Source organism: Lynx rufus, unplaced genomic scaffold (assembly GCF_022079265.1).
Source record: "Lynx rufus isolate CCGP_SWC_20201006 ecotype Redwood Valley unplaced genomic scaffold, mLynRuf1.p SCAF_17, whole genome shotgun sequence".
Taxonomy (NCBI): domain Eukaryota; kingdom Metazoa; phylum Chordata; class Mammalia; order Carnivora; family Felidae; genus Lynx; species Lynx rufus.
Genome location: NW_025814831.1, coordinates 13,107,022 through 13,169,193, shown reverse-complemented (window position 1 = coordinate 13,169,193; position 62,172 = coordinate 13,107,022). Strand labels below are relative to the sequence as shown.

The following is a 62,172-nucleotide window of genomic DNA, read 5'->3' as shown; positions in this document are numbered from 1 at the left end:
TTGCCATTGAAACAGTGTATGATCTGCATATTAAATGTGTTGCATTTCCTATTCTTATAATTCCACTTGTTATTCAGCACATCCTAAACTTTTAACTTTGTAAGATAACTCATATCATCCTTCAAAACTCAATGATTATACCCTATAGAAAATGTTCCCTGCTTTCCACTGAATTTAGAAGTCCCTCTCCCCCTTCTGAGCTCCTGTATGTGCCTCTATCATACATAGTCACTTTTACACAGTATCATAACAGTTGGTTTAACCATACATCTTCCCCAACATCCTATAAATGTCATGATGGCAGGGCCCATGTCTTATGACCATTTGGTAGTTGATGTCTTTCAAATGAATTAATGAAGCCAAGTGTCTGGGAATGATTCGTGATTCCCTAACTCTTCCCCCTCACTCCTTGCATTGGTCAGTCCTCAAATGTTGTGTATTCACCGTCTCCCCTCTTTCTTCATTGCTCCTGGTAGTTCAAGCCCTCTTGGTCTGTTGTGTAGCCAGCCTGGTTTGAGGATTTCTGAATTGGTCTTCTAATTCCAGTCTCAATATGTAAGATTCATAGTACTGTCAATGATCTCTCAAACATGCAAATCTCATCAGTTTTTCTTCCTTTTAACAAATGGAATACTACTATATGTCAGGCACTAGGACCGTAACCGTGGAACAAACAGTCCCATCTTCATGGAGCTTATATTGGGAGGGATCTTTAAATACTAATTACACAAATCTTACTCTAAAATCCTTCAGTGGCTTCCCATTGCTGGCTTAAAAAGCACTTAGTGACCTGGACCAACTGCCTGTCCAGCTGTATCTCCCAGAATTCCCCCTGCTCATCACACTAGCTGCTTCCCTTGATTTCCAGAGTCTTCTAACGAAGTCCTTTGTGCCACTATACCTTGCACATGCCTATAGGAATGCACTCATTACGCCATACTGGACCTATTACTTTATATGCTACTGAACTATTAGCTTTTGAGGGGCAGAGGAGTCTTAGTCTTTGTATCAAGGGTTGGTACAGAGCAGTGAATAAATTCGTGAATTCTTTTTGACTGATTGGCACAGGAAAGTATTACGATAATTCAGTGGGAGAGAGAAGTTACTGAGCTAATCAGGAGGGTTGCTGGTGTGACAGCAGACCAGACTCACTACTAGTAGACTTCTTATGCCACCTTGGGCCACTCAGATTTTCTCTAATCTACTTCATTGGAGTTTTATGTCAACAAGTGAGATTGCACAGATATTTCTATCTTCTTGAACACCGTATATTCTAAATTTAATCTGGTGTTCATTTTGTTGTTACTGAAGTCCAAATAGCTTAACGGAATTTTAACCATTTCACATTTTAAAATTGAAGGTGTGTCAGATTCACTGTCCAGAGTCCTGACAAGAATCATTGATAATTAGGGAGTATCATTTCATTGTAATATTACTTCTCCTAAATCCAGTATTATCTAAAACAAAATGTTTTCTGAGAAGAGGTAGTTGAATACAACAGATGACACGTATACATCCATGGAACCATCCGAAGCAAAGTTTCCTCAAAGTTTCCTTGTGCCCCCTTGTAATTCATATTATTATTTTTTAATGTTTATTTTTTGAGAGAGATGGAGAGAGCAGGGCAAGGGCAGAGAGAGAGGAGACAGAGAATCCCAAGCAGGCTTCATATCATCAGCACAGGGCCCGACACACAGGGCTTGAACTCACAAATTGTGAGATCATGACCTGAGCCAAAACCAAGAGTCAGACACTCAATGGACCAAGCCACTCAGGTGCTGCCCCTCCCTGGTCATTCTTACCTCTAACGCTTTTCTGGACTTTGTGCCTCCAGGCAATCAGTGATCTGCTTTGTTACTATAGTTTACAGTTTCTAACATTTCATACAAGTGGAACCGTAAAGCGTATGCTTTTTGTCTGGCTTCTTTCATCCTGGATAATTAATTTGAAATTCATTAATGTTGAAGCATTAGATCATTCCTTTTTAAAAATTATTTATTTATTAATGTTTATTTACCTTAGAGCATGAGTGAGGGAGGGTGGGGGGGGAGGGAGTGGGGCAGAGGCAGAGAGGGAGACACAGAATCCGAGGCAGGCTCCAGGGTCTGAGCTGTCAGTACAGAGCCCAACATGGGGCTTGAACTCATGAGCCGTGAGTTCAGGACCTGAGCCGCAGTGGCCCAACCAACTTAAGCCACCCAGGCACTCTAGATCATTCCTTTTTTTAATGCCAAGTAGTATTCCATTGTATGGGTTTAACACAGCGTATTGACTTGACATTTGGGTTATCTTTAATGTTGGACTATGCATATTCATGGAAGTCTTTGTGTGAAAGTAGGCTCTCCTTTATGGAGGAGTATCTCAGAGCAGAATGGCTGGGGCATATGGTAGGTGTTTTTCTCATTTGAAACCACACAACTGGATTTCCAAAGTGCTACAACTGGCAACTCCAGGTTACGCTCCTGCCAGCAGTGTGTGAGGTCCAGTTCCTTGCCAACACTGGTAAATACATCGATCTTTTAACTTGAACCATTCAAATAGGTGTGTCACGGTACCATTGTGGCTTAAATTTGCATTTCCCTAATGACTGCTGATGTTGGGAGTCTTTTCATGTACTTTATTTGCCATCCTCTTATCTTTTTTGGTAAAGTGTCTATTAAAATCTTTTGCTCATTTAAAAAAATTGGGCTGGGAGTGTCTGGCTGGCTCAGTTAGTGGGGCCTGCAACTCTTGATCTGGGGGTCATTGAGTTTGAGCTTCACACTGGGTGTAGAGATTACTTAAAAAAAATAAGTGAATTGTTTTAAAAAACTGGGTTGTCTTATTATTAAGGTAGAAGGGTTCTTTACATAGTCTAGATAATAAGTTGTTGTACATTACGTTTCTCCCAATTTATGGCTGCATTTTCATTTTTGGAACAGTATTTTTTGAAGAGCAAAAGTTTTTAAAACTAGTTCATGCTTTATGTGTTGTATTTAAGAAGTCTTTGCCAAACTCAAGGTCACCAAAATTTTCAGCTAGTGTCATCCTTCTAAAGCACATAATTTGAAAACATTTTTCTGAAAAATACCTGAGGAAAAAACTGCTATGCGTTTTAATAGTGCTATGGTCTAAAATGGGGAAAAGAAAATGAAATGCTGACTGTAAATTTAACATCAATGTGCATAATCAAGCGCTCAATAATTATTTTTAAGCTATGTGTGCCTATTGAAATGTGGAAGATTACTCCAACATAAAAAGAATCACACTTTAAATTAAATAATGAATGTGTTTTTATTTCTCTCCCAATTTTTAAAATGTGAACATTCTGTATTTCAGTCACAGCCTTTACTTCCAGGTGACTTCTTCATTGGGTCTCAATTCCCTGTGTGGAAATTAGAAAGGAAGGAAAGGAAAAGGTATAAATTAAACTTTCATGGGGGAGAAAAAGAAGAGTAGGAGTTCAATATTTTATATTCTATTAAATTGACCCATTAAAGTTTTTATGTAGACTCAACAGAGCCATTCTGTTCTCTCATGATTTTAAACTTTTACCAGCCCTTCAATTTCATTTTTCTAGATTTAGGAACCGTAATTTCTTAGTCTGTATGAAAGCTTTTATCCTCTGTTCACTTGAGGTTTTCTAAACCCTTTCTAATTCATGTATGTGATCGTTCTTGAAATCCCTAACCATAGACCCCCTCTACATAGGGACTGTGAATGCTGCTCAAGCCTCTGGTCCCCGGAGCTTTTTCCCACCTAGGTGACACCCAGTGGCAGGCACCCTGCCTTGCTAACTACCTCTCTGCTGCCAAAAAAGCCATCTCCAGAGACACAACGGGACCAGGCAGCAGTCAGCTGCCTTCTGATCACTTGGCCACCATGTCTAGAGCTCTCCAGCAGTGTTGCTGCAAACACAGCACTGAGCCACTATTGGTATCCTATATTTCAGCTACATTCTGGTTTATGTAAAATGCTGTCTGATAATGTATGTGAAAGCCACATTAAAGTAGGCTTTGGTGAGCTAGTTTAAAACTTCGTTTCTATATTACAAATGTACCCTGAATGCCAAAAAAAAAAAAAAAAAAAAAAATCAAACATCGGAAATACCCTGTTCATAAACTGAAGATCTGTTATTCGAAAGGTAATCACTCAGTTTTATCCAAAGATTAAGCGACAAATAATACTACAAAATGATAGCATTTGAATATAAGTTCTTGAGGGAAAATTTACCCTTTCTGCTTATTTTTGGCACACATGGTATTAAAAAGAGTATTACCAAAAGCTGGCCAATTGTTGGTTTAAAACAAACGTACAAACTAACCTTTTAAACAACAAACTCTTGTTCCGGAAGGCAGTTAGCTTTTCATCGTTCTTTTTGTCTAGATAACATCCAAGGACAAATCCCACAGGCACAAGTATATGTACCCAGTGGTCACGAACAATCTGAATTACGTTCATCATGAATGCTAAAAAAAAACAAACAACAACAAAAAAGAAGAATGAGCAGAAATATAACTGCCTTTGAAATATCTTGAAAAATTGCATTTTGGGGCACATGGGTGGCTCAGCCGGTTAAGCTTCTGACTCCATTTCAGCTCAGGTCATGATCTCACTGTTGGTGTGGTCGAGCCCCACTTTGGGCTCTGTGCGGACAGCTCAGGGCCTGCTTGCATCCTCTCTCTCCCTCTCTCTCTCTGCCCCTCTCCCACTCGTGCACACACCCTCTGTCTCTCTCCCAAAGTAAATACATTAAAAAAAATTTTTTTTAATTGCATCTGAAACAGAGAGCTAATCCTGAATTTAGTAAATGTTAAAAGCATAATAAGCCTCTTCAAATTTGCTCAGCATCAGAATGCAGTATACAACTTAAAATCTACTCGACGATTATATAGGTGACAATGGTTAATACAAAAATTGCATCGCACTATGCGGTGCCTGGGTGGTTCAGTCGGTTAAAGGTCTGACTTCGGCTCAGGTCATAATCTCACAGTTCATGAATTCAAGTCCTGAGTCGGGGTCTGTGGGGACAGCTCAGAGCCTGGAACCTGCTTCGGATTCTCTGTCTCCCTCTCTCTTTCTACCCCTTGCCCGCTCACACTCTGTCTCTCTCTCAAAAATAAATAAACTAAAAAAAAAAAAAAAGTTTAAAAATTGCATTGCACTAAAATCAACTTCTTAACTTTTTTTCTAGTTCCACTAGTGACCTGATATGGTACAGTGCAGAGAAATGGAGAGTATAAAAAATTCCACCTGTAAAAGCTGAGTATTTGGATCCTCCTCCTGTTAACTTAAAACTTTTACACGTGTAAAATCTTTTTAAGACCAAAAAAAATCTTTTAGGACCTCTTACAATACTCAAATATAATTATACTATTATGCCAAAAACCAAGTTCTTTAGATAAAGCTATAAATATTGAAGACTAATTTTTGACTTAGCAGTAATTGTGACTCGGATAAACCCCATTAGCTGCGATACTGCTACAGCACAAAGCTGAAACTAATTTTTGAAAGTAAATGAAGATATGAGAGAAATTAAAAAAAATAACCACATTCAACAATGTCATGCTAGGGGCGCCTGGGTGGCTCAGCTGGTTGTGTGTCCAACTGCGGCTTGGATCATGATCTTGCCGTTCCTAAATTTGAGCCCTGCATCGGGCTCTATGCTGACAGCTCAGAGCCTGGAGCCTGCTTTGGATTCTGTCTCCCTCTGTCTCTGCCGCTCCCCCACTCTCTCTAAAATGAATAAACATTAAAATGTCATGGTAGATCTCAATATCAATCAGTGATCTTATAAAAGATATGGGCAGGAGGGAATTTACTTTCAGAGAACGACTACTAGGTACCGGAGCCATCATATAGTCTTATATGTAACATGAAATAACTATTATTATCCTAGTTTTACAGATTAGAAAACACCTTAACCTAAAATTGAGTACAGAGCTGGAATTCAAACTCAGGTTTGCTCCAAAGCTCTGTATTCTGTTAGATCACAATGCCTCTCTTCCTGAATTGATATTCCTGATCTCTTCCTGAACTGACATTCATGGCACTTAAGGAATTTTAAGTTCTAAGAGTTCCTAAAAGGTAGAAGAGGAAGAATAGAACTAGAAGCTACCAAATGGAAAATAAATTTGCATTAATTCCATAAAAACATAGTTGCATTGTCAGTTTTCTGTAAAAATGTGTACCTAAAGATGAACTCAAAATACATCTGCCTATATATGAATCTAAAATGAATAAATAACATACAATGGCTGAGAAGGCATAGGACAATACCCTAGTAAGAGAACACGTTACTGCCAACAAAAGTGCTTAGCACGAAACTGCTAGGATTAGGTAGATTGGATCCTGCCTCTCCTCCTAGGACACCGTTTCTCATACTTACACATTCTATTACTATATTTCTCAAACTTAATCACTATCTAAAGGCACTGGGCTAGAAAATGGCCATGAAGTAAAAAGCTGCACAATTACTATATACTCTATTTAATAAGGTGTAATATTACATATAGCAGGTTCCAGTCTGAATACCACCAATCTGGAAAATTATGTAAAGTAAATGAGGTATTTAAAATATATATAGTTTAGGCATTAAAGTTTTAGTCTATTGTCTACAGCTGTTATTCTCAAACTTGCCTGCACATCAAAAGCACCTGGGGAGCCCTGGGACTCCTGGGTGGTTCAGTCGGTTAAGTGTCCGACTTTGGTTCCAATCATGATCTCATGGTTTTTGGGTTCGAGCCCTACATCGGGGTCTGTGCTGACAGCTCGGAGCCTGGAGCCTGCTTCGGATTCTGTGTCTCCCTCTCTCTCTCTCTGCCTCTCCCCAGCTCATGCTCTCTCAAAAATAAACAAATATTAAAAAAAAAAATTAAAAAGCACCTGGGAGTCTTTATCAAAAATAGAGACTCCTTGGTCCTCCTTCTGGGTGGGGTTGGAAAAACCTGTAACTCAAAGAATTGATTTAGTTAGCTAATTTGATGCAAATAGTTCTTGGGTAACCTCATCTTATTTTCTAGAAGATGGTGGCTCTCTTAGCATTGTGCCTTAAGTAACATTATTTGCATTTAGATACAAAGCACTTTTTGTGAATCTGACCAAGTGCCCACCAAATTATAGCCCCTTGTTTTATAAACTTGAGCCAATCAAATATGGGAATAATACATGCCTTAATCAAACAATGTAACTTTGAAAGCAGGAAAATGCAGAATACTAGACAAGATAGGCCTCTGTAGAAATCAAGCTCTCATGTATTGTCACCTGTTGCTACAGATTCCTCAAATTTCTTAATAGGGGTCAAGCCTAACAGCACAGCAGAGTCAGATAGTGTTTGCATTTAATTTTTTTTTTAATGTTTATTTTATTTTTGAGACAGAGAGAGACAGAGCATGAGTGGGCGAGGGGCATAGAGAGGGAGACACAGCATCTGAAGCAGGCTCCAGGCTCTGAGCTGTCAGCACAGAGCCCAACTGGGGCTCAAACTCGTCAACCGCGAGATCATGACCTGCGTTGAAGTCAGACACTCAACCCACTGAGCCACCCAGGCACCCCGAGATAGTGTTTGCATTTTAAAAAATGCCTGATGACTCAGTCCGAGACTGTTTTAAATAAGCCCATGGCCACCCGTGGGCTATAAGCCATTATTGTTGGCATTCTTCCAACAGGGCAAGTAGGTATTTTGTCTGGCTCTACTCTGAGAATCTGAGAAGATTCTGAGACAGGCCTCTGAGGCCCTGGCTCCATATAGGCTCTCACATATATTCCACAGGTGAAGACTGGTCGATGGAAGGATTCTGTATGTTCAAAATACAGAACTGGGTCCAGCCACCATGATTCTATTGCTAGGAGGTAAATGACAAATCTTAGTCCCACAAGCATTCCATATTACACTTGTATCATCTATCTAATGGATTTTGGGAGTAGTGGCACTGAACATAATTTGTCCTCTGTATTTCACTGTGAGTGGATGACCAGGGAGGACAAAGATTTATGGACCTAAGAGTGAGCTAGAATGATTCCCGGAAGAATGGCTAGAAGGTGGAGTACAGACAGGCTCTGGTCATGGGCCCAAGACCACAGAGGGCTTTCAGTGATGGACAAACAGCAGTGAGGTCTTGGGACAGACTCCAATGAAATAAGCCTAGGTTTGGATGAAGAGTGACATCCACATGGGTGACCAAGAGAACACTGCACTTAGTACTGTCTTCTTTCCACGGAAGACTCATGAAAAATTCTGCTTTTACTTTAGAACTGGGACTTGCTATGGTATTCCTAAGAAAAACTAATTGTTTTTTCTCTTACAGACTCAAGGAATCATTAACTTATCACCTGTCCTCTGTTACCAATGTTCCAAATTTTTTGCCCTACCTCTAGAAAGAGCAGACTCATATAGCACTGTCAGGTACGGTTCTTACTGCTTTTCACCATCACTAACCTCATGTAATCTTCACAACACTATGCGTGTCTGCACTAATGTCCCCGATGTAGGAGGCACATTTTTTTCATGAGGAAATCCAGGGACAATCAACTTGCATAATGTGACAAATGCAGTTAAGTGGTAGAGCTGGGATTAATACTCAGGCAGGGTGGCTCCTTGGTTCAAGCTACTTGTGCTTTATCGTCCGTTAAGGTAACTCTAGAGGTAAACATTTAGACCGACCTCACTCAGAATTATCTTATTTTTCTTAACATTACTTTTTCTTCAACCCAATTTTTCTCGCGTAACTTCTAAAAAGAAAACTGAATCTGGTATGCATTTTTGCAAGCCAATTTACGTCGTAAAAACATAAATGAATAGATATTTCAAAAATGAAATCCTAATCTCTAATAGGTCCCCACAGCACTTTAGATCGACATTTTTTTGAACCATATATATGATCGATGAAAAGCAGTGCGGGATGCGTGGAGAAACTGAACTGCTTGAGATCTGGAAACGTCTTAATGACATATCCACCCTGGAAACCAAGCACAAATGCAGTATTACATTCTTTAAGTGATATGTGTGTGTGTGTGTGTGTGTGTGTACGCGCGCGCAATGGCCGGCTCAAGAAGGTTTGCGATTTGGAAGAGAACGAGGTTTCCAATCTAGAGCAACGAGGAGACAGAACGCTGAAACCTGGACGAATATGTGATGCTGGCAGAGAAGCAGCGGCTTCCCTCCTTGAGCCTGGAGTGCGACCCCGGCCTGTAACCTCTGCGGCCCGGCCAAGGGCGGTCACCGGGTTATCCCTTAAAGACGTTTTCCAATAATGACAGCCTCCCACTACCGTTTCCAAAAGCCGCCAGGCGCAAAACGGGAGCCCAGCCGTCCCCGGGAAGAAACCCCCATTTCCCTTCCCCGTCTCCACCGCTCGCAAGCCCCGGGCCACCCCCCCCCCCCCCCCCCCCGCCTACACGTACCGCCGCCGAGGGCTTTCCTAGAGGTGGACCTTCCCTGCCTACACAACGGGGCGCCTCGGCGCTCCTGGACCCGGGACCCACCTGCGGCCTTGGTGCCAAAAAGGACCCCACGACCCAGGGCAGAGGCGAGCCCAGCCACCGGCGCCGGCGGAAGCTGCGGCCTTGGGACCTGCCATTCGCCACGCCCGCTCGAAGAGAGGGGTGGCGGTGGGAAACCAAACCGCTTCTTCCTTTTCATGTTTGACTCTTCTTGTATTTATTTTAGCTTTTCACACATTATAAATTTTCTAAAACTACAACTTCGGTGCAAGATGACGGGACTTGTTGGGGTAAAGCGCCATCTCCTTCCCACAGCTTCGTCTCTACCCCTCGAAGATGGTATCGCCCTGGGCCTTCCCCGCCTCAGCGGCTCGCCTCCAGTTTCAAAATGGCGGCCGCCATCGGGGGGCCTTCTGCTGGCTGATCGTCACGGGTGCTGCTGAGCGAGCATCAGCTTTTCTCGCTCTTGAACCTGGATTCGACTAGGGGTTGGGAAGGGCAGTGGACGGCGTTGGGGGAGGACTGACGAGGCAAGTGAGGGCGGAGGAAAGGAGTGAGCCCTTTGGTGGGGGAGGGGGCGCCCTCGGCCCTCAGGGGAGACCCTGGCTCCAACTCCGGCCGGGTCTCTGCTGGGGACGTGCTCCTGGGGTTTCGGTTGCGACTGTCCTGGCCGGACCTGGCAGAAGTGCTCAGCGAGGGAAAGAGAAGTGATTTCTCCGGGGGTCTAGAGCTCCCGGTCTTTGTGGCAGTCCGTACGATTCACTCCTATTGTCCCCCCCCCCTTTTTTTTTTTTTTGCTGTTTTCCTCTGCCCTGTTTCTCGGCGTTGGAGGAGTTAATCTGACGCCAGCTTTGGCCTCGTGGTTACCGTGTTCTTGGACTCCTCGCTGGGGGTCTTCCCGTGGCCTCGGGTTCAAAGGCCACGAGACTGCTAAGCACTGGGCACGAAGTAGGCGTCCTTTTTAGTTAATCGACTCCGGGGACCTTTTAAGATGTTAACCAAGCTTTATTAAAATTGTCTTGGCCTTCCGCGCCTCGCGCCCCCCAGCCTCCCCACCCTCCCAGCCCTCGCTTTGCCCTCGAGCGCTTCCACCGTCACTTTTACTAGCTCTTAAGTAAACTGGAGGTCACACCGGCCTTAACACTGGCAAGTGTGGCCTCCTGCCACCTGCCGAACCTGAGTTATCAATTACCCATCCCCAATTTTTTTATTTTGCAACCCTTGTGATTTTTTTTTTTTTTTTTAAGAAGCCGCTTCTCTTTCTGAACTAACCAGGAAGAGGCTTTTTTGTACCACGTGAGTTCAGAGGCCAACCCAGATTCCTTCGTTTTCCCTTGGATTTTGTGTAGTTCCTTTTGGTTGTCATCAACATGCAAGGTCGTTATTGAGAGAGCAAGTAACTGTAATTGGTAATTGGGATGAATGAGTCCGTCAGACTCAAGGAAGCAATTTATGACCTGGTTAGGGTACTGTGGTTAGGTTAGGATTTGAATGCTGTGCTTGATACTGGCGATACAAAGATGATCAGTTTTGCTCTTCGCCTATACATTCAATGTCCATTCAACAAACATTCTTAGTGCTGTTTGTGCTAAATGAAAATAAACCGCCCGAGGCCACCAAAAAGGCTTCACAAAGGAATAGCTATTTGAGCTGGGTCATGAAGGGTCACAAGGAATTTACTAGGCCCGGGAGGAGATCATTCCTGGATGCAGAGATTTGAGAAGTTTTGGCGCGCTGAGGGAGAGTGGGAAGATAAATGTGCCGGAACATGCAGTGCAAGGGTGGTTGGCGAAGGAAGAGCGAGATTGAGAGCCACTTGTGAAGGATCTTGATTTCCAGCTAAGGAGTTCAGGCTTTATCCAGTAGTTAGAGGGGAGCCAGTGCACATACTTTGCACAAGGAAAGGGCGTGAGTATGTGTGTGTGTGTATACACACACACACACACAGGGTGGTCTCTGACAGCTGTATAGAGAATCAACTTGGAATAGGAAAACTAGATAAGAGGAAATTGCAGTCATTCAGGTAAGGTAATGTGTGCCTCAATTGAAGTAGGATAGTAATGCGTGTGAAAGAAACAATTTTTTTTAAAGTTTATTTATTTTGAGAGAGGGAGAGCTCGTGGGGGGCGGGGGCAGAGGGAGATAGAATCCCAAGTAGGCTCCATGCTATTTACTCAGAGCCCAATATGGGGCTTGATCTCACGAATTGTGAGATGGTGACCTGAGCCGAAATCAAGAGTTGGATGCTTCACCGACTGAGCCACCTAGGTGCCTGGAGAGACCTTTCTGAATAGGATTCAACTGGTGGCAGCAATTTGGTGGAGGGAGGGTGACTCCAGAGGTTTTGGGCCAAGGGACTAAATGGTTGGTGATACCATTAAAGTCAAGCCTAAGATGGGGCACCTGGGTGGCTAGGTCGGTTAAGCCTCCAACTTCAGCTTAGGTTATGATCTCGCAGTTGGTGAGTTTGAGTCCTGCATCAGGCTCTGTGCTGACGGTTCAGAGCCTGGAGTCTGCTTCAGATTCTGTCTCCCTCTTTCTGCCCCTCCCCTGCTTGTGTGCTTTCTGTCTCTCTCTCAAAGATAAATAAACATTAAAAAAAAAAAAAAACAAGCCTAAGACATGTACATCAGAATAGAATGGTGCCAGCCTGCACCTTAAGGAGTGGCAGAGCACAGTGCTCTACAGACGAAAGCATGGGTTTTAGAGTCTAGACCTAGTGCTGTTACTGCAGCCGCGAGCTACATGTGGCTGTTGAGCACTTGAAATTGTGGTTAGATTGATTTGAAATATGCTGTAAATATAAAATACATACTGGATTTCAAAGACTTGGTAAGAAAAACAATGTAGAATATCTCAATAATTTATTAATAATGATTACCTGCTGAAATGATAATATTTTGAATATATTGGGTTAAATAAAATACATTAAAAGTAGTTTCACCCAAAAACTTTTCAACGTGGCTGGGAATAAAATTTTTAATTACATTTATGGCTTGCATGATATTTTTGTTGGGCAGAGCCGATGCAGTCTAGACTAATGATAGAGGAATTTGTAAGGAGGTGGGATTTGAACTGGGTCTTGACACAGTGGTGAGCTGGCGCCCTCCACTGCCGGTTAAGGCATTCAGGTTTTTGTTTTTTCAAGCAGTAAGAAACCTTCCAAGATTTCTGAGCAAAGGATAATTAACCTGGCAGTAATGTTTAGGTTGAGATGAAAGGGAGGAAAGGTTGGAGGCAGAGAAACAGAGAAACCCAAATGTAAGGTAATGAGGCCCTGCTTTAAGGTACTGGTGGTAGGGATGGAAAGGGATTTGAAATACATTTGAAAGCATTTTGAGGCTAAGAAAAATAATCAGGAGTTGGTAACAGACTGTTCAAAAAAAGTAAAGGAAGGAATCAAACATGTAGAATTTCAAGCCTTGGTTACTTAGATAAGAACTAATGAATTCATGTCATATAGTCACAAAGTACATTTGAGACCAAAGGCATTTAGTCTCAAAATAGAACCAGCAAAGTCGAAAGGAGGAAGTAGTTTGCTAAATACTCTTCCTTTTCCTCTCCTTGCTCTCTGTATCTTACCTAATCAATCATCCATACCCACTGATTTTCCTGAAATACAGAATTTCCTGTATTATGTCCTCTTACTTGATAATGGGTCTTAAAATGTTTCTCTGTTGCCTGAAGAGCTAGATCCAGAGTCCAAGGCCTTTATCTGGCCCTTTTCTGTTCATTAGAAATTTTTCTTTCATTTTTTTGCTTATATGAAAGTGTGCCCAGCTGCTTTTTCCACTAACACTCTGTACATTTGTTGTGCCTTTGGTCATGTTATTCCCCTGTTTGAAATACCTTTTCTTTTTGTCTCCCGGGGCCTGCCCATCCTTAACGAGGAATTTAAGATCTCACCTCTTTTATGATTCTCATTAACATAAGCTAATGTCAGTTTTTAAAATCTTATTTCCTAAACTGCATATTTTAGCCCCTGATTGTGACCGATTTGGTACAATATTTTTGACTTTCATTATCTCTGTTTGTTCTATGTAAGCTTCAGCTTCCAAAAATTAGGACAGGTTTTCTTTTTAAAAACAGGATCATTTCTTATGCTGCTTGCTGCTGCTAATGTGTTCACCTTAGGGCATGACATAGAAGGTAAACACCATAATTAAAAACAGAAGTCAATCTGTTATACCACATTTAGCAGACTCTCTTTATTTTTTAGATTTATGAAGAACTCTTCCCGTGAATTCATGGTGTTTCATCCTATATACGACTGAGATATCAGTAAGTGATGAATGTCTCTAGTAAAGATCTAGCTACAGTATAAGCAATTGTATTAAAAATACCTTTTCACCTGTTGAAACCTGGGTCTATCTGCAAAAAGCTTTCACATGAACTCATTCACTTCTGTCTGCAAGCTACTTTATTTCCACTTTGTAATCTAAATAAAGTGGAAGTGAAGGTGGATTTGAGTAGAAAAAGAGTTTCTCTTAGGCCACTAATATACTTGTGGTACAGGAAGCTTTTTGGCAGGGAGAACTTTTTTATTTCCTTCCCAAAATTGTATTTATAAATGTTTTTCATCAAATGGAGAATAAATGTCTTTGTACTTCTCATGCCTTACAAATAGGAATATGCTGAGTCCACATATTTTTAATTTTAACTTATTTGTTTCATCAGTTCTTTATGGAACAGCCACTATGTGTTTAAGACATGTGCTAATAATATATAGTAAGGACACAAAAAAGGATCGAGTCTCAAAGAGCTCTCCCAAGCAAGGGGAAATGCATAAGAATAGATAACTGTTGATGGTGTAGCCAGTTCACTAAGCTCATTTAACACTAGCCATACTTCATTCATTTAAGCTTTTGTTGACCCCCCTCCCCCCCACTATGTGTTAGGCACTGTGGACACATTGGAGGATAACTGTGACCAGAACTGACAAGGTCTGTTTTTTCATGGAATTCATAGTCTAGTGCGGGGATGAGGAGGAAAGACAGGGATGGGCAAAGCAAGTAAATAAGTAACTAGCAGGCATAGAGAGCAGTAAGCATTTTGAGGGAAGTAGAGTGATATCACAGGGTATAACTGAGTTGGGGAAGGACTTTAGGGTTGTTAAAAAACCATCTCAGAATAAATTTGAGACCGGGAAAACGTACAAACTAGTTAGAGGTCTTAGTGACAGTGGAGACAGAAGGGAAGTTTGAGAAATAGAATGGAGGTAAAAATGCAGCACTTAGTGATAGATCGGATGTGGGATACAAAGTAAAGGAAGGACTCAAGGATGAGGCCATCAGAGATCAGGTGATGTTTATGGCTGTGGAACTGGTGAGATTACCTGGAAAAAAAAAAGTCCTGCTGAAGCACACTGCCACATTTGAGGTGGAAGAAAATAAATAGCAAAGGAGATTGGGGAGTGGCCAGTTACATACAAGGAAAACTAGGATGGAGGTGACACAGAAGCAGAGGGAGGAGAGCATTTCAGGGAGGCTGGAGCACTTATTTTCATCGAATGCTGCTACAGTTTCTGTCAGTGGAAGCCCGAGAAATGCCATTGGCTTAAATTGCGTAGAGGTTTGCCAGTGACCTTGATGAACACACTAGTAGTGGGCTGGTAGACAAAGATGCCAGGTTTGGTAGTCTGAATGGGAGGCAAGAAAGTGGAGACACATGTGGACAAATCCTCTGAGAACTTTTGCGATGAAAGGGGAACATAGAAATGATGGACTACTTGCGGGGATAGTAGGATTAAGAGAGGGCTGTTTTAAATCAGGAAATTCTAGAGGATCTGTGTGTGCTAATAGGAGTGGCACATCAGTGATACATGGTTTGATGTGGGGGAAAAGAGGGAATGGCTGAAGAAGTTCGGTCCTAGAAGGTAAACGAGAATGGCAGCCAGACTACTCATAGGGAGCAGGGCTATTGAGTTCATGTAATGGGAGACACAACAGTGTACGTGCAGATACATTAATAGATTTGGTATTGGAAAATGAATTCTTGTCTGATGACTTCTATTTTCTAATTGAAGAATGAAGTGGGATTATGAACTGATAGTAGGGCGGAGGGGGCAGTGCATGATGCTTGAGCAGAGAAGGGGCGATGTCAAATAACAGTCTCAGAGGTGGTCAGCCAGCTAAGAAAACTCAGGTTGGTGGGTAGTGCTTAGTGCCTCCTTGGGACCTTTGACCATGAAATGAAAGAGCAGGTAGCACAGTTGTGGGATTGACCCCCATCCCCTCCCCTCCCCCCCCGGCAACATATAGTTCCTGGAATAGGCAGAGCAAATGATTGGAGTCAGTCGGGGTTTTGCCAGGTTGGTACCAAGAAGGACTAGAGCAGTGAGATACGTGATGGTATTTGCAAGATACTCATGATGGGTCGTGGATTGATGGTAAGGATGTGAATGGAGACTGGAGGGGGTGAAACCATGGTTGGTGGATGATGAGGGATTCGGTGAGGCCGAAGGATTTCTGCAGTGGGATTGCTGAGTGAGCGAAGCAGTAGTGAGAGAGGGAGATGCTGGAAGGTCAGATTTTGGAAATGGTGCAACTCATGGGTGAAGAGGTCTAGGGCATACCTTTAGTGGTGGGTGGCTGACGTGAAACAGGGTTATGGGAGTGGAGAAAGGTAGGCACCAGAGTCAGTAGTGAAGTTACTAAGAAGACCGAGTCAGGAATGAAAGTCGTCCGTGAATGAGGTCAGGTTAACGGATGTCAGCAGCAAGGAGGAGAGAGGGAAGGCTTATAGCCCGCTGGGAGGCGTGAGGCTCCGTGGGACTGGAGTATTTGAAGGAGGAAGGAGGAAACCTGGTTTGAGCTGCAGCGAGGAGCAAGGAACGCATATTTCCTGCTTTCAAGGCACAGGGGGTGCAAGAAGAAGAAGAAAACCCTGTGAGGAGGTGGCAGGAGAACCAGTTTCTGTGAAGATTACCAGGTGAAGAGGACCTTCAGAGAAGAGGTGCGGTTACAGATGAGTGTGAGCGGCATCGTCCCAGAGAACATACTGGAAGGACCTGGGAGGGATAGAAAGTAGGGGATTGGATCTGACAGGCAGATGTGCACGTCAGTGATCATGGATAACCCAGGAGTCTTGGATCTTTGGCTGAGACTGAGGAGAGGAAAGATGACATGAGGTGGGATTAGCCTCCTGACAGCCTGTCATGAAAGGTGACAGTCAGTTTACCTTAGTGTGTTGATAGGACCTTGGGCAGCTGGTAAGAGGCCATCAGGTATGCGTGACCTCTCCTAACTTGCACAGTTGGCCAGGGAAGACTAATGTAGTGTGAGGAGCTAAGATCTGAAATGTTGCTGTGGAGCTGTACTCTGCTAAGCAATCAGTGTTTCTGTCACATGTGTTTAATAGCACGCAGTTCTAGGTCTGAAATCCCAATAGATGTGTTCATGTTACACCTTGAAATTCATACGGTAGGCATCTCGACGTAAATTCCATTGAATATATGTTGAGCACTTACTGTGTGTCAGGTTCTCTCAGGAATTACAAGCTTAAGATTCTACATCTGTCTTTTGTAGTTGCTTACTCTCCAGTGCAAGTGTTCTTAACATTAAACTCCCTAAAAAGTACGTGGATTTCTTTGAGTATGTGTGCCTTGTTTGTTTGTTCCTTGACGACTGAGGGGAGAAGAAAGAGTGCAAAACTTTTATCAGATCCTCAAGCATGTTTATTTAAGGACCACTGGTCTAATAGGAGAGAAAGACATGGAAACTAATTGTAATGCAGTGAAATCATTGCCATCACAGAGCAAAATAAAGGAAGCACAAAGTCACCTTGGAGGATGAGTTCGTTAATTCATTATACATTCATTTATTGGGGAACTTGGTGTTCTCTAGTCTGTGTAATTCACACATTATTTGAAATCTTTCAACATCGTTTTTATGTGAATTATTAATACTCATGTTTATAGACTGGCATACATAAGTGAGGAGAGGTTAATTAATTGCTTAGACCCACATAGTAGTAGCTTCAGATCTGAAACTGGTTCTAAAGTTCACTGCTTTTCATTAAGCCACACTGAGGAGCTGCTGAAGGACTCGTTGTCAACAAGAGTGTGTAACGTCATGTTTGTGCTTTCAAATTTAGCAGTGATGGGAGTAGGTCTTTAATGTGTTTGCTTTCTCTCTTTATGGAATTTTTAATCACTTAGAAACTTGATACAATGTTAATTTGTCTATTACGTGTGTTAGACTATGATGTGTGTTTAATTATGTTTTTATTTCTTTTAAAAGAACTTTTTGGATTGTTGTTTTTGGACCAAAAATGACATCTATTATCAAATTGACTACCCTCTCGGGGGTTCAGGAAGAGTCTGCTCTTTGCTATCTTCTGCAAGTTGACGAGTTTAGGTTTCTCCTGGACTGTGGCTGGGATGAGCACTTTTCTATGGATATTATAGACTCCCTGAGGAAGTAAGTTACTTCTCCTATTTTTAGACTTCAGTTAAATCAACTTCTCTTTTCTACACCATGATACCATTTTGATGTGACCCAGTGTATGTTCTCTTTGCTCTGATTTAGAGTAAAAGACCTGATTTTGCATGCCAAAGAGCCAAAAAGCGACTGTTTTCATTTTTAAAGTTTTGATTGTATTATGAGCTATGTTTATTGAGATTCAGTAAAATGTTAATTGTTACTTGGCTAATGGGTCCCAGTAGAGATCTTTGCACCCTAATTTTAGAGAAGATTAGGTTTAGAAGAATTTGAAGAGGAAAAAACCTTCCCTGTGGAAGGTCTGCCGTCAGATCACATTTGCTTACTTTCTATGTGTTTTGAGGCTCTACACTGAGAATTGGTGCCCAGAGTACTGACCATGTGGTATAAAACAATACTGATCCATCAAACAAAAATTCAGTTATGTTTTCAGTTATATTAATTATGGAAGGAAAGGGGACTGAAATATTTGGAAACTAGAACTTGTAGCAAAACATTTTTTTTTCCTAATTTTCTCTGTCAGTGAGAGTGTGTGCCTTATTGATTAATTGAAGTTTCACTGTAGAGGATGTGCTATCAGGCACCATGCTAAAAAGCAGAGGCAAAAATCCATAATAAACGTGTGGCCATTTCTAAATGAACAATTTCTGAAATTTCAAGTTGAGTTCTTCAACCTAAATTAATGGCATATAAGATAACCAATCAAAATCAGCTTCTGTGTGGTGTGTCTGTTCTCTTTTTCCTTTTTTAATTTTTTAAATGTTTATTTATTATTTTTTGAGAGACACAGAAACAGAGTGTGAACGGGGGAGGGAGAGAGGGAGACACACAATCCCAAGCAGGCTCCAGGCTCTGAGCTGTCAGCACAGAGCCCGATGCAGGGCTCGAACTCAGGAACCGTGAGATCATGACCTGAGCTGAAGTTGGACACTTAACCGACTGAGCCGCCCAGGTGCCCCTCTTTTTCCTTTTTTTGAAAAAGATGTGTATAGACATCACCTGTTTCTGTGCAATATATTCCATACTTGTGATATCTACGCAACATGGGGGTAGTAATAACTGAAATTGATTGGTGTCGTAACTTTAGCTCTTAGTTTTCCTCTTTGACCCCAGCATAGTCTTTACTCTTCAAAACAAGTCTGGAGAAATGGAGAGAGCGTTTTGATCCTGTTCTTGTAGGCATGTTCACCAGATTGATGCAGTGCTGTTGTCCCATCCTGATCCTCTCCATCTTGGTGCCCTCCCGTCTGCTGTCGGGAAGCTGGGGCTGAATTGTGCGATCTATGCGACCATTCCTGTTTATAAAATGGGACAGATGTTCATGTATGATCTTTACCAGGTAAGTGAAGCGGTCAGAAAAAGCTTTTTATACTCCTGCAGTGATCATTTTTAACCTTTTATTTGTGTTTTTCTTTTAGTCTCGACACAACACAGAGGACTTTACGCTCTTTACATTAGACGATGTGGATGCAGCCTTTGATAAAATACAGCAGTTAAAATTCTCTCAGATTGTGAATTTGAAAGGTAAAAGAATGTCTGCAGTAGTAATTGGACTAACAGGGTTGAAGCTGCTGACAAGTCCAGGGAGAATTTGTAGTAAATATCCTAGGGCCTGTGGTCTGAAAAAGCAAAGATTAGCGTCTGATTAGTTCTGATATGGCGCTGAACTTCTCCCAAGTCCTTTGGATTTTAAAATAGTCCAGGCTAAATAGCAACAAAACGTTAATAGCTCAAGCCTTTTCACATGCAGCCGGGGAAAACTTAGTGTTTCCTGTGTATGGTGCACAAAGGTGATGTGGCCGCATCCTCCTCCTAGGACTTCACAGTGGGGTTGAGGGGCTAAAGCCGCTCTGGTGACTGGAGGTGGTGTTCAGGCCTGAAGGAGATGCAGTGCCTTGGCGGCATAGTAGCAGATAACTGAATTCTAGAATCGGATATTAAGAAGTTTATTATGTAATTAGGTCAGGAAGTCCTCTCTTAAGTACACATTTCTCCTCTGTGGAGAGATAGGTATTAAAGATTGTCATAAATATGAAGCCTGGCAATGAAATTGAAAAAATGGCATAACAGTGGACTCTGGTGATTTAGTCAAGAAATAACAATGGTCACAACAGTTTTGCTTGTGCTTAATTTTTCTGTAGGATAGATTTTTTACCATAATGAGATTTGAATGGTTACTCTGTGAGTTTAGAGGTTAGCAGAAGGAGAAACATTTGATGATTGTGTGTACAGTGTAAATATTCAAATGTATTTGGAATGCCTGGATGACTTACTTGGTTAAGTGTCTGAATCTTGATTTCGGCTCGGGTCATGATCTCACAGTTCGTGAGATCGAGCCCCTCATTGGGTTCTGCACTGACAGTGCAGAGCCTGTGTGGGAGTCTGTTTCTCTCTCTGTCTCTCTTTCCACCCTCCCTCTCCCCCCACCTCCTCTGCCTCTTCCTCACTCTTAACTTGCTCTCTCTCTCTCAAAATAAATAAGTAAAAACAAAAAATATTCAAATGTATTCATTCATACTAAGTAATTAATAGTGTATTGGCTTTTAAACTTGACTTCTATATACTACTTTTTATAAGCACCAATAGGTCTGCAAGAATTCATAACAATATGACGAGAGCGTTTGTCTATAGTGAAGGAGTGGAGTAGCTGGGGGACAGGAGAGCGAGACTTGCATTTTCATTGTATGCCTTGTTACTTTGGAATGTTGTATCACTGTATATATTAGCTATTAAAAATAGTTTACAAGTAAATAAGCTTTCTTTAGGATTGTAAAAGAAATCTGAGTATTGTCATTATCTTTTTGACACAGGTAAAGGACATGGCTTGTCTATCACACCTCTGCCAGCTGGTCATATGATAGGTGGAACAATATGGAAAATAGTCAAAGATGGAGAAGAAGAAATTGTCTATGCAGTTGACTTTAACCACAAGAGGGAGATGTAGGTATATCAAGACAAAAGCTAACGGAGATGCAGTTGGTGGTGTTTCATTCTTTGGGGGGAAACTTAAAAAGTTATTATTTTTTTTAACCAGAAATCTAGAACTATTTAAAAGCCTCAAGTAGTGAACGTTTTCAAACTTAATTATTTTCACTGTAAGGGAAAACTTTGATATAAGAGATAAAATATATTTTACAAATTTACACGTAAGTATCCACTCTATAAAACAGGTATCTCCCTGGAGATGTTGGAAAGGAGATTAATTTTTGTACATAAAATTATGTCTTATATGCTACTTCACCTGCTATTTAAAGGAACTTTGTGGATGGGTGTTTTTTTTTTAATAAAGTTAGTAATTCTCATATAACTACATTTGAAGTCAGACTCCCTTAAAAAAAAAAAAATGAAGTCAGACTCCCTTTAAAAGGGAACATAGTAGTTGTAAGTTTAAATATTTCATTTTGTATTCACAACATTACAATAAAATTGTTTTGTAGAGGCTTCTTTTGTAATTTCTGTACATTAAGTTTGTAGTTATTTTGTATTAGATTACAAAAGCCTCAAGATCTTCTGGATCTTCTATTTAGACATATATAAGTAATGAATTTTAGGCTTTTGTAGTCACAGATTAATGAGTAAAGGATGGATTTTTGAGTAATGGTATTCAGACATTTTGGGGGAAAGTTTGTGTCTTTTTTTTTTTTTTTTTTTACTGCTTATCAAATATATTTTAGATGGATTAAAATTAAATAGAAAATGAAACAATATTCATGAGTCTAATCTCTGATTTGGAAAAGCGTTTGTAAGTGTAAATTTACCAGACCAGGTTACAACAGAAAACTTTGATAGATTTGGTTATATACAGATTCAAAATGTCTGAAATAATTAAGACCAATAAAATAGAGAAAATATTTGCAGCAAGTTGGCTAAAGACATTTATATGTAGAAGACCAGATATTAACCAATCAAAAAGATGCCGGTGACAAAATGGACAAAAGTTATAATGTAAAATTAAAATGATAATTCTTTTTAAAATTACATACCATTAAAATGACTCTTAAATGGTAATATTCTTCCAGGAAATATTGTGTGAGTTGCTCATTCTTTCTGGTTGAACTTTTCTGGAAAAGGGAGAGCTTTCTAGAAAAGGTTAAATCTTTCTGCAAGCCAGTTAGCAAAATTGTATATTGTAGTAAATACATCTCTAGGAATGTGTCCTAAAGAAACCATCAGAAATGCAATTGAAACTTTTTGCCAAAATGTTCTTTGAGATTATTTATAATGACAACAAAAGTAACCTAAATAATAAAGGGAAGTGATCAAATAAAACACACAGTAGGAAGTTCTTACAGTTGTTAGAAAAATAGATTTAGAAACCAACGTCATGGGAGAAAACCAGGGTATAGAACTGAACATATAGACACTTTTAAAAAATACGTTCACACGTATATGCATAGAAAACTGTGTTTATATGCTTAGAAGGATATATGCCAGAATAACATATCGATTTCTCTGAGTGGTGGTACGCTGGAAGATCTTAATTTTCCTTTTTTAAAAATTTTTTTTAATATATTAGATTTCTTATCAATGAGCATGTGTACTTTTATAGTTAGAGGAAAATCTTATAAAAGAAAGTTGCTTTTTTTTAGGTGAGATAAGCTACTGTTTATTTGAGGTGATATAAAATATTTCTCTTCTTCAACTTTGTTATAGCCATTTAAATGGATGTTCCCTGGAAATGCTAAGCAGACCCTCCCTGCTTATCACAGATTCATTTAATGCTACGTATGTGCAGCCTCGGAGGAAACAGAGAGACGAACAGCTTCTGAGTATGTATTACCTAATGTCCTCTGTGGAAGTGCATGGTAGTGTGAAATACTGTTTTTTCTATTTTGTTTAACACTTTTCTTGTCATATGAGCTTGGTTAACTCTAGTATTTTTGGAAAAATATTATGTGATCTTATCATTATTTTGTACAAAAAGATGCTTTAGTTCCTTTGAATTTAGCTTTTGTGAGATAGGTATAAAGATTGACCTCTCCCTGCCCTTCAGCACATAGCTAGCTCTATTTGGCACTCACTGGTATGTGTCTGGGGAATGCCAGAATGTATAAAGAGCTCACAGAAATCATTTAGAAAAACATTTACACTCTAAAAAAATGAACCAAGGAGATACACGAGGGTGGAAATAGTCCACTGATTTTGGTGTTGGGTGTCTTACATTCTAGTAGTCTTGGTTCTAAAGAGGAGCCTCCGGACCATCCCTGGTTGCTTCTGATTTGGCTCTAGCTGCTTTGCCTTTTATTCTTTTTTTTATAAGCTGCATGAGATTTCAACAAGAAAAATGGATTCTGCTTTTACACGTTTGAAACCACTGTTTTCATCTCTCTATTTAAAATTTTTTTTTTTTTCAACGTTTATTTATTTTTGGGACAGAGAGAGACAGAGCATGAACGGGGGAGGGGCAGAGAGAGAGGGAGACACAGAATCGGAAACAGGCTCCAGGCTCTGAGCCATCAGCCCAGAGCCCGACGCGGGGCTCGAACTCCCGGACCGCGAGATCGTGACCTGGCTGAAGTCGGACGCTTAACCAACTGCACCACTCAGGCGCCCCTCATCTCTCTATTTAAAAAGCATAACTTGTGGGGGCACCTGGGTGGCTCAGTCGATTGGGCATCTGACTCTTGACCTCTGCTCAGGTCTTGATCTCAGGGTTGTGAGTTCAGGCTCCATGTTGGGCTCCATGCCCTACTTAAAAACATAATCTGTGTCCTATGTTTTAGTCACCTATTCAATTCTTATGTCTTTTTGTTTGTTTTTGCTAGAGTTTGTTTTTACCAAATATCTCAAAGTGGATTTCCATGCTCTAGATTAAAGTCTAAACATAAAGTATAAATGTGTGCATGTGTGTGTATACATTTGGGAATCATTTATAACAAAGTTATAAATAATTGACCCTGGTGTAGTGTACGAATGTCATTTTCTTTCTTTTTAAAAAAATTTTTTTAAGTTTATTTATTTTGAGAGAGAGAGAGAGAGCACACAAGCAGGGGAGAGGCAGAGAGAGAGAATCCCAAGCAGGATCTGTACCACCAGTGCAGAGCCTGACATGGGGCTCGAACACACGAACCGTGAGATCATGACCTGAGGCAAAGTCTGACTCTTTTTCTTTTTAAATTTTTTTTTTTTAAACGTTTATTTAGTTTTGAGACAGAGACAGAGCATGAATGGGGGGAGGGTCAGAGAGAGAGGGAGACACAGAATTTGAAACAGGTTCCAGGCTCTGAGCTGTCAGCACAGAGCCCGATGCAGGGCTCGAACTCACGGACCGCAAGATCATGACCTAAGTCGTATGCTTAACCAACTGAGCCACCCATGCGCCCCCAAAGTCTGACTGTTAACTGACCGAGCCACTCAGGCACCCCTTGAATGTCATTGTTCATGTGTACTCTTGGTGGAGAGGGTTGGGGACCACTGATTTACAGTTTTTTCAGTGAAAAAAAGTAGAGTTAATGGCAATGTCCTTCACTCCTATGAGGATACATTCACAGGATGTACAAAAAAGTAGTTGTAATAACGTGAATGGAATTTTAATTTTGCACTTGGCCTGAGTGCTCATTTATCACTTATAGTCTTTATACTAAAAACGTGGAGATGAAGTCATCTTCAATTTTGTAGCAAGGTATTGTTATGCTTGATACAGAATGTATATTCTTGTTTTCTAGCAAATGTCCTGGAAACGCTTCGAGGTGATGGAAATGTGTTAATAGCAGTGGACACTGCAGGCAGAGTTTTGGAACTTGCTCAACTCCTTGATCAGATCTGGAGAACTAAAGATGCAGGGCTAGGTGTCTACTCACTGGCACTCCTGAATAATGTCAGCTACAATGTGGTGGAGTTTTCTAAGTCCCAGGTTTGTTTCCATATTGTCCTTCGTAATAAAGAAGGTTGCTACAGAAATTGGGCTTATGGAAAGCAATGTTTTAGTTGTCCTTTAGATTTTATTTTTCTGTGAAAGAGGTTGATGATGATGGTGGTGATAATGGTACTAAAAGCTAAAAAAGAACCACTTGTACTGTGTGTTCATGTGGAATATTTCATGTAATCCTCATGTACCCTGTGAAGTAGCTTCTGTTTTTGTCCCCATCTTACAGATTGGGTAAGTTGTTTCTCCTCTAATGCGTGGTATCACATTCTGCGAAATGGGGACACATACCTCCTAGGATATAAATGGTAGAATCCATTTTTCCCTTCTTTCTGAATGAACTCTTTCCCTTGAACTAGAAATTTTGGGTAAGAGATTTATTTAGAACTTGTACTCTGCTTTCTCAGTAAGATTTAAGGTGACGTGTAACTGAGATATAATGCAGAATTGGATTTTTAGGGATGAACTGTGGGGGTGGGAGGATGTCGTCGTGGGGGACAGAGCAGAAAATAAGCTGCTCATCAAAATGGTTCAAGTTTAAGCAACCACTGGTGGGAAAGACTTAAAAAAAGGCAGAACGTGAACTCTTCGGCTTTGTAGAAGACACTGAAGTTACAGTCTAGTATTCTCTACTTCTTGTCATCCTTTCCCCCCATACCAGGTAGAATGGATGAGTGACAAATTGATGAGATGTTTTGAAGACAAAAGAAATAATCCATTTCAGTTCCGCCACCTCTCTCTGTGCCACGGTCTTTCTGACCTGGCCCGGGTACCGAGCCCTAAAGTGGTGCTTGCCAGCCAGCCCGACCTGGAATGTGGATTTTCAAGGGATCTCTTTATTCAGTGGTGTCAGGACCCTAAAAACTCAATCATTCTAACCTACAGAACTACTCCTGGGACTTTAGCACGTTTCCTAATTGATAATCCTTCCGAAAAAATTACAGAAATAGAGGTAAGCGCTTGTATGTGAACTTTTGTCGTAAAACCATTTGGGGGACACGTTATGCACGATGCTTATAAAAATCAGTGACCAGAAATTTAGCTTGAAGTTGTTTCCAGATTTTTATGAGTTGAGAGCCTTTCCCAGCACAAATTTCAGAGCTCCTTAATTGGAAATTGTCATTCTTTAACCCTTCCGTGGTATCCTCTGGAACCGTGCCCAGAAGGTAGCACATACGCTGTGTTTTTAATCCCTCTGTGAAAAAAGTTCCGTCTGCATCCTTTCCCTAATTGAAATTGAAATCTGGCTGTTTCCTAACATGCTCCTTTGCCTGTGGGCCTCCCAAGTAGATACTCTTTGTTTCTCTTTCACGCCTTATGCGCTTTGGGTGGGGTAGGTGTCCTTTTTCCGTATGGCAGCTTTCAAGCCATTTCTCTTCCCTCTGGGTTATGCCATCAGACTTGACAGTATACTGACCCCTTCTGATATTTCCTGATCTCTTGGTCATTCTCTGTTACTCATTGGTGGCTTTAACCTGGGCCACAGTCTTCCTGTCCACTCACTCAAGACTGCCTTCTTGATGACTCTAGCTTCCGTATGTGTGATCTGTCCAAGTCCTTGGCCCTCTCAGTTCCTTGACACCTCGTTTCTTAATGATCTTTTCCTCCAGTCCACCTTAGCCATCCCTTCCCACAACCATGCTGTCTACTCTTGTGATCATACCCTTTACCTTGTTACGGGTTATCTTTAAAGATCTCTACCTCAAGCATCCCACTCTGATCTTACATCTGACTTGCTCTAATACTCCATGCCAGCAATTTTTTGGTCCCATTGGGACTTTCAGTTTGTGAACCTTGCCACTTTGACTATCCATTGCTCCTGCTTCTAGTTAATGGTCCATTGTTACTTTATAAACACCTTTAACTCTGTTAGCCTCCTGTTTATTGTAACCACCTGGCAAAGCTGTGACTCTGGTTAAACCATTTGCTTGGCCATGCCTCTACCCAGGCAACCTTATGTTTGTTACTAGTGTTAATGCACCACTGGGTGGATAGGTTTCCCTTCGCATTCATGACCTCACATCTCAGATCAACACTTAACCAGCAGCCCAACATGTTGTAGGATATTTCTTGTCCTACTCCAGTAAGATAGCTTCGCACCTTCTTTCTCCCCAAATATCCCACAGCCCATCTCAGCTCTCACTCATAGCACAGGAACTTGTTTCAAACTTAGCTAAGAAGTAGAAGCAGACAAGAGTCCCTTATCTTCTCCCCACTAAATAGCCTAACTTGTTTCTGTATCTGCACTTGCTGCTTTATCTCCTGTTATGGGAGCAAGACAATTGGCCGAATGACCAAAGGCTATTTTGCTTAATAACCAACTCATCAAATCTATCAGTTCTCCAAAACTAGTATCATTAGCTATAAAGTTTATAGCAGTTGATACTGAATGGGTTGATAACTGCCAAAGCTGTGCAGTGTTTTAGATGACACTTTATTTTTCCTTCCTAGTAACCATTTTAAGGAATGTTTAGTTTGATAAAAGCTGAGTGATAAGGGTACCTTAGTCTTTAACTCTACTTAAGAAAGTACAAAAATAGTAACAAAAATCTCATATACATTCACTATCAATATGGAATCGGTGAGGAAGGAGTCAGAACAAGCAAATCAAAGTACACACTGTCCTTTGGGTTATTTAATAGCTTAGAAACACAAAGGTTTTTAAAAAAAAGTTTAAAAGGGCTCAGAAATACTTGAAATAGTTTCTTCAGATAAGAAATACTGAATCTGAAAATAATAATTACTAGAAATTCAGTTAAGGCTGATATGCCATTTGAGGAATTAATAAAAATATTAAAAGCGGTTTGAGTTTGGAAAACGTAGAAGGGGACATTTGGAGCTGTAACGTGAAATGTTAGGTTTTTGACTTTTTTTTTTTTTTTTTTAATTTTTTTTTGGTTTTTGACTTTTTAGTAAGTGGTACTACTGCTCAGGCTTCTTTCCTTTCTCCCCTCGTAGGACTATTTCTTCTCTCTCTGTTTCCTGTTAGTTTTCCCCTCTACTTGGTCATATCCGAAATACTTACTGTTCTTCCTGCCCCCAGTCCCACACTCACTCTTTTCTGAGTCTTCCCCATCTCAGCATAATAGCAGCACTTTCCACATATTGACTCTTGCCAGAAAAGTACAGATTTTTTAAATGTCCATTGGTGTACAACATAATGTTAAGGGTGTGCGTGTTCTCTCGCCTGTACCCAGACCAAGAAATATCACCAGTACCCTAGACATTCCCTTCCTGATCCTTCCTGTCCCCTCCCCAGGGTAACCACTATCTTGACTTCTGATGCATAGATGGGTATATTATAAACATTCAGATGTTTTTGAATAATTTAATTCATTTTAGTAACTTCATAATAATGCAGGCGTATATATGTACTGTGATTATTGAATCCAGCGGTTCTCAAAAGTATGGTGTGAGTACTCCTGGGAGGGGGGCCTGAGATCCTTTCAGGGAGTCCCCAAGGTCAAAGCCACTTCTCATAGTAATGGTAAGATGCTATTTGCCTTTTCACTGTGCCTACATTTAATGTTGCCGAGTGAAAATGGTGGCGGGAAAGGTGCTGGTACCATAGCATAAACTCAGGCAGTGGCGCCAGATGGCAGCAGTCACCGCATTTCGCATTGCCACACGCCCAAAGTTCCAAAGATGAGTCCGTTTCACTTAAGAATGGCCTTGATGAGGGGCGCCTGGGTGGCTCAGTCGGTTAAGCGGCCAACTTCAGCTCAGGTCATGATCTCGTGGTCTGTGAGTTCGAGCCCCGTGTCGGGCTCTGTGCTGACAGCTCAGAGCCTGGAACCTGTTTCAGATTCTGTGTCTCCCTCTCTCTGACCCTACCCCATTCATGCTCTGTCACTCTCTGTCTCAAAAATAAATAAATGTTAAAAAAAAAAAAAAAAAAAAAAAAGAATGGCCTCGATGAAGCAGTAAAAGTAATGAATTTTATTAAATCCTTTCAGTAAAAGGTTTTTAAAACTCGGGGTGGCAGGCTGGGAAGTGTGCATAAAGCAGGTATGCCGCACGCTGATACGTGATGTTTGTCTCGAAGAAAGCCAGTTGGGGAACTGAGTTGTGAGTTACACTGGCCGCTTTCTTCTTGGAACGCCATTTTTTCCTTGAAATAATGACATAGCTCTTCAGACTTGGGTATCCAGCAGAGATGAGCGAGGTGAGCTTGTCACTCTAAGGAAAATAATTGACAGCGTTTGTTGCCTAAATCCAATAAAATTCAAACTTTCAAGTGAAAATTAGAATTTTGGAAAGCTGTGCTCATTACCAGGAGATGGACAACGTAAACTTAGAAGGCTTTGCTGATGGGGTTGGTAGTGATATTTGCAAACGTGATGTTTAAAATATTGTCAAGGTTTATAAGATTCGTGTAACTTGGTGAACCTGTATTTTGCAAATAACCAAAGCTTGTAGGTGCAAAATAGCACACAAATAAAAGATCCATTCAAAGTGCAAGATAAATCAATCACTTTTAATATGTAACACTATAAAAAGTTATCGGTATCTTTCAGATTCCACATTACGCCTAATTTTTAAGAAACAACCAGCGTTTTGGGGTGTCTGGGTGGCTCAGTTGGTTAAGCATCTTACTTCAGCTCAGGTCATGATCTCGTGGTTTGTGAGTTCCAGCCCTGATTCAGGCTTTGTGCTGACAGCTCAGAGCCTGGAGCCTGCTCGGATTCTGTGTCTCCCTCTGTCTCTGCCCCTCCCCCATTCGTGCTCTGTCTTTTTCTCTCAAAAATAAACATTAAAAAAATTTTTTTGAAAGCCTTTTTTTTTTAAAAATGTTTATTTATTTTTGAGAGAGAGATAGAGGGTGCATGCACGAGTTGGGGAGGGACAGAGAGAGAGAGGGAGAGAGAGAATCCCAGGCAGGCTCCATGCTGTCAGTGCAGAGCCCAACATGGGGTTTGATCCCATGAACCAGGAGATTGTGACTTGAGCCAAAATCAAGAGGCGGATGCTAACCGACTGAGCCACCCAGATGCAGTGTTAGAGTTTTAACGTAACATCAAAGAATATTCATGGAAACACTATTTAAATATATTTCCCTTTTCCAACTATACATCTGTGTGAGGCTGCATTTTCTTCATATGCTTTAACCAAAACAACATATTGCAAGAGAATGAATTCAGCAGATGTCAGCATCCAGCTGTCTTATATTGGGCTACAAAATAGACTTGTAAAAATGTAAAATAATGCCATGCTTTTTACTAATTTTTTTGTGCGGCGGGGGGTGGGTGGGGGGGTCTTTGGAAAGTGTAATTATCTCTTGTAAAAATATGCTGTTAATGTGTAATGATTTTATTACTTTTTAGGGAAAAGATGAATTTTTAAAAATTTTCTCACTTTTAATTTCTGATTTGGTAGATGTTAATAAATGTAATCTACCAAAAACCAAAAAACAACAGCAAAATATCTTTGGGGTTCTCAGTAATTTTTAAGAGTCTGAGGCAAATCCTGAGATCAAAAAGTTTGAGAGACCTACGGATGTAATCATCCTATGCTGATGGATTTTAAAGTTGAGTCTGGTTTTTTACCATTCCAAACATTGCTGCAATGTGCTTTTTTTCTCACGCTTGTGATTGTTTCAGTAAGATAAATTCCTAGAAGTGTTATGTCAAATGACAAACACATTTTTATGTTTAGACATTGGCAGATTGCCTTCTAACATAGTTTATCTAACTTTTCCTGTAGTAGTCGGTGAAGGTGCCCTTTTCCCACATAGTAATTAGCACTAATAGATTTAAGGTCTAATAGGTTTAAAAATGGTAGTGTACATTTCTTAAAATTTTGCATTTTTCAGAAATCATTAGTGAAATTAGACATCTTTTCGTAGCTATTTTTCTTATTTTGTCAATTGTTTATATATGGATTTGTCCTTTTTTTGACATGTTGATCATCTTAACTGATTTGGAAGAGCTGTTAGGAAAAAGCTTCTGATAGTCATGTAGTGCTGCAAATAATTTTCTCAGTTCCTTATAATTTTATGAGATTTTAAATGTCAGTGAGGTTTTTTTTTTCCATGTTGCTGTATTTATTTTTTCCTTTATGGCTATTGGGTTTTATGTCTTGTGTAGGCCTATATCAAAATTATAAAATATTATCTATATTTTTTTTCCTGATTGGTGATTTAAAAAAAATTTTTTTTTTTTTACATTTATTTTTGAGAGACAGAGATAGAGCACAACTAAGGGGGGGCAGAGAGAGAAGGAGACACAGAATCCGAAGCAGGCTCCAGGCTCTGAGCTGTCAGCACAGAGCCCGACGCGGGGCTTGAATCCACAAACCGCGAGATCATGACCTGAGCTGAAGTCAGACACTCAACCGACTGAGCCACCCAGGCGTCCCCCCTGATTGGTGATTTTTAACTAGTTTAAATTAAACCCATCCTAGAAATGTAACAGCTCAATTTTAGTACTAATCTGAATAGGATCTGTCATCGCATGTAATGGAAACTTGAATGGTTTCAAATGTAAGATGATAAATTTACAGATATACTGTGTCTCACACCCCACTGCCTGAACCCCCTGATAACGGTATTTCCTTTTGTTTGCTATTTTTCTTTAGTTAAGGAAGCGTGTGAAGCTTGAAGGGAAAGAACTTGAAGAATACTTGGAAAAAGAGAAACTAAAGAAAGAAGCTGCGAAAAAACTTGAGCAGTCAAAAGAGTGAGTTGTTTTCAAACAGATTAAAAGCTTATGGTTAATTGTATATAACTTAAGAACTTATTTCTAAGATAAATTTTAATTGAAAATATTTAAATTTTATGTTGACTTTGTTACTTTTGTTACATCTTTAAATGGTGCTAGAATGCCGGGTGCTTTCAGTGCTAATATTTTGTTTTGTTTTTAAAAAAATCGAGGTACCAGGGTGGCTCTTGATTTCACCTCAGGTCATGATCTCATGGTTGTGAGTTGGAGCCCCGTGTCAGGCTCCACGCTGACCCTGCCAAGCCTGCTTGGGAGTCTCTCTCTTTCCCTCCCTCACCTCACCACCCCCCCCCCCACCCCCACCCCATGCTCGCACCCTCTCTCTCAAAAAAAAACACAGTTAAAAAAGAAAAAATCAGTTTTAGTTTTTAAAGAGCTTTTTTTTTTTTTTTTTTTTTTTTAATTTGAGAAAGAAAGCAAGCATGAGCAGGGGAGGGGCAGAGGAAGAGAGAGAATCTTAAGCAGTGCTCCACACTCAGCCTGGAGCCCAATTCAAGGCTCAGTCTCATAACCCTGGGATCATGACCTGCACCAAACTCAAGAGTCGGATACTCAACCAACTGAGCTACCCAGGTGCCCCTAAAGAGGTTTTTTAAATGACTTATATTGCTCACATATTTCTTTTCTTTTTAATTTTTTTTAATGTTTCTTTTATTTTTGAGAGAAAGAGAGCGTGAGGGGGAGAGGGACAGAGAGAGAGGGAGACACAGAATCAGAAGCAGGCTCCAGGCTCCGAGCCGTCAGCATAGAGCCCGACGCAGGGCCCGAACTCATGAACCATGAGATCATGATCTGAGCTGAAGTCAGATGCTCAACCGACTGAGCCACACAGGCGCCCCATGTTGCTCACATATTTCTAATTTCTTGTTCCTCCCTTGTATAGACATATTACCCCATGGTACATCTTTCCTTCTCCCTGATTTTTGTTTCATGGACTGCTGCATATCTGCAGGCAATAAGTTCCATCAGATTTTTCTGGGTTGTTTTTTTTTTTTTTTTTTTTGTCTGTCAAATTTCTTTTTATTTTATATTTATATTTGAATGATACTTTTACTGGGAATGTGAATTAGCAATTTACAGACTTCATTCCATTGTTTCTGGCAGGCAGTTTCAGACAATGCTGTCATTGTTCCCTTTGTTCCTCTGTATTGTGTGTGTGTGTTTTTCTCCGTTGATTATGATCTACCTTAGTGTGACTATGTTATTTAAAAAAATTTTTTTAATTGCATGTAGTTGATGCTTTCAGTGCTAGTATTAATGAGTATTTATTAACTGGCAGTTAATGTTTTACAAACTATCAATCCAATAATATTATCATTGAATTAATTGAATAATAATTTTCTAAACATTAATTCAAAATCTTTTGGGGACTTTATGACCTTTCTCTGTTCCACAATCCTCTTAGGGCAGACATAGATTCTAGTGATGAGAGTGACGTTGAGGAAGATATTGACCAGCCCTCAGCTCATAAAACCAAGCATGACCTGATGATGAAAGGTGAAGGTAGTCGTAAAGGAAGTTTCTTCAAACAGGCTAAAAAGTCTTATCCTATGTTTCCTGCCCCAGAAGAAAGAATTAAATGGGATGAATATGGAGAAATTATCAAGTACGTGAATAAGTTTTTTTTTTTCCTTCTAGATTAGACTGTTTGGTGTATAACTCTCTGTATCATTAGAACTCGATAAATTTGGCCTTTCTGGTCATATCATGTGCTTTGATAGTTTCTGTGTACTCCACAGAGGATTTGTATAGTTTGAAACATAAAAATAGAAAGGATGAGGAACATCTAGAGAATAAATATATATGTATTTTAAAGTTTGAGAGAGTGAAAGAGAGCATGCACACGTGAGCATGAGAGTGCATGCAAGTGGGGGAGGGACAGAGAGAGAGAGAGAATCCCGAGGGATCTCAGCACAGAGCCCGACAGGGCGCTTGAACTCATGAACTGTGAGATCATGACCTGAGCTGAAATCAAGAGTCAGGTGCTTAACCAACTGAGCTACCCAGTTGCCCCTAGAGAATTAATATTAAAGGCAAACTGTCAGGTTTATTACTTAGGTATGTGAAAGGTTCAAAAAGATGACCAAAATCCCTCCCCCGCCCCTTAAAAAGAAAGGGTAAGGGACATACATTGGAGAAAGACATAGGATAGGGAGAATTTTTGATAGATTGTGATGTGTGAAGTTTGGGAAATGGGTTACATCTCAAGCAGTTTTGTACACATTTTAGTTCCAAGAGGGATGTGAGATAGCATGGGTGGAATCATGGGAAGTCTACCAAATTTACAGCCACTACTGGAAGACAACTGAAATTACGTGTTCAAATCCAAGTTTGAAAACCCTGCTATCCTGTGTAAAGGTCCCTTATAGTTCCCATTGCTCTGCAGGCAAATGTCAAATGCCTTAGCATGACGCATGGTGTCTTTCATAATCTGGTTTCTCCCGACTTTTCTGTTATGTTTCTGTATATTTCTGTCATGCCATTGAGCATTCTCTGCTGTCGTGGTACCAGCCTTCTCCGTTTCCTTCTGCTCGGCTTCTCCACGTCGTGCTCCTGCACATGCTCCTCCCTCAGCTTTGTTCCATCTTCCCATCCCAGGTCTCCAGGCGGTTGAATCTGGCCTTATAAATTTCTGGAAGCCTTTCCTGTTTCTTCCTTGCCACCCCAGTACAGTCTAGGTCCCTCCCTGGTGCCTTCTTTGTACTTCCCGTAATGCTCTCTTAAGCATATAGTGGATTCTAGGTCATTCTTGGACTTACTTAGGAAAATTCCCCTGTCTACTTGGTCCTCTAAAATAGTGGAGAGGAAAACTAACAATCTAAATAACATTGGTGAGTTTGTTTACCATTCTACTTATTCTACTTAATTAGTGTCCAATATTCAGTTTTCAATTTCCTTATCTGAAAAGTGGGGGTAAGAATGAAATGGGATTGTGTTTTTAAGGCATTTAGCATAGAATCTGACTTGTGACTCATGACTCCTAGTGAGCGTGCTCTAAGTGGTTGCTACTACTATTGTTATTATGTGGATTATAGGTGGAGAAGTTGGACTCCAGGGTCTGAGAAGCTCCTATAATAGTCTAGGTGTTGGGTAACAGGGGCCTGGATTCTCAGGAGTGGGAGCAGATTTGGGGGGTGGGGCGTAGACAATTTCAGGGGGTTAGAGAGAACATTTTTAAGTTTGTTTTTAAATTTTAACATACAACTCTCTCTGATACTGGAAGTAAACATGGGAAGATAGATGCATTCGTGCTTTGTTGAAATAAAGGCAAAGGCTTTTGAGGGAGCTCATGATTTTGTATCTCAGTCTTCTTGGTAATGTGCTAGTGGGGAGTCATCTTTGGGCAGGGATAGAATAACTGGGGCTCTTAAGGAAATCAAAAGAGGCCTGAGATTTATAAGAAGTGGGACTTGGGAAGAGAAACCACAGAAACAGAAAAAGAATGATGGAAATAAATGCGAGGCCAGGTTGTAATAGTACTTTTGATAACCATGAAGCTCTCCTAATGGTCTATCTAGGACTCTTTACTAGCCCAACAGCACGCTCTGAAGAGCATTCCTCAGTGGTCAGGAAAAACACAATAGATGCAGTCATTTGGTAATTGATACTACAAAGTTGCATTAGCTTTGGATCAATTGTGTATTTAAAGCCAATGCAATTGAGATATGTGAGGAGCCTAAAACTTAATGCCATTTACTAAGTACATATATTATCTAATATTAGCTTGCTTGTTAGTGCTCTAATTAGAGACTTATATAATTTAGACCAGAGGATTTCTTAGTGCCAGAACTTCAAGCAACTGAAGAAGAGAAAAGCAAATTGGAATCTGGCTTGACAAATGGAGATGAACCCATGGATCAGGATCTATCTGATGTTCCCACTAAGTGTATTTCTACAACAGAGTCTATTGAAATAAAGTAAGTGCTTTTTGTCGCGTTTTGAAACTAGGTTACAAGATAAAATTTCAAGAACTTGAATTATATAATTTACGTTGTTTCAAATGTGAAATTTCTGAATATCCTCTAGTAAGTTGTTGCTTTTAAAATTTAATTTCTTTTTCCCTGCAAAGGTCTGTGAAGCATGGTGGCATTTTGTTTTCATTAATGGCATTTGAAAGCCAATGCAATTGAATTGGTATTGAGGTAGGGGTTTAACATTAAACTGTACATTTATATGAAGAAACATTCTGGACTTTTTAGTAAGTCTAGTAGCACATGTTTAATTTTTCTAAGTGTTTGTTTTGTAAAATATACTCCTTGACTTAAACATTTCTAGTGCCCTAATGTCTGAAAAATGTTATTGTAATCTGAAGTGGTTAATATACCTTTTTCCTTTTCTATTTGGTACAGCTAGTAACACCAGTAATTCATCATTTTGGATTTTTCTTTAAGTCTTTAGATAGCAAAGCAGCTTATTTGTCCAGTGATATTTAGCATATACTATGGGCTATGGTTGTTATCTAAATAATGCATATTAACAGTGTCACAAAATTCTCTGCAGAATGGCTGTATCAGTTTATACTTTCACTAGCAGAGCAGAAGGCTTCTTTCAACCCTGTTTCCTTACCAACATTGGGCATTATTGAACTCTTCAACATTTCCCAGCCCAATAGGTATAGAGTAATAACGTATCACTACTGTTTAAGTTTGTCTTACAGTGATTATTAGTTTGATTATCTTCTTCAAATGCTTGGGACCTTTTTTGTTTTCTTGTCTATGAAGTCCCATGTTTATGGCCTTCATGTCTTTTTCTCTAGGGGTTGTTGCCCTTACGTTACTGATGTGCAGGGGTTCGTTGTACATTTTGGATGTTACCCCTGCTTGGTTTCAGACAATGCAGATAGCCTCTCCCATTCTGTTATCTGTTTATATGAGTGGTCCAGGGTCTACCTTGTTTAAAAAAAAAATCTTTAATTTTGATGTAATGAAATAGTAAAATAAAATATTTTCATTATGGTGTTTGGAATTGTATATAATGAAGTCCCTCCCTGTCCCTGGTCATAAACATAATTCTTACATTTTATTCTATTGAATTTAAATCTTCACATTTTTCTTTTATGGCTTCAACTCACCTGCTGTTGTTTGTGGCATTAGGTCAGCAATCGGTTTTATTTTTCTTTATATAGTGAGCCACTTTTTCTAATAATACCTACTGAAAAATCCATAACCCTTCCCCCTCACATACATATTAACAGTGTAACATGTGTATTCCTCAAATCCTCATTTTATGTATTGTATACATTTCTTTCCTGATTATAAAAGCCATTAATAACTTGGTTTTAAAATTATCAGAAAAACAAGCTCGGATAATTCTGTCTAATTACAGAGCTAGGGTTACTTACATAGACTATGAAGGACGCTCTGATGGAGATTCCATTAAAAAGATCATTAATCAGATGAAACCACGACAGTTGATCATTGTCCACGGACCACCAGAGGCCAGTCAAGATCTTGCCGAGTGCTGCCGTGCATTTGGTGGGAAAGATATTAAGGTGTACATGCCAAAGCTACACGAAACAGTTGATGCCACTAGTGAAACTCACATCTACCAGGTAAGTGTGCTGGCACCCGAGCCATGTGAAATAAATACATTATTGTTGCAGATTAGGACAGGTACATTAGGAGTACAGGGGTGAGTGAGATAGACGTGGTCCCCTGTCTTAGGAGGTCTTCTAGTCTTTAAGGTGTTAGGGGCTTATAACAAGGAAAGAGCATTTATCACATTGTTATGCCTCTGATAGAGAAAGTACAGGATGGTAAAGAGGGAGACTCTGCCCCAGATTTGGAGGTTTAGAAAAGATTTTCCAGAGGAAGTGATAACTAAGCTGAATCCTAACATGTTTTGATGGGTTGTCAGGGTAATGTAGAGAAGGGAAAGAGAGAGAAAGGGTATTCCAGGCAGAGGGAACATTTGCAAAAGTATAGAGGTGACAGGAATGGGGAGTATTCAAGAATACAAAAGTTTTGTAAAAATTCACTTATGTCAAGGTTCTATTTGTACTTGAAAAAAATGGAAGCAGATACAGAAAAACAAAAACAAAAACAAAAAACGAGAATAGCACAGAGGAGAGATTAGCTTTTTTCTGGTAGCAGGAGTTGGTGTCAGTTAAAGCAGGGATGATGTCTAGATTTAGTTGGAAAAAATGGATTGGAATTCACCAGGCAGAAAAGTTATTCTGGACAAAACAAGAGGAAGCAGCAGTCCAAGAATATGGATGTGTGAGGTTCGTGGTAATGGAGGAAACAGAAGTAATTCAGTGTTCTTGAAGCAGCAGCAAGGGCTGATGGGTGAGACTTGTCAGTGGTTCTCAACCTTGGCCACACATGAGAACCATCTAGGGAGCTTTGGGGGTGTTAGGGGGACTCAGTGCTCTGGTTTTAGTCTCATCAGTTATGTTAGAATCACTGGAGGTGGGACCCTGACATTAACACGTATTTTAAGAAATTGCCATGTGGTCCTAGTGTGCAGTCAAGGGCCTAGTGTGTCTACTTTGGAAAGTAGACAGGGGTCTTAATGATCTCATGGGTCACTAGGTCCTTACCAGTCACGGTGAAGATCAGGTGAGTGAAAGATTTTTGAATCTTAACACACATTACCAGAGTCAGGAAATAATTATAACAAGTTATATTTTGTTGTTAATTTATATTCTGAGGATTTTATGTGTCTCCCTCCCCTTTGCATGATGTGTAGGTGAGATTGAAAGACTCACTTGTCAGCTCCCTTCAGTTTTGTAAGGCAAAAGATGCTGAATTAGCTTGGATAGATGGAGTCTTAGACATGAGAGTTTCCAAAGTGGACACAGGAGTTATCTTAGAAGAAGGAGAACTGAAGGATGATGGAGAAGACTCGGAAATGCAGGTGGACGCTCCTTCGGACTCCAGTGTTCTGGCACAACAGAAGGCCATGAAGAGCCTGTTTGGGGATGATGAAAAAGAAACGGGTGAAGAAAGTGAGATCATTCCGACTTTGGAGCCCTTACCCCCCCATGAGGTAACAAGCACGTCCCGCTTCGGCCTCGTCCTTCATTTGTCTCCCTTTGGATTGCGCTTTTATGTTTTTAACTCTTTACAATATGTGTCCAATGTAGGCTGATTTTGGAATTTTAAAAATAAGATGACTCAAGATATGGTTATGTGTTTGCATGCCTGAGCGTGTGTGTGTGTGTGTCCTAGACGGCAAGGGCTTGATAACAATTTAAAGGAAATGTTTAACAAATATTGTAAGATCCATGATTGCTTCGTGACTGATTTTTTTCAGTATTTAAATTTTGTTTTGTTTTTTTTTTAAACGTTTATTTTTTATTTTGAGAGAGAGGGAGAGAGAGAATCCCAAGCAGGCTCCACGCTCAGGGCAGAGCCAGACGTGGGGCTCGATACCATGACCGTGAGACCTCAACCTGAACCTGACGCTTCACCAGCTGGGCCACACAGGCGCCCCTCAGTATTTAAATTTTGGTTGTGAGGATTACATCACATACCTGCTTCCAGTCAGGAGAGCTGTAGTTTTCTAAGACGGTGGAACTCCTGTACTCCTATTTTCGTGTGGTGTCAATTCTGCTGAAATCTCTTTTGGGTTCGATGTAGTTAGAAATCTTTTATTAAGTGTGGCTATAATTTTAATCTAGTGTTTACGTGTTCTCAAGAGATAATCCAGTTAGCAGAGATCTCAGGTAATTAACTTACAGCGGTGTGAAAACTGTGTAGTAAGAGGCCCGTGTTCATGCAGGGGCCTCTTTAGCCTTTCTGTGCAATAAAGAATAGAACACAGCCTCTGTTGTTGGACTCCCTTCTAGTAATGCTCTTGAGATTGGGGCAAGAACTCGAATCTTTTTACTGTGCTAACGCTAGTGCTCATCAAGGCAGTTTCCAAGTAGCAGCGTTAGGTTGAACCGCTTGTTTTTCCGAGTCCAAAGCCCCTGGCATACACTGCATTCGCCTCAAGGGAGAAGGGAAGGTGAGACTGGGGTCAGGGGAGAACTCTCCTCTGCACTAAATGAAGGAGGAGGATCTGGCAAATGAATTTTTTGGTTCAGTTCTGCCTCCTGGCACTCTCCTTGACCCCCTCAGGCAAGTGGGTGAGTGACGAACATAACTTTACCAGATGTCTATCTGTTACTGTGAGGCATGACTAATAAAATCGATTGGGAAACATTCAGAAAATGTGAAGGGCTTTGTGATGTTAAGTAAAATAATGAGGGAAAATTCAGAATAACAACTTGGAATGGGACTTACAGCCTTGATACGATCTGTCAAAGGTCTTCAGGGAAAAATAGAAAATATCTTAGAGATCACGTGTTAAATCTCGCTTTATTCGGTACCACTGTGTGTCTGGTGTTTTATTTGAGGTTATTCTTTCCCCTTTAACCTTATCTAAGGTTCCTGGACACCAGTCAGTTTTTATGAACGAACCAAGACTGTCAGACTTCAAACAAGTTCTTTTACGGGAGGGGATTCAAGCTGAATTTGTAGGGGGCGTACTTGTTTGCAACAATCAAGTAGCAGTCCGCAGGGTAAGTGTGTTTTTAATAAGGGATGAATTGAAGAAACGCTGCCTTCTGATGTGTTGCCCTTTTGAATTCTGTAATTCTTGATTGGTAATTTCACAAACTGGAGATCCATAATTTATATTCATTATGAATGATGACCTTGAAGGCTTATAAAAGTGGCTCTCAAAGAAATGATACATAGTTTCATTGTAAATTTTTATTTGAATCCTCTGACATTTACATGTCTATGTAAAATTCATGACTTGAATGTTAGATCCATATTCTGTGAATCAGAGCAACCCATTTCCAGACCAAGCATCAAATAATCTAATTAATATATTTTGGTTATTATATCTGCATATTAATGAATAGGAAATGTACTAAAGGTTTTTTTTTTTTTTTTAACTTTTTAGACGGAAACTGGCCGCATTGGATTAGAAGGCTGCCTTTGTCAAGATTTTTATAGGATAAGAGACCTTTTATATGAACAGTATGCCATTGTGTAAAGAACGTGATGTCAAGAAGTGTCTGTTTGACCTTTCTAAGAGAAAAGGGTTCTTATTCTAAGCTTTTGCTTTTTTGTTTTGTAACATACAAAAAAGAAATGCCAGAAAAATTTAACATGCGTTAGATTTTTTAAAAATGTAAATAGAGTTCATTTTGCTAATGGTCAAATGAGCATTCTACCTTTTGACTTTCAGAATGATAGAGATTCTAACAAGTGTGCAGGCCGGAGAGTTGAAGATGATTGGTTTCCTCTATAGACCCCTTATTCTAGAAGGGCTTTTTACTTGAATAAAACAATGCAACTTAGCAAACCAGCTCATGGCCTTAGAGAAACATGTTTGCATGAGCTCTTGCAAACAGTTTCTTACATTTTCTGGAATGAAAAGTGAGAATTATTTAGAAAAGATGTGTGCTATATAAAAAAACTGATGAAACGGTTTTTTGAGGCCTATGTGTTTAAAAAACAAAGAGTGTACACTCAGACTTTTCTTTGGAATTCTGATATGCAGTTGGGGCATATCTCCTTATCCCTGCCTATATTTCCTGGGTATTCACTCTAGTCTGAGCTGGTACACATTTGGGTCAGGAATCAATTTTTATTTCTCCCATTTCCTGTTTTATCAAGATTTTGTTGTTCGGTATGAATTATAACAGCATCATTTGAATATATATAATGCAAAAGAAATCCTTGATGTATGCATTTAGATACATCTTAGCTCTCAGCTAGGTTACTTTATCGGAAACTGTTGAGTGCTCTGTTTTTAAGGAAACAAATGCTGAACCACCTATTTTTATAAGGTAATAGTATAATTTAATCAAAAGGTGTAAATGTTTTCATCTCTTAGGCTTGCTCCTTCCTAGGGTTGCTGAAGCAGTGGCTGGATTTTATAACCTTGCTACAAAAATAATACTGAAGTTGGATAAGGTCATCCTTTCTTGTGTTTTGTCTTTCTTCGGGCTAGCAGCCCTCACGTAGTATAAACCACTTGTGTTTAAGAGTAAAAGCTGAATATATGCAATTCTCATTGAACTTAAAAATGAAAATCGTGTTGCCCAATTGTAATGTGTTGATGCTTTTTCAGTGCGTAACTTGATCATGGCAGTCCTTGATCTTTACTTCCTAAGTATTTAAGCCCTCCTCTTCATACTTAGCGTTTTTAGAAGGATCATTCTTGTTTAACTTATATGGATCTATGTATAGTACCACCCAGTGATATCAGACTAGAATTAAAATTTCATTCAAAGCTTACAAAGAATTTACTGTGGATTATAGTGCTAACGCAAAGTTATAGTTTTCTGATCCTGAAAACCAGATATGCAGAACAACATTACAGAAGATGACGGTGAAGAGTATGTTTTCTTTGTAGAGCTTTGAAAAATTTTCACTTAAATTCTTGTTACTGAAGAGAGTAAGCCTAGAATCCTAGTTATATTCCAGGGGAAAAAAAGTCTGCTTTCGTTACATGGCTTGAAGCATCTGGTTATACATATTACATTGCATTCCCGATATTGAAAAATTGTTTCTTGCTTTAGCCTTTTTATTGTCCTTTGAAAAAGAATTAAATTTTAAAGTACTGCTTGAAGATGGCTGTGCTAACTAATGTCATTGCAAGAGCAAGACTTTGACCTGTTTCTAGATGACAGTATTACTAAACTTTCTAAAATGAAGACATTTGTTCAGCCTTGGTTACAGTATAAATTTTAAAAAGGACTATAGATAAATCATGAACGCAGAGAACTTTTTCAGATCTTTGTTTAAAGGCAAAATAAATACAAGTGGACCATCAGCTTATATGTATAGATAATTTGGTTAAAAGAAATTTTATTGTAGCATTTGTTACAATGAGATTATAAATGTCAAGTTTCATTACAGTTTTTTTTGTTTTGTTTTCATGAACCAGTAGGTGTTCTGAAACAGAAGTGAAGAGGTCAATTTTCTAACGAGGGCCTTTAAAAAAAAATTGAGATCTAATTCACATACCGTAAAATATACTCTTTTAAAGTATATAATTAATTGGCATTTAGTATATTTAGTGTTGTACAACCATTACCACTAGCTCATTCCAGAACATTCTCCTCTCCCTCAAAAGAAACTCTATACCCATTCCTTAGCAGTCACTTCCCGTTTTTTCCTTCACCCTAGTCCTAGGCAACCATCAATCTCTTTCCTGCCTCTATGGATTTGCCTATTCTGAATATTTCATAAAAATGGTATCATACAAAATGTGGCCTTTTGTGTCTGACTTCTTTCACTTAGCATATTTTTCAAGATTCATTGGTACTGTAGCATGTGTCAGCATTTTTTATATGGTTGAATAATATTCCATTGTGTGGGTACACCACATTTTGTTGATCCATTCACGAATTGGTGGACATTTGGGTGGTTTCTACTTTTTGGCTATTATAAATAATGCTGCTATAAGCATTCCTATACAAGTTTTTTTGTGTGGAGATGTGTTTTCAGTTTTGGGGGGTAGATACCTAAAAGTAGAATCGCTAGATAAATGATAGGTAACTCTTTTGAGAAACTGTCAGTTTTCCAAACTGTATTTCCAAACGATTTTCCGAAGTGCCTATACTATTTAACATTCCTACCAGCAGGGTGTGAGGATTCCAATTCTTCTACATCCTCAGCAACACTTGTTACTCACCTTATTTTTTGTTTTAATCGTTTTAGGGTGTGTGAAGAGGTATCTCATTGTGGTTTCGATTTGCATTTCTTTAATGACTAATGATGTTGACTATCTTTTCTGTACTTATCGGCCATTTGTATGTCTTCTCTAGAGAAATGTCTGTTCAGATTCTTTGTCTAGTTTTTAGTTGAGTTATTTCTTTTTTATTGTTGAGTTATAAGTTTTTAAATATAGTTTGGATACGAAATCCTTATCGGATTTGTGATTTGCAAACATTTGCTCCTATTCTCTTTTTCACTTTCTTGATTGTGTCCTTTTGAAGCACAAAATTTTTTATTTAATTTTGAGGAATTGTGATTTATGTTTTTGTTTTTGTTTTTTTCCTTTTGGTTCCATGTACTGTTGGTGTCATATCTTAGAAACCGTCGTTTCATCCAAGGTCACAAAGATTGATACTTATTATTTTCCTAAGCATTTCATAGTTTAAACTCTTAAATTGACATCTTTGATTCATTTTCAGCTAATTTTTATACGTTGTGTGAGGTAGGGGTTCAATTTCATTCTTTTGCACATGGCTATCCAGTTGTCCCAGCATCAATTGTTGAAAAGACCAATTCCTCATCAAATTATCACCATTGTTGAAAATCAGTTGCTCGTAAATGTATGAGTTTGTTCTGGGACTCTGAATTCTATCTCACTGATCTGTATATATCCTTATACTGGTACCACATTGTCTGAATTTTTATAGCTTTGTATTAAGTTTTGAGATTGGCAAGTGTGAGTCCTCCAACTTTGTTCTCTTTCAAGATTGTTTTGGCTTTTCTGGTGCTCTTGCGTGTCAGTGTGAATTTAGAATCAGCTTATCAATGTCTGCAGAAAAGCCATAGGGAGAGAAAAAGTAGTTGAAATTTATAACTTAAAGTCTGAACTGTTATGGCTGAGAGAGACTGTGGAATTCATCTAGTTCAATTCACTTATTTTAGTATTGAATGAATGGGCCTCGGGAAGGGAAGGGAAGGGATTTGCTTGAGAGCCTCATAGCAGGCCAGAGAGGGAGTGGGACCCAGCCTTACAGAGTCTATTCATTCAGTACTAAATGAATGGATCTAGAACCCATTCAACACTAAAATAAGTGTGTTGAACTAGACGAATTCCACAGTCCCAACCATAACACTATGAGATGTCAGGCTGTAAATTTCAACTACTTTTTTTCTTCTGCATTGCTGTGTTTCAGTTCCTTTGTGTATGTTCACTTTGCTTTCGGTTAATATGTTCAGTTGATCTGCTCTGAGAACAGCGCCCAGCACCTGCTAACCTAGGACAGTAGCATGCTGAGGGAGAGCTTCATTTTCATTCTATATGATGGCCAGTAAAGGGGAGGGGGGGGTGTTACCTTCTATACTCTTCTTTGGTTGTAAGTTTCTGGTGGCTTATCTCAGGGTTATCGTCCTTCAAATATTGATGAACCGATGACCACTTATGGCCAGCAATCCAGTGGTTGAGAGGTTAATTGTTTTGGTGGTGGTTGTTCCTGGCCACCCCCAAGCCCCCTCTTTTAGCCATTCGGTAACTACAGAATGAATATGTAAGTGCAGATGGGGTGGGAGCGAGAAGGAACGTTCAGATCTGCCTCCCTGAGCATGAATGGAGGAGGGTGTGTTTCTTCTTCTTTTGATTGTCTCTCACTTTTGACCACCTCAGTTGTGTCTATGAGAAAATACCAAAATGACCAAAATAAATAAACCTAGGACTTTGCTGGAAGCGAGGGTAGCTTTGCTTTTGTCCTTTTCCTCCTCCTCCCCCCGCCCCCAACCCCTCTCTTTCTTGGTGCTTTTCGTTTGTTGCTCAAGACTATTTCATTTTAATTCTTGAAGTCAAAATATGATGTCAAGGAGCAAAATAGAAGTTTGGAGGGTTTTAACTTTCTCTTCATAGTAGTTGAATAGAACCAAAAGTATATATGCTTTTTTCATGAAATTGTTCATGGATTCCATGGGTCCTGCTCAAATTTTTGATTCTGCCTGATAAACTCCAGTGGAGAATATATGAAGGATTCATGAAGACCTAACATCATTTTCTGAGGTTTTGTTGATGGTAATGTCCAATATCCAATTCATCGTATTTCCTTTTCTCCCTCTAACAATTTTTTTAAGTCACTGCTAAATTGTGTGTTTGCCACTAGTGAAGCCCTTTGAACAGATCTCTGTGGGAAGCTGTTCGTATTCCAAGGGTGCTGCTGCTGGTCTTGTGTTTAATATTTTGGGAGCTCTCATTTCTCTTTGGATTCATTTACCAAGCTTATGAGAAATGTAAATTATTTTAGAAACAACTTGCAGTCTTGGCCCAAATGACATTACCACTTGACTCTAAATGATGGAAAAAAAAATGCCTTGTATAGACAGACATTTGCTACCATAGGAGATTTTTTTTTATATTAAATAGTCATTTAACTCCAAACTCTAATTAAAACTAGTAGAATATATCAGAAATCATAAAGATACTCTAATTTCCAATGTAAGTCATGGTTCAGGTTAAATTTCATATTTAAATATCAAAGGACATAAGTCTTTAATGAGACTGTGTAAATCCTTTATCAGTTATGAGAAAAAATTACTTATCCTAAATGTACAGGATTCAAATTCTCAAGGTTTTTCAGTATCTCATATATGTGATTTTTTTTTTCAAGGAGATAAACTATTACAGGAAGAAAGAAGCATGTTTAATGAGGAAAGGGGATTCAGAGTATTCTGAGTTTTTAACTATCGAGTAGAATTTCATATCTACATTATTGCCCATTAAAAAAAGCTTCTTTCACATTTATTTCAGCCATTTTTTTTTAATTTTTTTTTTCAACGTTTATTTTATTTTTGGGACAGAGAGAGACAGAGCATGAACGGGGGAGGGGCAGAGAGAGAGGGAGACACAGAATCGGAAACAGGCTCCAGGCTCCGAGCCATCAGCCCAGAGCCTGACGCGGGGCTCGAACTCACGGACTGCGAGATCGTGACCTGGCTGAAGTCGGACGCTTAACCGACTGCGCCACCCAGGCGCCCCAATTTCAGCCATTTTTAAAAGTAGTTTTTACCTGAGATAATGAAAGCATTAAACAGAGATATCTCTAATAGTATAAAAACCAGTGTAATACATCTCTAATAGCTGAAAGATCACTTGTATATATTTTATTTCACTTATTTTGGAATAATTTTAAACTGATGGAAAAGTTACAAGAATAATTTAAAAGATCCCACATATCCCTCTTCTAGATTCTCCCGTTAACATTTTGCCCTATTTACCTTATTCTATTTATATATACATATTTTTTGTTATTATACTAAGTTGCAGTTACAATGTCTCATTAGCCGTAACTACAGTACTTCTGTCAGCACCAGGACAGCAATATTGATAAAGTTCTACCATTTAATCCACAAACCCCATTCAGATGTTACCAGTTACGCTAAAAATGTCCTTATCGTAATCCTTTCCTTTTCGCCCCAGGGTCCAGTCCATGACGATGCATGGATTCAGTTAGGTTTTCCCTCCAGCTTTCCTCAGTTTGGAGTACTTCGTCAGTTTTTCCTTTTTTAACAAAATTGTTTTAGGACCTTGAAATTTTTTGAAGAGTGATGGCCAGTTACTTTGTAGGATAAACCTCACATTGGGCTTGTCTGGTGTCTCGTGATTAGAATCGGATTCCAAATTTTTGGCAGGGATGCCAGAGAGGCGATTCTGTGTTCTCTTTGTAATATCAGGAGGCGCTTCATGTCAATTTTTGCCATTACCAGGGATGTTAGTTTTTAATAGTTCGTTATGTGTGCAAGGTTTTTTCACTGTGAAGTTAATAAGTATTTTTACTTAATTAGTTAATGAGGAATTAGTGTCTTGTGGGGAGCCACTTTGAGACTATATCAATACCTGTTTTGTATACATTTTTATCCTCTGGTTTTAGCATCCATTGATGCCTCTTGGCTGAATCAGGCCTTGCCAAATGGCGGCTTTCTAATCAGACTCCTCCATCTTCAGGAAATTGGCATTCTGGTATAAGCACCTGATCTTCTCCCCTGTTTATGTATTTACTTAGCATCCATTGATTCGTCTCTTTATTTATTATATTAGTATGGAACATGGATTCTGTTTTGTAATTTACAAACTATCTTGATTTATTCTGATCCTCTAGTTGCCCTAGATTTGGCTGGCGGGAGCACTTTCAAGCTGGCTCTTGTGTTCTTTGACACAGTCTCAGGTTTTGTGTGTGTATGTGTGTGTGTGTATGTGTGTGTGCATGTGTGTGAGAGAGAGAGAGAGAGAGAACATTAAATTTGCCATCGTAACCACTTTTCAGTGTACCGTTCAGTAGTGTTAAGTATATTCACATTGTTGTGCAACAGATTCTAGAACTTTTTCATCTTGCAGCACTGAATCTCCATTCCCACTAAGCACTAACTCCACCCCCTCCCCCCAGCCCTTGATAACCACCTTTCTACTTTGTTTTTGTGATTTTGACTGCTTTAGAGTGTGAATGGAATCATAAAATATTTGTCTTTTTTGGTACTAGCTAATTTCACTTAGCATAGTGAACATAGTGTCATCAGGGTTCATCCATGCTATAGCATGTGGCAGGATTCCCTCCATCCCTCCCTCCCTTCCTTCCTTCTCCTTTTTAAGGCTGCACACTTCATTGTATGGATATACCACATTTTCTCCATCCCCTCATCCGTCAGCGGGAGTTTGGGTTGCTCCTGCCACTTTGCTGCTGTGACTCGTGGCTGTGATGAGCATGGGCATGCAAATATCGCTTCGAGATCCTGCTTTCAGTTCTTTCTGATAACGTGTCCAGTGGGATTGCTGGGCCATATGGTGATTCTATTTTTAAGTTTTTGAGGAACTTCCAGTTGTTTTCCATAATGGCTCCATAATTGTTTTCCCTGTGGTTCTTTGAAGTACTTCCTATCTTGTATTATTCCTACCCCATCCTGTGATCGGCTGTTTCTCCAGAGTCCTGTTTTAGTTTAGTGGAGAATCGTATTTAGGAACAAGGCTGGTGCTAACTTGTGCTCATTGCCACTCACTGTGCTGTCATTGCTACTAGGTCCCCTGAGCAGAGAGTAGGGAAAATATACATCTATGTTTGTTCCCCATCCGCCCATCTGTATGTATTCTACTCTTCCACAAGGTCTGTTCTGGTTTCCCCCTTTCCATATTTATACCTCCTTTACCCTGTAGTAAAAAATGGGGATCCCATAATCCTCACTAGATTCACTGCCCCCGGGATTAGCCAATCTCCTGACCACAGGGCTGGCTGCCTTCCTCCGAGCCACCCCACCCCCTGCTCCCCTGCACAGGGCTGCTGCGCCTTGAGTTTCCTCCCTTCCAAGCCTGTGGTGGCTCCTGCTGATTGAACCCCATGGTAGGGATTTTAAAGAAGGCACCTTTGGCCCAGATGGCACTGCCACTGCAGATCTTGCCCTCCAGTTCCCACGGTGGTCTAGTGACAGGGAAAGAAACACAGATAAAGTTTTCTACTTTGAATAGCACTGTTTAGTTCGGCTGTTTTGTCTTTGTTGTTCTGCTACGGTATTTTCTGCATTACTTTCTACGCTGGTTAAGTCAGAGTGATGACTGCTGTGGCGTGGGGTCAGTGGAGGAGAGTGAGGAAGAAGAAAGTCGGGCCGCAGTCTTGAGGGGGACAATGGATGTGGCAGGAAGGGTACCACACGGTAGCAAATCCAAATGCCCTCAGAGCTAAAACACGTAAGCAGTTAAAGATCTTCATTTCTGTGTTCATACTGTTTTATACCTGTCCTTACAAAAAAAAACCTGCCTGTCAGTTCATCATTTGGATCATCCACCCCCTTAACTCTTAAGCTTTAGGAGTGTCAGGACCAAGTTCACTATACTGAGTGCTGAGGTGTTCTTTTATTAAAGTCAGTTATTTTTCAATCTTCACAATCCGTAGTAGGAGGAATAATATCGTGCCCCTGGACAAATGATTCCTTAGTAAGCTCAGGATGGAGTCCAGTTATGTAACAAACGTGGGAGCCTGTATAATAATTATTAGAACTTATTCCTACCTGTGGGAAGATGGAGTCTATGGCCATAATTATTTCCATTTTAGAGATCTAGTTCCCCTAATGGGAATAATTGCTCAAGAGGTTTTTTTGTTTTGCTTTTGTTTTACAAAAAAAACAAGCAATAGTAGCTAGCTGACACTATTTTCTGTGTACCAGATACCTTGCCGAGTGAGAACCTTACATGCATTGTCCCATTTAATCATGATGATTACGGGTGCAGTGGCCCTGTTACGACCCCATTTTACAGATAAGGAAACTGAAGCCATAGTTCTCCAGTCTCACACATAACAGGCATAGTATGTACTGGTTTTGATCTATTATCAGAGTTCTTGGTTCTGAGCAAAAGAAACTCTCTGGCTACCTTAGGAAAACAGTTTGTTGGGACAAAAACCCCAGATAGCTCTAGGGTCCAGGCAACAGACCCAACAGTCTTTCAAGGCACCACTAAGGGAATGAGTCAGCTACAATTTGGGCCCCTCACCACACAAAGTCATGAGGGAAATCCATCGCTGGCCTGGCTTTGGTTACATTCAGACTCTATGGCTAGACAGGGGCACCCTGGTTGTCAGTCTTAACCAAGTGAGACACGGGGGGAGACTTCTCCACAAGAGTCTAAGGGCTGTTAACCACAAGGTAGAAGAATGGATAGTGGTAGGCAAAACACAACAAATCCCCACCCCGTGCAAGGGGTAGTTAAGTGCACAGGCTCCAAAGTCAAGGGCTTCAAATGCCTATGGCACAACTTCCTGTGTGGATTGGGCCAGTCGGTTTATATTGTAACCAACTATACAGGCATACCCCGTTTTATCGTGCTTCACTTAATTGCACTTTGCCGTTAACTGTGTTTTTACAAATTAAAGGTTTGTGGCAACCCTACATCAAGCTAGTCTCTCGGGGCCATTTTCCCAATAGAATCTGCTCACTTTGTGTCTGTGTCACATGTCAGTAATCCTAGCAATATTTCTAACTTTTCTGTTCAGTTTGTTATGGCATCTGTGATCAGTGATCTTGGATGTTACCATTGTGATTCTTTTGGGCCACCATGAATGGCATCCGTATAGGAGTGCACACGTAATATATGTTATATATTTTGTGTGTTTTGACCGCCTCACCAGTTGGCCATTCCCCCATCTCTTTCTGTGTGCTTGGGCTTCCTTATTCCCTGAGAGACAACAATTTTGAAATTAGGCCAATTAATAACCCTACAGTGGCCTCTAAGTGTTCCAGGGAAAGGAAGAGTCCATTGATGTGCCAAACTTCATTGTTGTCTTTTTGTAAGAAATTGCCACAGCCACCTTTAGCATCCCCCAGCCCCGATCAGTCAGCAGCCAGCAACACTGAGGCAAGACCTTGCACCAGCAAAAAGATGACAGCTTGCTGAAAGCTCAGATGATGGTTAGTATTTTTTTCAGCAATAACGTGTTTTTTAATTAAGGTATGTACGTTGTTTTTTTAGACATAATGCTCTTGCACACTTAATAGACTACAGTATGGTGTAAACGTAACTTTTATGTGCACTGGGAAACCAAAATATTCATCTGACTTGCTTTGTTGCAATATTCGCTTTATTGTAGTTGTCTGCATGCAAACCTGCAGTATCTCTGAGCCCAAATGGGAATGATCCTGTTTCTAAGGGTTGTAGGAGGATTAAGTGATACGAACCAGGCAAAGCACTCAGAGTGCCTGGCACGTAGTAAGCACCTTAATATGTTTTAACAATTTTTAATGTCGCTTTCACATATATTGCCTTGTTTACTCTTTTATTACAACCCTAAATGTTCGCATCACCTCTGTTTTTACAAATACAGAAACCGGCTCTGGGGGAGGGGTTCCTAAATGGCTTATTCAAAGCCACCTACCTGATCAGTGGTGAATTGGGTTCTTTTACCATGTCACTTGAACTACAAAAAGGTTCTCTAATATTTATCCTTTCAGCTTCTAGATGAGAATCCTTTAAAGTAACTTCTAATGTTGGGGTGCCTGGGTGGCTCAGGTAACCTTCCAACTCTTAATTCCGGCTCAAGTCATGATCTCACGGTTTGTGAGACTGAGCCCCACATTGGGCTCTGCCCTCACAATGTGAAGTCTGTTTGGGATTCTCTTTGTCTCTCTCAATAAATCAACAGCAACAAAAATAACTTCTGATGTTTTACAGTTTCCTGTAAACAACAGTGTGGTTTATACCATAGGACCTAATGTAGAGCTAAGACATTTTTAGACATTTACTAAGGTTAATTAAAAATTTTTTTTTTCAACGTTTATTTTTGGGACAGAGAGAGACAGAGCATGAACGGGGGAGGGGCAGAGAGAGAGGGAGACACAGAATCGGAAACAGGCTCCAGGCTCCGAGCCATCAGCCCAGAGCCCGACGCGGGGCTCGAACTCACGGACCGCGAGATCGTGACCTGGCTGAAGTCGGACGCTTAACCGACTGCGCCACCCAGGCGCCCCATACTAAGGTTAATTTAAATACGGCAACCTTTCTGGTTTGGTCAAAGTGATAATGCATTAATCTAGAGATACTGAATCTTTTCTTGTCTTTATTGCCAACTTTATGCTATTCCCCATGGAATTACAGAAAACAGGCATCCCTTGGTCAAAAATGAGCATGAGAAACTTGGAACATATTTATTCAGGAATGCTTATATATTGATTCTGAAAAGTCACCTAATACTTATAACAGGGAGATATGGGGGTTGGGTTGGGATTTCGTCAAGTGGGTTCTAACCCTTCCAAAGCTATTTGCAAAGGGTCATTGATGGATATGTGCCAGTCCGAATTAGCAGACTCTGTCCTCACCTTACCTTGACGTTTTGTAAATTTTCTGGTTGAGGATATTGGCAGCAGGTTAAGAAACTTTGCAAATGACCTGCTGCCTGAAGTACTAGCTCTTGTATGAGAAAACAGAGAATAGGTACCAGCGGGATCTTGACAATTTGGACCATGGGCAAAATCTAACAGAATGGACTTTCACCTGTGTTTGTAAACCAGGTGCATAAATATATAAGGGAGAGAAAAAGCCTAGAATTCTAGGTTAAAAAAAAAAAGGCATTTTATTAGACTCTAAATTGAGTATAAAGATGGCTGCCAAAAAGGGTAATGGCTTAGGGCCATATTACTAATAGACTAATGGACTCTCCAATTGCTAATAGACTGTTCAAAATAGAGATGGTGATGTCCTGCTACATTCTACTGGTAAGAGCTTGCTTAGAGGCCTTCATTCAGCACCCCCCACTACACTTTTAACTCTCTTCTGTAATAAGGAATAAATGCATATTATAGAAAGCTTAGAGGGTATAGAAAAGCACAGAGGGGAAAAAAATCTTTTACAAAATATAGTACTTTTATTAGTTTGGCCTCTTTCCATCTTTTTAAAGATGAAATGTTTATGTAATTGATATGTATACAAGTTTTCACTGTGCCTTTAGAGAAAACTTCCCCTTTTATAAATATCTTTTTAATGGCTATAGATAGTCCGTCATATGGCTGTATCATTATTTGTTTAGCTGTTCCCAACTGTTGGATGGTTTCCAATTTTTCTCTGTAATCTGGAGTGCAGACAGATTAATTCATAAAACCGTGCATCATGGTGATGTTAACACTAGCATGTAGTGGCAAAGAGCTACGATTACAAAATACCACTTTTTAAGGACAGTAATCTCTTGAGTTAGGACCCTAGTAGAGTAATCAGCTTGTTGAATAGCCTGGGAACCATAGCAAATAGGAACTAAGGGTATAGGTTGGAATCTGCAATAGCGCTTATTTCTGGGAAAATACAAAGCAACAAGCATCCAAGAAGCTGACCGTCAGGTAAGATGCCACTCTTCAGGTTCCCAAAAGTGACCCAGCTTTATGTACTCGTTCAGTAAAGCCTCTTTGGAAAAGAGGAGTTAAGTCTTCAACATTCAACCACTAAATGAGAGCGTCAGTACCCACTACCAACCCCTGAACAGAACGGATCCAAGTTGTTTCCAGTGCTCACATCTTATATGAGAATTTTGGGTGAATTGTATATATATTTTTGTCTTGCTGGTTTTTTTTTTTTTTAACATACAGTGTGATATTGGTTTCAGGAGTAGAATTTAGTGATTCATCACTTACATAAAACGCCCAGTGCTCATCACAAGAGCCCTCCTTAATGCCCATCACCCGCGTAGTCCATCTCTCCGCCCACCTGCCCTCCATCAACCCTCAGTGTGTTCTCTACAGTTAAGAGTCTGTTTTCTGGTTTGCCTCTCTTCCCTCCCCCCACCTCACGTTCATCTGTTTTGTTTCTTAAATTCCACATATGAGTGAAATCGTATAGTATTTGTCTTTCTCTGACTTATTTCGCTTAGCACAATACTTTTTTTCTTTTTAAATTTTCTCTCTCCAATCTTGCGACATCACATTTGACCCTGACCAACCCAAGGGAGCCAGAACAAATTTTTTAAAAAGGTTTGTTAGAGCCATCATTCTCCTCATGACCTCATTACTAGTAATTATTAAAATACATTTCACAGTGGGTAAAAACAACCATTGTGGCAACTGTACAGAACTCACCCATGGACATCATCCTCCAGCAGCCATCCCAAGGTGAGTTCTTCATTCCATGACCTCAGCTTCCTAAAAAGTGAGACCAATACCAGCATATTTAGTCCTCATGTGCTCCGAAAGGATTAATTTCTATTGGCAATCCTATGGAAGTTGATGAGGGGCAACAGAAACAAACTGTAGTGATAAGAGTATGCTATGCACTGCTTAGCACACTAGGGAGAGAGGATCTGTGTTTCTGTTTAGTTGCTGACCCAGACTAAAGAGGATTCGTAGCGAACACTTCCTGTGTATCACACACTTACGTGCCTTCAGTTACTTGTATTGAATCCTCACAGCCGACTATGCCGACCTAACAAGTAAGTTATCCCCGCTCTGTAGGTGAGAAAGTGAAGCCTCCCCTAAGTCTCTCCGGGTGTCAATTGCTAGTGAATAAGAACCGTATCCAGGATGTGCATCCAGATTGGAGTATTCAAAGTATTCCCCTCTTGGACAGATTTGAGACTTCAACAAGAGTGACTACCATTGGAGACCTATCCTGATGCAGCCACGAATAGGTGTTCGGGAAAGAGGAAGGAACCAGCTGCGTGGATTGAATAGAGAACATTCGCAGATGTGGAGATGTTCACGAAACAAGTGTTGTTTCCTATCTTTCAGAGACGGAAATCTCCATGCTTCTCTGTCCGTTGTTGAAACTCCAGGATCTGTATATTCCCAGGGCTTCAACTTGCCCTCCTCCCCACCACTTCAAGATAGAAACAGTGGTCATCTTAGTGCGTAATCGGGACTCACATGATGTTTTCCCTGTTGTAAATGCTTTCACAGCAACATGCTGCTTCACCTGTCCCCCTTCAGGAGCACATTTCTGCTGTTGATAGAGCCTCTCCAGACAGATTCGACATTTTGAGATCTCCACCTTTGAGATAAAGTAGGGAAAGGACTAGTGTCAAATGCAAATTCAGAAACTAAGGAAAACCTACAACCTCAGCAAGCTGAGATGCACAAAATGTTAAACAGGTCTTTGGAGTTGCTAACCCTAACTTCCATTCTAACACTCTGACTGTGAAGGCACCAATAGCAAAGGAAGATAGGGACCCCGACACACGGACTCACTATACCACAGGCACTGGGCTAGGCACTTTATTAGGACATTTTTTGCATTGTAAACCTGGTTGACATTGAACATTCGTGGGTAGGGAGTAGTAGCTGATCACAGTGTAGACACACTAGAATAGGTAACACCTATTTTTTTTTTTTAATGTTTGATTATTTTTGAGAGAGAGAGCGAGCGTGAGCAGGGGAGGGGCAGAGAGAGAGGGAGATACAGAATCCAAAGCAGGCTCCAGGCTCCGAGCTGTCAGCAGAGAGCCCAATGTGGGGCTAGAACCCACAAACTGTGAGATCATGACCCGAGCTGAAGTCGGACGCTTAGCCGACGGAGCCACCCAGGCACCCCTAAGCACCTACTTAAAAAATTTTTTTTGATTGATAGGTTGATACATACTGACCTGGAAAGATGTTTGTGTTATACTAAAATGACAAAAAAAAAAAATTTTTCAGAGTAATATAGAAGGTATGGTGCCATTTTCGTGAAGCTGTATATGCAAATGGCTAAGGGAAGATTCTAACTCAGGTTTGCATTAAAGATGAAATTTTTCCCAGTGTTCAGTTAATGAATTTTACTAAGGCTTTTATTTCTGCCTCAACGAGTAATTAGTCTGAAGGGGGGGGGCACCTGGCTGGCTCCGTCAGTGGAGTGCATGACTCTCCATCTCGGGGTTATAAGTTCGAGCCCCACTTTGGGTGTCGAGATTAACTAAAAATAAAATCTTTAATAAAAGAAAATTAGGTGGGAAACCGTGATGGATGTTACCTGTAAAGTCTCACCTCCTCTCTTCTCAGCAACCCTTGGTGCAATGTGCAACAGAGCTTCAGAGGGGCGAGAGGTTGTGGCAGGAGGGAGAAGGAGCAGGGAGGCAGAGAGAGCTGCGTGGAAGCATCCACCGCAGAGCATCCACCTCCAGAGCATCAGCGCCCTTGGCTTTCATTGCTCCCCCACTGCCTACCCTCGCCACAACTGGACCCCTGTCTTTGAAGGCTTCACAGTGTAGTCACTGTCCATCTCATTTCCGACATAGGATCCATCACCTTTTAGTAAAAGGCGAAAGATTTATACGATCTGAAGAGAAACCAGAGTATAGATCCATCACCTTTTAAAAAACTATAAAGTCTGGTGGCACCTGGTTGGCTCAGTCTGTTGAGCATCTGACTTCGGCTCAGGTCATGATCATGGTTCTCAGCTGTCACCGCAGAGCTGGCTTCAGATCCTCTGTTTCCACCCCCTCCCCACCCCACCCCCCCCCCGCCCGATTCTCCCTTGCTCACACTCTCTCAAAAATAAATAAACATTAAAAAAAAATAATAAAGTCTGGACAAGTTCTGATGTTAAATATGACTTTGAGATGTTTAAGAACATGTACACCTGGTTCAGCACAACCATTTGGGTCTTATCCCCCCTTTGGCTGCCCCAAGACGAATGACAGGTATGATGAGTAAGAACAGAGGAGTGTCTCAGTGTAGAAAGAACACTGGAGATTTGGAAGGCTTGAAACTGCCACTTTCTATGGGACCTTGGCCAAGTCTCTAGTCCTCCCTGATCCTCATTTATCTGTGAAATGGTCCTGGGGTTATGAGACCCTGTTCTACATTATGATTCTATCATCCATGTCAAATATTTTGTGGCACTTAGGGTATGACATTCCATTTTTTTTTAGATCCCAAACACTGTGGGGGATAGGTAATAAAAGCAAGACCTGGCAAATGAATGCCTTTCTGGCTCCCTATAGCTCTCATCCTCCACACGGCCCTCCCCTTCCTCATTACCATTATAACCCAGTGGGTAGAAAACAAATATTACATCAATTCAGCTCACTGCTCTCAGCAAAGGGGAAAACTACTCACGTAATTTTAGCATTTGCAACCAACATCCCTTAGTTAGGTGGATTTACTATAGATCTCAAACCTGAACTGGGGAAAATCTTGCTTGTACAAATGGCTGTCCCCCCCCCCCCCCGCTTCGTATTGAAACCACATTTTGTTCATAATAAGTTGGTTTTATTAGTCATTTTCAATGGTGGTAAGCTTAAAGGCTTCAACCTCACCTCTAATCTTTAAATGGGTAATTAGTTGGAGTTATTAAAAACTCACCATCCTACGGAGTTTTGAAAATTCATGCAGGGCTTCAGAAAACCATAATTCCCTTTTCTTCTGCAAAATAACCTAAGCAAATGAGTTATTCCTTAGAAATAAGAAAAGTCCTATAAAGAGTGATGGAGGTGATAAATCTTTAATGCTCTGGGTAATCTAACTCCCTATTCTCAGCCTCAAGTAGGGGATAGAATCTAAAGAAGACACATTAAAATTTGAGAGAAATGAAATATATTAATTCATCCATAACTATCTATAGAAAAGTGAGTGTCCCAAAGAATGAAAAGAGAAATATAAAAGAGCAGATTTTTTTTTTTTTTAATTGTGAGGAACAAGAAAGGGCACCACTGGGAGAAATTCCTTTCTAAAAAATACACTGTAAAGCAAGTGAAAGACGCTTTGATTAGAAAAATAACCCTAATGGGGTGCCTGGGTGGCTCTGTCGGTTGAGCATCCGACTTAGACTCAGGTCACTATCTCCCTGTTTGTGAGTTTGAGCCCCGCGTCGGGCTCTGTGCGGACAGCTCAGAGCCTGGAGCCTGCTTCGGATTCTGGGTCTCCCTCTCTCTCTGCCCCTCCCTCAATCATGCTCTGTCTCTCTCTCAAAAATAAATAAACATTAAAAATTAAAAAAAAAAGAAAAATAACCCTAAGACCAATTCATACCTTATGTAATGTTATGGAATTGCTCCTATCCACTCTGGAACAATCTGTGGCTTCTAGAATAATCTGTGATCAGAAAACTTAGAAATGCAAATGAGTAAAGCCTATAACATACACTGTGTCTTCTCTTAGTCTACTCAATATTAACCCTCCAGTCCCCCCAAAAATGGGTCTAGTGTAAATCACTACTAGCAAATCATTCTTTTACTGAAGGCTGACTATATGCAGTGCTGGGCTGGTCACTCTGGGGGAGAAAAGAAATAAAGCCCAGTCCCTGTCATTATTCATTTAAGAACGTCATATACACCTGGGGCAGCTGGGTGGCTGAGTCGGTTGAGCCTCCGACTTTGGCTCAAGTCATGATCTCACTGTGAGTGATTTCGAGCCCCCCAGCTTCAGATTCTCTGTCTCCTTCTCTCTGTGCCCCTCCCCTACTTGCACTCTCTCTCTCAAAAATAAACATACAAAGAACATCATATATGTTTAAGAACATAGACACGGCAGTCTCTTAAATAGATCAGAACAGCGTCGATTAGAGAGATGCCCAGGAGCAGGGGGGTGGATGGAAAGAGGGACATGAGGGAGCACCACTGAGCACCTCCTACCTGCCAGGTGACCAGGGCAGGGCCAACCCTGGAAGGAGAAACGGAGCCTGGGGCCCAGACGGCTTTCCTTCGCCCCCCAGGAGATCTGAAGGAAAGACACGAGGAGGCCGACCGTCGACTGACGGTGTCCCCAAGAACACATTCTTCTAAATGAAAGGTGCTGCTTTGCAGGGAAGGAGGGAGAGGAGCTAGCAGTGTGAGGCACAGTGAGGTGAGGACAAGCTGGCATTCGCGACAGACAGCATGATTTAGAGCCAAACAGGAGGTGGACCGGTATCAGTGCCACCACTCGAGGGCCTGCCGATGGATCCACAGGCCTACCTGGCCGTGCTGTTGGGTGGGATCGAATAGGACAGACGGACAAGCCCCTTGAAAATCAAAAGGCCACGCACCTGTGCCAACCAAAGGATTTTTTTTTTTTTAACCAAATGATTCTTAGTCAACTGTGCTGGCAAATCTAGACTGTCTGGGGAATTCTTTAAAGACTTTTTTTTTTTTAACGTTTATTTATTTTTGAGACAGAGAGAGACAGAGAATGAACAGGGGAGGGGCAGAGAGAGAGGGAGACACAGAATCCGAAACAGGCTCCAGGCTCTGAGCGGTCAGCACAGAGCCCGACGCGGGGCTCGAACTCACGGACCGTGAGATCATGACCTGAGCCGAAGTCGGACGCTTAACCGACCAAGCCACCCAGGCGCCCCTAAAGACTTTTTTTTTTAATGCTTATTTATTTTTGAGAGAAACAGAGAGAGAGAGAGAGAGAGAGAGAGAACACAGTGGGGGGAGGGCAGGGAGAGAGAGAGGGAGACAGAGGATCCGAAGCAGGCTCCATGCTGACAGCAGAGAGCCCGATATGGGGCTCAAAGTCACCAACAGTGAGTTCATGACCTGAGCCAAAGTTGGTCACAACTGACTGAGTTACCCAGGGGCCCCTCTCTGGGGAATTGTTGCCAGAAGTGTTGCCAAATCAGAGGCTTTCCTTTTTCCTTTTTTAGTTTTTCAAAATACAACAGGAAATTCCTTAAAAATTTTTTTTCTTTTCCTATAAGAGAAACGCTAAGCTGGCCCCGTGGGGAGCACAGCAAATGGAGTTTGGGTTCCTAAAGGTTTCCGACTGTTAGAGAAAATGAATCATTGGATGGAGGTAGGCTTTAAGTTAGATTAGGATTTGCTGATGCTTGATCTGGAAAATTCTTCGGACGCTGAATCCCAAGAGAGAGAACGTCATTGGTTACTCCCGTGAAGGCAGGGGCCATGCAGGACATGGGGAGCTGGGTTGGGCCTGTCTTCCCTGGTCCCCCCACCCCACCCTGCTCTTCTGGTTTCATCTCTGAAGGACACTGGGGGAAGCTGGGCTTTTATGTCAAGCTAGGACATTTTCTCTCTAGGTTCAATCTCCGAAGGAAAAGGACAATGCTAGTTGAACTGGCCCCTCTCACCCCTCCCACCTCTTAAAATCAACACAATCTTCGGGGCGCCTGGGTGGCGCAGTCGGTTAAGCGTCCGACTTCAGCCAGGTCACGATCTCGCGGTCCGGGAGTTCGAGCCCCGCGTCAGGCTCTGGGCTGATGGCTCAGAGCCTGGAGCCTGTTTCCGATTCTGTGTCTCCCTCTCTCTCTCTGCCCCTCCCCTGTTCATGCTCTGTCTCTCTCTGTCCCAAAAATAAATAAACGTTGAAAAAAAAATTAAAAAAAAAAAATCAACACAATCTTCTAAAGATCCAGAGAAGGAATTCACAACCTCATGCTTCTCATGACACTGTTAAGGGGCTTACCTCGCCCTGGTCCATCTCGAATGTTCCAACTACTGCCTTCCGAGTCACGAAAAGAACAAACATGCAGAGAGGCTGGCCTGGGTATGGGGAAGGCCTCTAACACTAGAAGCCTGATGGATTCATCGTCCTGAAACGGCAGACGGGTACAGGTTTGAGTCCCCTTCACACTAACGCATAAACTCTAGGCTTTCAATTCTGCTCCTGCTATGCCCGTAGGTGCCCCAGTTCGTATATGCAACTCTACATGGAAAGCAATTTCCCCTTTTTCCAGTGAAAGGAGTGAAAATACTCCCTCAAACAAAACCAAGCAACTAACCAGCCAAAAGCCAATGTTTTTGGCCAACTTGAATATATAAATTTGTAGAGAAATAGTCAAAGGTTTGTAGTATTTTTTATTTTTTTAATGTTTATTTGTTTTTGAGAGAGAGAGAGATAGATAGAGACAGAGTGCAACCTGGGGAAGGGCAGAGAGAGAGGGAGTCACAGAATCTGAAGCAGGCTCCAGGCTCTGAGCTGTCAACACAGAGCCCGACATGAGGCTCAAACTCACGAACTGTGAGATCAAGATCTGAGCTGAAGTCGGACGCTTAACTAACTGAGCCACCCAAGAGCCCCGGTCTGTAATATTTTTTAAATGTTCACACCTATATCTAAAGTAGCATATTATGAAAAAGGTGATACTGATTTAGAAATTTGCTCTTTTTCCACTCAGGTTTCACGGAGCCATTTTATTCAGGTTCTGCTGGGAGTCCCTGGACATCGGTGTCTCTGTTCTCTCTCCTCTGAATCTACTGCCTCAGCCGGCACCGATAAGAGACTCAGGCTCTTTTGAGACCGTGCGTGACACGGTCATCGGAGACTCGGGGAGCAATTCCTCTTGTGGATACATATTCATGACGTCCACATGGTAAGTACTGGCTGCATTGCTCTTTTGGGGCTTAAAATAACACACGCTGGTTTGAGTTCTGGAGGTCAGAGGCTCCACAAGCTGTCACTGGCTTAAAATCAAAGTGTCGGCAAGTCTGCTTTCCTTCCAGAGGCCGCTGCCTTCCCAGGCCCGTGGTCCCCGGCTACGCTGCGTCACTGCAGTCTCTGCTTCCGTTGTCACCTCTCCCCTGACCTCCGACCTCCCTCTTACGAGGACCCTTGTGATGACCTGGGTCCACGTGGACGATCCAGGATCATCTCCCCTTCTCGGGATCCTCCATCACCCCTGTGACATCCCTTTTGCCACGTAAGGTCCCATGTTCACCGGCTCCGGGGACCAGGACAGGGACATCTTGGGGGACCGTTGTTCTCATGACAGAGACGGAGTGTAGGGGCTGCGCTACCTCAGCAGAGGCTGTCTGGTTGAGCTCATTCCCCAGCGTGATGTTGAATTGGTTCTGAAGGCCCAAGGTGGGTGGAGACAAGTGTTCCGATTGCCACAGCTTCGTGGAGACTGGGCAGGTGCCCAGCCCTGTTAAGTGACAAGCGTTACTTCTTACTGGCCTTTAAAAAGTTGTGTGTTTTGTTTTCTTTTTTAAGCAAATCTCGCACAATTGTAAGACCCTTCCCCTTAAAGGCTGTTAAATCTGTGCTAAATGTCTTTGGCTCCAGGGCACCTGGGTGGCTCAGTTGGTGAAGCATCTGATTTTGGCTCAGGTCACGATCTCACGGTTCGTGGGTTCGAGCCTACCTCGGGCTCTGTGCTCACCGCTCAGAGCCTAGAGCCTGCTTCGGATGCTGTGTCTCCTTCTCTCTCTGCCCGTCCCCTGTGCACACTGTGTCTCTTTCTCTCAAAAATAAACATTAAAAAAATTTAAATCTCTTTCACTCCTCTTTTCTGTCAGGTGATCTTTATAAGCATCCCAAATTAGCATCAACTGATTATTTTTTCAGGCTGATGTATCTTCTCAAAACGGTATTTTAGCGTTCGGAATAACAACAGCTAGAATAGATTTTCCTATAACACGCTACATTTTGTAAAGGCCTGGTTACAAGGCAACTTTTTTTAGTGAGGGAGAGTTTGGAGGGAATCCCGTCATATATGATTGTATGTATATAATATACCTCAGTCACCAGAGGAACTTATACTTTCCATCATATTTACTCTACAAACACGAGTCCCACAGTTATTATGTAATAGGTCAAGAGATCATGGATGATGATTTATACGTCCACAACGAAAAGTATTAACATGCTCCCCGCTCCCTCACAAGAAAGGATCCTTTGACTTCCAGGCCTAGGAGTTGTGTGCCAATTTTGATGGG

The 62,172-nt window shown here is 40.8% G+C and overlaps 2 protein-coding genes across 3 annotated transcripts; one reads left to right on the top strand and one right to left on the bottom strand.

The window, feature by feature from the left end:
- Nucleotides 1–3,254: 3,254 nt before the first annotated feature.
- Nucleotides 3,255–9,634, bottom strand: NDUFB1 (NADH:ubiquinone oxidoreductase subunit B1). 2 transcript variants are annotated; one of them, XM_047080198.1, is made up of 3 exons: nt 9,382–9,634; nt 4,304–4,448; nt 3,255–3,364 (listed from the first exon to the last, which is right to left on the bottom strand). In XM_047080198.1, the coding sequence occupies exons 1-3, from the start codon at nt 9,617–9,619 to the stop codon at nt 3,328–3,330; spliced, it is 420 nt and encodes a 139-aa protein (XP_046936154.1). In that variant the 5' UTR covers nt 9,620–9,634; the 3' UTR covers nt 3,255–3,327. The 2 variants fall into 2 exon arrangements, with proteins under 2 accessions (XP_046936154.1, XP_046936155.1); XM_047080199.1 differs by having other exon boundaries at nt 9,463–9,634.
- A 4,003-nt stretch (nt 9,635–13,637) lies between these two features.
- CPSF2 (cleavage and polyadenylation specific factor 2) lies at nt 13,638–40,905 on the top strand. Its single transcript, XM_047080197.1, has 15 exons — nt 13,638–13,701; nt 17,661–17,840; nt 19,041–19,200; nt 19,280–19,385; nt 20,672–20,801; nt 22,515–22,630; nt 24,527–24,714; nt 25,388–25,678; nt 31,303–31,403; nt 32,851–33,051; nt 35,210–35,362; nt 36,771–36,996; nt 38,136–38,435; nt 39,820–39,954; nt 40,344–40,905. Exons 2-15 carry the CDS (start codon nt 17,692–17,694, stop codon nt 40,434–40,436), a joined length of 2,349 nt encoding a protein of 782 aa, XP_046936153.1. The 5' UTR covers nt 13,638–13,701; nt 17,661–17,691; the 3' UTR covers nt 40,437–40,905.
- Nucleotides 40,906–62,172: the final 21,267 nt, after the last annotated feature.

What these genes read in the sequence shown, in the direction of transcription:
- NDUFB1 (XM_047080198.1), bottom strand. Translation starts at nt 9,619, where the DNA reads ATGAAAAGGAAGAAGCGGTTTGGTTTCCCACCGCCACCCCTCTCTTCG. An exon ending in TAGGAAAGCCCTCGGCGGCG is followed by an intron (nt 4,449 to 9,381) that starts GTACGTGTAGGC and finishes GTTTTTTTTTAG; the next exon opens with CATTCATGATGAACGTAATT. An exon ending in AAGAGTTTGTTGTTTAAAAG is followed by an intron (nt 3,365 to 4,303) that starts GTTAGTTTGTAC and finishes ATTTCCACACAG; the next exon opens with GGAATTGAGACCCAATGAAG.
- CPSF2 (XM_047080197.1), top strand. Translation starts at nt 17,692, where the DNA reads ATGACATCTATTATCAAATTGACTACCCTCTCGGGGGTTCAGGAAGAG. An exon ending in ATTATAGACTCCCTGAGGAA is followed by an intron (nt 17,841 to 19,040) that starts GTAAGTTACTTC and finishes CTGTTCTTGTAG; the next exon opens with GCATGTTCACCAGATTGATG. An exon ending in AAAAAATTACAGAAATAGAG is followed by an intron (nt 25,679 to 31,302) that starts GTAAGCGCTTGT and finishes ATTTTTCTTTAG; the next exon opens with TTAAGGAAGCGTGTGAAGCT.